The sequence below is a fragment of the Sardina pilchardus genome, chromosome 16 (assembly GCF_963854185.1).
Source record: "Sardina pilchardus chromosome 16, fSarPil1.1, whole genome shotgun sequence".
Classification (NCBI taxonomy): Eukaryota; Metazoa; Chordata; class Actinopteri; order Clupeiformes; family Clupeidae; genus Sardina; species Sardina pilchardus.
Window position 1 is genome coordinate 3,655,171 of NC_085009.1, and position 72,089 is coordinate 3,727,259.

The 72,089-nt window shown below is 42.4% G+C and overlaps 1 protein-coding gene and 1 pseudogene across 1 annotated transcript; both read left to right on the forward strand.

Annotated features, from left to right (window-relative positions):
* The first annotated feature begins 7,377 nt into the window (after positions 1-7,377).
* faah2b (fatty acid amide hydrolase 2b) lies at positions 7,378-21,032 on the forward strand. The gene is made up of 11 exons (XM_062517011.1): positions 7,378-7,632; positions 12,065-12,147; positions 13,237-13,376; positions 14,867-15,076; positions 16,019-16,138; positions 17,007-17,142; positions 17,780-17,897; positions 18,683-18,802; positions 19,005-19,116; positions 19,832-20,020; positions 20,144-21,032. The coding sequence occupies exons 1-11, from the start codon at positions 7,444-7,446 to the stop codon at positions 20,359-20,361; spliced, it is 1,635 nt and encodes a 544-aa protein (XP_062372995.1). The 5' UTR covers positions 7,378-7,443; the 3' UTR covers positions 20,362-21,032.
* Positions 21,033-29,363: 8,331 nt separating this feature from the next.
* On the forward strand, positions 29,364-42,129 carry LOC134060481 (HMG domain-containing protein 3-like; annotated as a pseudogene).
* Positions 42,130-72,089: the final 29,960 nt, after the last annotated feature.

Consider the following 72,089-nt stretch of genomic DNA (forward strand, 5'->3'; position numbering starts at 1 on the left):
ACAGCTCAATCGGAATAAAAATAGTCATATAAACACTTCAATCGGAATGAAAATCCTGATCCGTTCAGAATTGTGATCGGAATAGAAGAGGTGGTGTAGTCCATTCCTATTCCGAATGAACGCTCATGTATACGGTCATTCGGATTGACCGTAATATCTTCCCAATGAAAAGTAGCAAACAACGGCTATTCCGATCAAAGATTCTAAAGCGCTTACAGACGTCTGATCGGAATAGAATGTAGCCCATGTAAACAGACGGCGCAAAAATGTTCAATCGGAATGACAAAAAACTGTCCATGTAAACGTGGCTACTGTAGTCAAAGGAAGTAGCCTAGCTACACCAGACGCAACAGTGGCGCGTACACTCGAAAAAAATAGACCCATCTTCTAAAATGGATTTTACGCGTCGCGAACGGAATGCTTCTGTTACGCGTCTGGTGTAGCTCCCCTGTAAGCTTATATGGAAAGCCAAAGCTGCCAGAAAACGGGGATATTTCCCCACGTTAGCTCAAGTATATCCGTGAAATACGCCCGAATTCTCAGTCTTTACGCCGCTTTTATCGCCGCTCTAAGAGGCACCGACGTTAAAAGCGCCGTAATGCGCCGAAAATGCGCCGTTTTTAACGCCGTAGTGATGTTCTAAAGACCCGCGCGTATTTTACGCGCGTCGTGCGCATCATAAACACCGCGCGTAAAATACGGGCGATTTTAATTATGATAATGATATCCATCCTTCTTTTCTGGCAGCCAATGATTTTGAAGTGTTTGCGCCCAATGGCTGATCAAGACAGGTAGACCAAAACATTTCAGTACAGATCACCAATGTGGCAAAGATGGCTCTAACTTAACTGCATTTGGCTGATATTTTAGGGGGAGAGAGGACAAGCACCCATAAATGAACCTCATTGTTATTTTGAATCCCTATTTCATGCTTCGTTCATCTAAATACTTGGATTTTTATTATTTTTTTTAACGTTTTTAATTTCCCTTACGGTCTTATAACAGTTGGTCTACTTTGCACCTGTGGATCAGATAGCATAGTGGTTAGAGATCACGCCTAATATACAGTGTTGTCTTTTGTGAAATGCAGGTTCGAATCCAGCGAAAGTTAACGACTTTTCTTCTCTTTCCCACATCCACCACGTTGCTACGTTGGTGTGCATTTGTTTGGATAGAAAGCAACTGACTTTGTCTTAACAAACAGAAGTTCGGTTTTGCTGTTGCTGTCATCGTTTTGATGTAATTAATAAATCTTACACTGGCTATCAATGTATGTGTGTACTGGTTGTGTTGTGTGGCACTGGCGCTCTCTACAGCCCGGTAATTTCAAAGCGTAATTGCAGATGGGTGAAGAAACAATTTGCGCTAGCTAACTGCATTGCAGCTTCACATTGGCTGATATTTTAGGGGGAGAGAGGACAAGCACCCATAAATGAACCTCATTGTTATTTTGAATCCCTATTTCATGCTTCGTCCATCTAAATACCTGGATTTTTATTTATTTATTTATTTTACGTAACGTAATTTTCCTTATGTTTTTAAAACAATTAGTCTCAATTTTTTCTAGGACCAGATAGTGTAGTGTTTAAGGCTCTTGCCTAGTGTCCCATTTTGCCTTTTGTGAAATGCAGGTTCGAATCCCGCGAATCTCAACAACTTTTCTTCTCTCTTTCTCCCATTCACTACGTTGCTACTCTGTTTTTGTTTATCTGTTTAAATAGTTTGTGTAGAGCTACTGGTCCTCCTCCTCCTCCTCCTCCTCCTCCTCCTCTAGTCAGAGCTACTGAGAAAGAAACAAATTGCGCTAGCTAACTGCATTGTAGCTTCACATTTGCTATGCTTTGTTCATCTAAATACTTGAATTGACCTCTTTTTTCACGTAATTTTCCTTATTTTCTTATAACAGTTATTCCTCATAGTGTTTGTGTGTCTGATATGATGGTTAGGGCTCCCAGATAAGACTCTATTTTATCTTTTGTGAAATACAGTTCGAATCCCACGAAATGCAATACATGTCCTTCTCTCTTTCTCCCATTCACTACTTTGCTACTTTGTTTTTGTGTATCTGATTGTTTATCTGTTTAAATAGTAATCCACTGACATTGTGCTTTTGCTCTTTCCCTTCATGGCTAAAGAATATGTAGGGCTGTGAAAATGGTATTTATATGCACTGAATGTCAGACTGTGCCTTACCTTTTTTTAAAATCAAGATTCAAAACAATGGCAACAGACAATTTCTCAATGTTTCTCAAAGGTAATATACCACAATATACAGGTTATAAATATTCAGGACAAAGCTTAGGCCTACAGTTGGGTGTGTGAGGTACAGTGCAAAGTTATCCTACAGCTGAGTGCGCCTGGACTGTGCAAGACTGGGTAGAGTTCTCCGATTGTATGTGGTCTCTAAACATCTTGCATTGAGGAGGCTTCCTGTTGCCACACGCCCACTTGCTTCAGAACCGGCCAGCGGGGGGTCCGTGTTGGGATGGGACATAATCTGTTGGATTCGTCAAGACAGGGTGTGTCAATGGGGGGTCCGTGGGGGAGTGCGAAAGCCATAGTGGGGTCTGTCAGGTGTGCGGCAGGTGGAGTATAGTGTGTTGGGTGTTCTTTGGAAGAGTAGCAGATGTATTTTACACATTGTTTTTGTCCTATGGCAAGGAGTCCAGAAAGGGTCACGGATGACTCGTATTCCATGTTCTCCCCTGGGGCCACTGAGAGGATGAAACTGTGCCCGAATGTGCTCCAACACAGCCCCTTCCAAAGGAAAGTCTACCGGAGGCACAGTTACCCTCTCTGGCCAGTCTACTAGCAATGCAGCCTCTGCCTGGGCTGTAGGGCCAGAAGGAGCACCAGGATCTAGAGCAGCAGCAGCAGTAGTTTGAGGGGTGGAGGGCCAGCAGCAGCAGCAGCAGTTTGAGGGGGTGGAGGGTGTGGTGTTTTTTCCTTGTCTATTGTTTGAATAATACATAGTGGTAAGATACATTAATAACCTTTAATGCCATATACTCATGAGAAAAGGATCAACATGAAACATCATGAAACAACATGTACAGACATGTCCAGACAAGCAGGAGCGAGGGCAATGTGCCAGCTGGTTGAAAGCGCAAAACAGATGCAAACTGGAAAACTGGAAAGAACCAGAAAACCCAAACTATAGCAAAAGAGCACAGACCACTATGATTCAACATAGTGACCTAATGAGGGGTGTGCTCATATTCTTTAAATGGAGGAGGGTGAAACTTTCCACCATTATGATTGGATCCTTTGGCTTCTCTGCCCTTTCTGATTGGCTAAACGAGATCTGGTGACGTTCTCAGAAGGAGGCGCTTCTGAACAGAATATAAGGGAGAGCAGAGCAGCCAGAGCTTCAGATCGATCTCGTCGAGGTACCAGCTGGTAGCGCCGCCTTCACTCTATTGCTTGGTAGTGCAGTTCAGACATTGTTTGGATTGTAATATCATTGTGATACAGTGAATAAAGATCATCAGTGTTGGGAAGTCTCTGTCTACGTGGTCTCCTTCGGATGCTTGGTCCAGAGTGATAATTGGGTTCTTTACAAGAGTTAATTGGTTCCAGAGTGCTAATAATCAAGAAGTCCAGGAGCGTGGAATTTTCCACCACAAGGGCCAGCAGTAGCAGCAGCAGTTTGAGGGGGTGGAGGGCCAGCAGCAGCAGCAGTAGTTTGAGGGGTGGAGGGCCAGCAGCAGCAGCAGCAGCAGTTTGAGGGGGTGGAGGGCCAGCAGCAGCAGCAGCAGCAGTTCGAGGGGGTGGAGGGCCAGCAGTAGCAGCAGCAGCTCGGAAAATGTCCTGCATGGCAGATGAATTTCTTCCCTGTTGCTGGAGACACCCCTGAACAAAAATCTGCAATGGGCTCCTGTGACCTTCCGTCATTAGCCCATTTATTCACAAAGTCTAACTCTGTTTAGCCTCGGAATGGAGAGCCCAGAGGGGCACGTCGCTATCAGGATTGATTATGCCCTCATGAATCATGAAAGAGGGATTCAAAATGATAATTAAGTTAATTTAGGCAAGTAGGCCTACTCTCAACTATGCCAGCTGATCTGTGAATAATGAAGACTAACCGTTAGAACACCTGAAGAGGTGGCTAACCAGAATCCCTTCTAAACTCCGGATCCATGATTTGACTTGTGACATTGGATGATTTCTGACTCGTGACATGGAATGATTTATTCTTTTGTATGACTTAATTTAACATGTCTGAAACATTTGTATTTTGGAAATAAAGCTGCTTATCAGTCTTTGCACATATATATATGTATATTAAAAAATAGTATTTAGATTACACGAAGCATGAAATAGGGATTCATATAACAGTGAGGTGCATGGGTGTTTGTCCTCTCTCCCTCAAAACGATGACAGCAACAGCAAAACCGAACTTCTGTTTGTTAAGACAAAGTCAGTTGCTTTCTATCCAAACAAATGCACACCAACGTAGCAACGTGGTGGATGTGGGAAAGAGAAGAAAAGTCGTTAACTTTCGCTGGATTCGAACCTGCATTTCACAAAAGGCAACACTGCATCCTAGGCATAATCTCTAACCACTACACTATCTGATCCACAGGTACACAATAGACCAACTGTTATAAGACCGTAAGGGAAATTAAAAACGTTAAAAAAAAATAATAAAAATTCAAGTATTTAGATGAACGAAGCATGAAATAGGGATTCAAAATAACAATGAGGTTCATTTCTGGGTGCTTGTCCTCTCTCCCCCTAAAATATCAGCCAAATGCAGTTAAGTTAGAGCCATCTTTGCCACATTGGTGATCTGTACTGAACTGTTTTGGTCTACCTGTCTTGATCAGCCATTGGGCGCAAACACTTCAAAATCATTGGCTGCCAGAAAAGAAGGATGGATATCATTATCATAATTAAAATCGCCCGTATTTTACACGCAGTGTTTATGATGCGCACGACGCGCGTAAAATACGTGCGGGTCTTTAGAACATCACTACGGCGTTAAAAACGGCGCATTTTCGGCGCATTACGGCGCTTTTAACGGCGGTGCCTCTTAGAGCGGCGATAAAAGCGGCGTAAAGACTGAGAATTCGGGCGTATTTCACGGATATACTTGAGCTAACGTGGGGAAATATCCCCGTTTTCTGGCAGCTTTGGCTTTCCATAGTAGTTGAGTTTTCCAACGAGTAGAGGCTGAACAGTCTTTGACGCGTGTAGCCTACTGGGGTTCCGAGTAAATGGTAATACTCGGGTGCATATCTCCGTGAATCTTTATGAGAACAGACGTCATAAAGGCTACCGAATTATGACGTGGAACTCAAACCTGTACGCGAGAAGCATGTCCAATCTGCACCAGTAGTAGCCTACTTCTCAGATTGTCTTGAATGTCTGTCTCCTGTCATCAATAACTATTTCATGTGCATGCACGTTCACTGCTGCATATTGATAATCAACTTGTACTAGAACGAATGACTTGATAAAAACGGCCGTCAAATCTATCTCTCACACAAGGCTAGCACTTCGGAAGCGCGGCGCAATTGCGCCAAACGTTTTAATGACCTCATTTCGCGTGTCATTTTTTACATGTGGGTATTATTTTTGTATTATTATCATTATTAATTCATTTGATGATTCATTTATCTAATGAGGATATTATCATAATCATTGACTTCATTCAGCATCAACTCAATATAGGCTGCTGGAAACCCACAGTCTCTCCTAAGGAACCACTTCCCATCTCCCATCACTAGCCTATTTAACACCGCTTTATGAGCAAAGATGGTAGCTTTCTTTGTAGGTGAACTTCAGAGGTCTCTATCAAGCATGAGCTACAATTTCCCCTTTGGGCATCAATAAAGTATCTATCTATTTATCTATCTATAATGAAGCATGCCAGTAATTCCACCTCCAGCATCCAGATGGAGATGTTGCCTCTTTAATGCCAGGGATGGCTGTAGTACTCATTTCTGTGTTATAGGTGGAGATGTGTCTCCTGGGTTACACACTGCACCACACCATTAAGGTGTACCGCCTCTACATGGCCAACATGAAGGACTTCATTGTCACTCATTACCCGGATAATCACATTCAGGACTGGCCCTCTGTCTGCCTGGTAACTGAGTATGGCTGCCATTATGACGTGGCAGTTGGCGACCCCGCCTGTCTTCAGGAGGACTTTTCTGGTGGACCTCACTGATTGGCCAACCAGCAATTTTGTTGCAGTTTGATTGTTGACCCAAGTGACCAAGGTCCGATCATGGCCAATTCAGGATTCACTATTTTACACCATCCATGTTAATTCAATACATTATTAAAATACATTTTCTCAGCATCATATTAACGGCTGTATTGTGGTTTCTCGGTCTGGAAGATTTCCTTTGGAAGGTTTAGACATCTTATCTTTTAAGAGATAAGGCAGTAAGATGAAGCAATCAGACTACTTTGGATTTGAATCCGTACAAATTACACTGACTTTCCTAACATTGACAGCTTTGTCACAGTGATGGTTATGGTTATTTAGTGACGTCAAAGTAACATGTTCAGTCACTATGAAGCCCACCGTTACTAATGTGCTTTGCATTCATCATGCAGAATCACAGCAGTGTGAAACTGGCTGTAATAATGTCTGATCAGTGTGTATATTTTGACTGAAGTGTGTCATTTTGCAAACAATCTAGGAATTATGCAAATTGGACCCAAATTGAGTGAGGTGTTTGGATAATTGTGTTTGGGTTATATTTTGAAAAAAAGAACCCGGTTTTCGAAATTGCGTGTAATTTGTTTTTTTTATTAAAAAAAACCTGTATTCCCCTCACGTAGGCTATGGACCAACCCTTCTAGTTCAAGGACTCTCAGACGTGTCAAACACTGCATCTAGCCTGCATGCTACTCAACGCCTCTGCTCTACGCAGATATTTTACGCCATCTAGTGGAAAACAGCCAGTATAGGTCTAGTCAACATTCACTTGAAAGTCGATACGGAGCGCGTTTCTCACAGAACAGTATGTCGCAAGCTTCCCACGAGGAGAGTTTTGTTTAGCCAGTTGCATTGATTAGCCTACAGGCTTATCATTATGAAGTTGAAGGAGTATGAAAAGGCAATCACGACAAGAATATGCTGGATAAGCTGAAAAACACTACAAACACAAACACGTTTAGCCTACACCGATCAGGCTCTATTATTCGAAAACAGCCTAAGAATGAACGACCTTTTTGGTTAAACACAACGGTTGAGTGCACAAGTGTTAATCAAGTGTTTGCTTCTTTTTGTAGGGACTGAACGCGGTCCTGATAGGAGCGCCACAGAAGTACACTGCGGTCATCTGTCATGTTGGCCATACGTCACGGCGTATGACGGGAGTTTATAAGCGTTATCGAGACTGAACAGTTTGAGAAGGAGAAGGTCCGGGCGCAGGTGTGGGACTTTTGCTGACTTAAGAGCGACGTTTTCAAATCGCAACCATGACCCTCTCTCTCCTCGAACGATTGCAAGTATGGTTTATGAGCGCGGTTATGGCAGTGCTGTATGGTTTATTTTGGTTGCTGAGTCCAAGACCGACCGCTGGTGCACCTACCAAAGTTCCTCCAGTCACCAACCCGCTGCTGAAGTTGTCTGCGACGCAAATTGCAAAGAAAATTCGCCAGAGAGAGGTTTGCATCTTAGATGGGTTTTTTAAAACAAAATTCTCAACGAATTGAAATAGTAGAAACTTTAAAAGCAGTGACTGACTCTAGACTATTGACCAAGGTTTGGGATTTGTAGTCTTTGTAGTCTACTGTATATGACTGTCTGCGACCTTCCTTTGAGTCGTGTGTGGTCTATTGTGAAGTAACCTAGTCGTTACGTATTAGGCTACTACGGAGTATTAGGGGCACGTTAAGAAAAAATAAATGTTTTGCCATGAGGAGATTAAACTAGACATGTCGACTTTAACGCAACATAGGCTAGGGCAGGGCTATTCAATTAGTTTGTAATAGGGGCCAGTTCATGAAAAGTATCACAACTGAGGGGCCGGAGAAATACCGCTTGAAATATGAGTAATTACGTACAAATGTAGATACAATAAACTAGAAACAGCACCAATATGGGTGTTCAAATGTTGCATTTTGTAAATGCTTAATATCAGAGCCCGTCCCTTACTAGACATTCTCTGATAATATAATTTTTTGGTGGTTATTTGTGTTTTGGGAATATTTCTGCCACAGGCCCAGACTACCACAATGGTAGGCCAACATTGGGAAGGTGACACTGAATCTATATTGCTAATATGTTGCATTTTGTAAAAGCATAATTATTTTGTGGTTATTTTGTTGTATTTGTGTTTTGGGAATATTTCTGCCACAGGCCCAGACTACCACAGTGGTAGGCATTGGGAAGGTGACACTGGATCTGCATTGCTATGGCTAATATGAAATCTGTGATAACATTAACAGCAATGGAATCTGAGCTTTGCGCAGTAACTGCTAGGTCCATACAATTTCCAATGGGCACAAACAGGTTTCAAACAGTATTTAAATGTATTAAATGTGCGTAATCGGTCGCATATGTAACTCTTCTCAACATACATTTAACGTTCCCACCATTTAAATTGGATGAACGTGTTCACAAATCAATTACTTACAGTGGACTTGACATCAAGGCGATGGATGTGTATTAGTTTCACGCTGAAACTATTTGCGTGGTGCAACCCGTTAAAATGTTAGTAGCTTATAATACTCCAACGTAGTGGCAATTTACGTTGAAACTAAGCTAAGATTGAACTTATATTATGTTCAACTCGGTCAAAACGTTACGTACAATTGGCTGAGGTGCAGTGGCTGCAGGACTTCAGAGCGAGTGAGAGCATGCAACAGAACTGATGCCACCAAAGTTAAACTTTTAAACCGACTCCTATTTGCTCCAATAGCTACATTACGAGTGACGAATGTTTTCGCGAGGATCTGCTTGGACTGGAGAGGCACATTACCGGTGAGATTTCATGCACCAAAAAATGCTTCATGCTTTGAGGAAAACAGCTTGGATTTGGCGCACGTCAACATGTTGGTGACGCTGCGTAAAAACGAAGCAAGGCACCTCTTTGTATAATATCCAGTAACAAAGTAGCCTACAACGGCAACGCACCTCACAGAACATTATTTATAGGCGCTACTCGCAGTGTAGCCTATCACTGCACCTCCATTATCGTGTTTTCCACCAGCTATTTACGTCTCTACCGATCATAAGGATTTGCTCATAATAACATCAGCTAACACTTCAAGGGCCACTACAAAGTATCTCGGGGGCCGGATCCGGCCCGCGGGCCGCTAATTGAAGAGCCCTGGGCTAGGGCGTAAAGCACCTTTCCTCTGTTGCACGCACGCCATTTGTTTATCCACCAAAATAATGATGTCCACAGACAAGATATCATGTTGCGTGGTTTTATAAAAGTATGATGTATTGCGACATCGAAGCAAGTCAAATCTGTGGTTTCTTAGGTCTCATTTCCTCGAACCACAGGTACGCTCAGTCATCAGTGTTAATTCTGTTAGATTTATCTGCAGCCTTTGATACGGTTAACCATGACATTCTCCTTTCTACACTATATGAACTGGGAATTTCTGGGAAAGCTCTTGACTGGTTCAAGTCTTACCTTAAAGGGCGTTCTTTTAGCGTGTCTTGGCAGGGACAGATATCAAAGTCTCATGACCTCACTACAGGAGTCCCCCAAGGATCAGTATTAGGGCCCCTCCTTTTCTCTATTTACACCACTTCTTTAGGTGGGATTATTCGCTCTCATGGATTTGAATATCATTGCTATGCGGACGACACTCAACTTTTCCTATCCTTCCCACCTGAGGACTCTAGTGTTTCCCATCGGATCTCTGCATGCCTGAAGGACATTTCAATCTGGATGAAGGATCAGCACCTTCAGCTTAATCTTTCCAAAACTGAGCTCTTGGTGTTTCCAGCAAAAACAGCTATTCCCCAACAGATCAATATCCAGCTTGATTCATCCTCACTGACTCCAACCAGATCGGCACGTAACTTGGGTGTCATAATTGATGACCAACTTACTTTCTCTGAGCATGTTGCCTCAATTGCAAAGTCATGTCGGTATACCCTGTACAACATTAGGAAGATCAGACCTTATCTGACACAAGATTCCACTCAGCTTCTTGTACAGGCAATGGTTATCTCCAAGCTGGACTACTGTAATTCTCTGTTAGCTGGCCTACCTGCTTGTGTTTTAAGACCACTACAGATGATTCAGAATGCTGCAGCACGACTGGTCTTCAATCAGCCAAAAAGGACACATGTAACCCCTCTCCTAGTTACTCTCCACTGGCTCCCTATAGTAGCCAGAATTAAATTTAAATCTCTCACTCTGGCCTATAGGACACTGACTGGATCTGCTCCCAGCTACTTCAGTTCTTTAATCACGATGTACATTCCCAACCGCCCATTGCGATCTTCTGAGGAGCGTCTGTTATGTCGACCAACCATACATGCTAGGTCAAATTGTAGATCCTATTCTTCAGTGGTTCCGTGTTGGTGGAATGAGTTGCCCAGTGCCCTCCGTTCCAGCAACAGCTTTGGATCTTTTAAGAGGGGTCTTAAGGCATATTTATTTAATATGCACTTAGTCCTTTGAGTTTGTGATGTGTTATGGTTTGTATAATAGTATTGTTTTGTTATAATTTGTCTATTGATAGAATTTGAAATTTATTTTGCTATTGTCCTTAAATTTAGCCATACCATGCTTTAGTTATTATTATTATTATATATAATTAACTGAGTGTCTTATTTGATTGCTATTCTCATTTCACTGTTTTATTTCTCATTAGGTTAGTGCTTAAAATTATTGTTTTACTGATAATATTACTATTCTCCCTAGTTTGTAATTGTTCACTGTTAATTTAATTTGTATTGTTATTTATTTGTATGTCGCTTTGGACAAAGGCGTCTGCTAAATAACCATAGCCATAGCCATAGCCATAGCCATAGCCATAGCCATAGCCATAGCCATACGCTACCTATCTGGGAAAGTTACATAGTGCGGTTATAGCCGGTAGAGGGCCGCGAAGAGAATGCAGAACATAAGTGCCGTTCACTCTGTTACGAGTTGATGAACAGGCGAAATGATTTTGGAAACATTATGTTAAGTTACGAAAAAGTCTTTAGTGTTGCTTTAAAGTCGAAATTTCGAGAATAAACTCTAATTCACTACTAAAACTAGAAACATGGTTATATTGCATGCTTCATGGCACCCCTAATTGGTTCCTTTAAACCATGTTGAAAGAATCATCAAAAGAACCCCTTAGATTGCATGGTTCATGGTTCTATACAGTGCCCAAAGACCCCTTTTTACCATGCACTATGCATTTACTGTATAATAATCTCGAACCCCCAAATACAGTATTGAAATCTTTCTAAACTTCTATTCCATGTCTCACCAAAATATAGCGTAAACACAGATAAGTGTGCATGTATAGAATACATGGGGTTCATTGCCTGATCGGTTTCATTCCTCTTTCCATGGACATTCTGCCTACATAGCATAGCCACATAAGGCTGTTTTGCATCCATACAAACACGCAATGTGAAAGTCTGGAATTGGGGAGAGCACTTAATCGTCTACTGAATAACCATGAAGTTGAACCTTCAGATGAAAAACACTCATAATAACAAAATAATAATAATACAATAAATAAATTGCAAATTAAGTTTCCTTTTGACCATCACATTTATTACCTGTAACTCCGTGATAAAAGGGTGTAGCAAGAAAGTAGTTGGCTGAGCAACGGAGGTTAATATATGTTTTGTTGAAATGGTGTTTGCCGTCGTTGCACTCAGAGAAAACTGGAATGTTCCCTTCATCCCGGTTGTAGGCCCACTATACACATGTGAGGCCCTGATATTTCGTTGTCATTGTTTTAGTGTCTTAATCAGTCACCTATTTTCACTTTGAACTCTAGTGATTGCGCGTAGGAGGGTGCTATGTGTTTGGTAGCAGTTGAGCCGTAATTGTGTGTGGTATGTGTATGTCAGATAATGGTATCTTATTGCACAAAAGACAGATTGTGTTATTTATATTGTGTGCAGGTGTCAAGTGTTGATGTGGTCCAGGCTTACATAGACCGAATCCAGGAGGTTAACCCTCTACTCAATGCCATGGTCAAGGACAGGTCAGGCCCACTCTTGTGTGTGTGTGTGTGTGTGTGTGTGTGTGTGTGTGTGTGTCTGTGTGTGTGTGTGTGTGTGTGTGTGTGTGGTGCAGCATGTATGGCAGTGGCACAAGTTTATGACAACATCATAACTTAACATCCACATGGGCAGCCAACTCTATCAGCTGTTACCCATACGAACTGTCATTAAAGCATACAGTATATATCTCTCTCTCTCTCTCTCTCTCTCTCTTTCAATTCAAACAAATGAGTCTTTTGTTAGAGTGTTAGAGTATAATTTGACAGAGAGATAACAGAAGCAGGTCATGTTGACCAATGCAATCCAGAATAGGCTGATTTAACCAGTAGCTTGAATTAGAGGATATTCATTATCTTAACGTTATTAACACACTTGTTTGGCTGTAGCCAGATTACAAATGTCTGTATCATGTTTTGTTATAAGCCTAATGCTAATAGTTTTTGTAATAAACAACATGCCTTCTCATTGAGTAATAGCAAGTCAATAAGGATAAAATAGGCTACAATATTACAAAAGTGAACCCGGGATGCTTTGTGTTCACTATTTACAATGCTCCCAAGGTTGTCTCAACATGATTTGCTTTAGAGGGGTCTGAGTTCGTTTAGGGTGTTCACATATGCACAAAAAATATATCTGAGTTTGTTCTGGATGCTGAAAGGGATCAAGGGTGATTCCCTTATTGTCATGATTCTCTTTGCATTGAGTTCCCATTTTTCTTAAATAAAGATTATCCAACGGACTGTAGCTTTATTTGTCTACAAAAGCATGTCAAAACAAATGTGGTGAGTCCTCCACTAGCCCCTTTCAACCCCTCTCCTTATAGATATTAAATTGACTAAATATGTTTATAAAATAATAAAATATGGGCACACCTGAAGCACACCAACATATAATATGAGTCATCAGCTGCACTGTACCACTGACCCTGTTGCAAATATGAATGGACTATCAATGGGCACCATACAGTTTTATGTGTGATTGGATTTGTGCCACCACTTTATATCTAGTTGTCACATGTTTATGGATATTTTTAAGCAGAGACACAGATACAGAATGTCTCTCTCTCTCAGGTTCTCTGCTGCTCTACAGGAGGCTGCTCAGGTAGACAGACTGATAGAGGAAGAGACTGAAGGAGGAGAGGAGGCTCTGGCTGAACGACTCCCATTACTTGGGGTCCCATTTTCCATGAAGGAGTCTTTCGCCGTGCAGGGTACACGCACACATTCACTTAAATGTTTTACTCTCTCTCACTCACTCACTCACTCACTCACTCACTCACTCACTCACTCACTCAGTCACTCACACACACACACACACACACACACACACACACACACACACACACCTTTTACAACAGAGATAGATATGCAGACAGCTGTACCTAGCCGCCACCAACAGTTGCCGTACAGACTCCCATGCTGAAGTGACTAAAAAGAGGAATAAAAAAATCTTTTGGAAATTGATCTTAAAGTGTAACTCTGGCGAATATTGACCCAATGCTCTTTTTCTGATATTTCTCATTGATCAAGCACTCCAGTACATGCACCGGTGTACATGAGCCCACACACATTCACACACACACACCTTCCTGCACCCTTCTCTCAGCAGTGTCCACATTAGCAGTTTTAATGTTAGCTGAGTTGTTTCTTTTGGTCAACCTGGTGTTCAGCTAGCCTGGAGACTAGACTCTCTCACGGAGAGTCTGGCCTAGATCCATTGGCAAACGTTTATTTCCTGGTTTGTGGACGCTTGTCTGTTCGATTTACAATCGTCATACAGGATTTTCATCGGAAGTCATCAAATTGAACACCAAGAGAAAAAAATAGATAGTTGCCAACATATCAGGAGAATAGTGGTGAATCACGTTGGTGAATATTTTTTTTGCTTTCCCTCGCAATAGTTTTGCGTTCCCACCAGTACTTTTTGCGTTCCCTCGCAATAACTTTTTTTTTTTTTTTTTATATTTTATTGGGCTTTTATGCCTTTAATCAGACAGGACAGTGTAGGGTGACAGGAAACGAGTGGGAGAGAGAGTAGGATGGGATCCGGAAAGGACCACGGGGCGGGAATTGAACCTGGGTCGCCGGCGTGCAGTGCAGGTGCCCCAGCCAGTCGCGCCACGACTGGGGCCTCTCGCAATATCTTTTGCGTTCCCTCGAAATAACTTGTGTTATAGTAGTAATAATTTCTTATTATTAATTTGCTTAATGCAGGCTTAACAACTTTTAAAAAGCTGTTTACTGTTCATTTTAATTATTTTAATGTTCATATTCTGTAAGTTGCTAAGACAAACAAGTCTGGTAAATTCCAAGACCATAATCCTTGAATTATTGATTGAACATCTGAGATTCTACTCTATCATCTGAGATTCTCAATGTACTTACAATGTAAGTAGCCTATTTATAAATGTCAAAATAACACAATGTTTGTATATAAGTTTCCATGCCCAGTGCATTATCAATGTGCTTATTACTGTGTCTAATAAACGGCATACTGTAAACCTCAAGATATACAAGTTGTGTGCTGTGGTCTTAATAAAACAGCTGATCAATGAGTCTATTCAAACTATAGCCACAAATCAATTAAGGAGAGAGTTTGAACTCCCTCTTAGAGTCTAGAAAAATAAATTTGCTGGCCAAGAACAGGACTAATTGCAGGCATGCTTAAATACATCCTCCACTGTACCCCCCCCTCTCTTAGGAATGCCACACACCGCTGGCCTGCCATCCATGGGAAGAGTGGTGGCCAGTGCGGATGCGCCAGTTGTGACAAACCTGAAGCGGGCAGGGGCCATTCCCCTGGGGGTCACCAACATCCCGGAGCTCTGCATGTGGAGCGAGAGCCACAATCGCCTTTACGGACTCACCAGAAACCCCTACAGCCTGGACCGCACAGCTGGAGGGAGCTCAGGTGAGCATGTGCACGCGCACGCACGCACACACACACACACAAACAATACGTATGCCCCTAGTCTGCCATACACATCTCCAGTGTGAATAACCATGTAATGCCGCATTGGTCATTGCATCAAGTCAAGTCAAGTCAAGTCAATTTAGTTTTATAGCATATTAAAAACAACAGCATTGCACCAAAGTGCTTTACATAGAAAAAAAAACAAATAAATAGGCTAAATAAAGAAAATAACAAATGTAAAAACAGATCAGTGCTTGTCCATTCAAGACCAATACCTTAGAGCAGGAATACAGATCTCTGTCTTTCATTTGCAATTACACGGTAAAAACACACTTAACTCCAGCTGTGTTATAGCCATGTAATAACTAGTGGTGTGTGGTATTAACAAACAAATAATATTTCAATATTTCCTACATTGATAATTTGACAGTGTTTTGCATCTTTCAAAAATGTGGTTGTAAAAGTCATATTTTTCCACTAACAGAACATAACATTAAGACCTTGACCCATTGACATGAGTCCCTTGCCATGCATATCTGCACAGAGATTTTGAACTGACAAGCATTTAATTTTATTGCGGCACTGACAAAAATATAACCGAACCATAGCCAACATGGTGGCGGTGGCAGTTTCGATGCTGTCGTGCAAGGTTGTATCGAAAACAATGCACCACACTCATGTTGGCGCCTACGCGTGGATGCCTTCACTTGTGGGGTGTAGACCACCTGTAAGCCCCCTTTCTCTGTCTCTCTCCATTGAGTTAAAAGTATTAATACTAGGCACCCTCAATTACCCTAGCAACGACCTAGCAAACTATTTGCATGTACAGTGTCTTCAGGAAACAGCCAACATCTACAGACAATATAGCCTACAGTGTATAGCACACTCTTATTAACATGACACTTTTTCTTTCTCTCACTCTCTCTCTCTTTCTCTCAGGAGGGGAGGGTAGTCTGGTGGGCGGAGGGGCCTCTGTGTTTGGAGTGGGCTCAGACATCGGCGGCAGCATCCGTATGCCCTGCTACTTCAATGGCATCTTTGGCCACAAGGGCAACCCATGTGCGTATTTATATGTTCTTAGTCATTCTATAACATGTATTTATGCTATGTACAAATAGTCATGTATTACAGACTATAATGTATACTGTTTGAATGTAATCCTTACAGGCAGGCTAGACCAGGCACATGAAATGAAATTAAGCTTTCTGTTATGATACCGATAGAAAGATAAATAGATAGATAGATAGATACTTTATTGATCTTTATTGATCTTGCTTATAATCAATGGAACTGGCTAGCAGTGTGTACATTTGACCCCAACTAAGTCAGCACATAACTTAGTCATTGTAATTGAAGACCGACTAAGTTTTTCTGAGCATGTAGCCTCAATCACAAGACCATGTTGGTTTATCAGTTACAATATAAGGATCAGACCTCATCTGGCACAAGATGCCACATACAGTAACTGCTTGTGCAGGCCATGGTTCTTTCCATTCTGGACTATTGTAATTCATTGTTAGCTGGCCTGTCTGCTTGTGTAGTAAGACCAAACAGTTGATTCAAAATGCTTTTCAGTCAAAGAGGACACATGTAACTCCTCTCTTAGTTATTCTCCATTGACTTCCAGCAGCCAGAATTAAATTCAGATCCCTCACTCTGGCCTAACGCTAAGAGGTCCCAGGTTTAAGAGAGGTTTATGTAGGGTCATGTAGTAAATGTTTTATATGCTCTTCAAAGCAGCCAGCTTTTGCTATGATGACAGCATTCACACTCTTGACTTTCTATCTCTCTCTCTCCCGCTCTTACTGTATATATTCTCATTATTTTGGAGTGTGTACATGTGTATGTGTGTCCTTTAGCATGTGTCACTGTAACTCCAGGCAGTCAGACTGTGTGTGTGTGTGTGTGTGTGTGTTTCCCCACACAGACATTGTGAGTAATGATGGTCAACTACCCCCTTGCTCTGGTCAGCAGGAGGACTTCCTGAGCACCGGACCCATGTGCCGCTACGCTGAAGACCTGCTGCCCTTGCTTAAGATCATGGCAGGACCCAATGCTCACAAGTACACACACACACACACACACAAACACAACAGAACTTCATTACTCACCCTCTTACCTCCCATTCTCCACAGATGCTCTGTGTGTGTGTGTGTGTGTGTGTGTGTTTGTTTTCAGCATCAACACATTGCATTTATATAGCGCTTTTCTAGGCACCCAAAGTGCTTCACAGTCACTAACCACCACCAATATGCACAGGCACGGCAGCCATTATGCACCAGAACACTCACCACACACCAGCTTGAGGTGGAGAGGGATTTGATTTATTTCAACTCGAAAAATTATTTACAATGATGTCGAATAAGCACACATATAACACATATACAATGTAAGGACAAACTGTTAGAAAATGTTCAAATGAAACAAGTGAATCAAGTTCAAGACTGAGTTGCAGGTGAGGGAGTGAATGATCCAATTACACTTGGGGATATTTAGGGGGCCAGATTGAATGTGCCAGTATGGGAATTTAGTAGCCAGGCCACCCCCTACGATAAGTGCCACGGGATCTTTAATGACCACGGTGAGTCAGGACCTCATTTTAACATCTCATTTGAAGGTATGAAGTACAGGAAGTACAGTGTCCCCATCACCCCACTGGGGCATTGTGATTGATTTCCATGTATGTTCCTGTGTTCTCAGGCTTTCCTTATCTGAACCTGTGGACTTGAAGAAGCTGCGTTTCTACTCTGTTCCTCACGATGGAGGATCGCCGTACACGTCTCCTGTGGACAAACAGCTCATACAGGCTCAGAGACAGGTCAAAGACATACACACACATGCACAGTAACACAACCAATTTCACACAATCACGAACACACACACACACACACAACCATGCACACATACACATGCACACAACTACATTTACAACCCTTGTGTATCCTTGCCTCAGAGTGGCAAAGTGGCTGAACATGAATCATACAATTCAGTTCTGTACTGTAATGACAAGGGAGGGAAGTCATTTTAGTTTATTTTCTGCTACATTCTGTTATTCTGAGTGATGGAGGATATTTCCTGTCAGACAAGAAAAGTTATGGAACAGTCGCCTATTCTGTGGCAAAAGGATGGCAGAAATGTAGATGGACAGACTGCAGCAAAAATTTTAGGAAAACACAGGAGAAGTAGCCTGATTCTTTAAATAAGCCTAATAAGTACTGCCGGCAGTGGGCCACTTGCCACCTTTAAAAATGGCAACCAACATAATCACTTCTAGTCATATTTACAAACAAGCCAATTAGGTACCACATTATAGATGGCCACAAATGATGTCATCCATGTGGATTGTCTGCTCCTCCTAGCAGGGAAGTAAAGCGCCAGTTCATCCACCAGTCTACTAACATACTTTTGTGCCCAGTCTACCACTAATGTGTTATGTGCCACCTAATTGGCTTGCTTGTGAAAATGTGATCAGAAGTCAGCACGCCAGATGTGGCCATTTATAACGATGGTGGTAGCCAACTGGGAGGTCAACTGGCTGAAATCCTGCCAACCATTGTGTGTGTGTGTGTGTGTGTGTGTGTGTGTGTGTGTATGTTATTATAGGTTGTGGAGCGCCTGGAAGCAGACCTTGGGGTCAAAGTTCAGGAGTTGCGTCTGCCAGAGCTGAAGTATGGCTTCCCAATCTGGGACACCTTCATGGGCCTACCTGACAAAGATGGAAAGGTAGGTGAGAGTGTCATAAGGTCATAGTCAGTAGTCGGTGTAGTGATGCTGCGATCACATAGTCCAGGCTACTGGAAGGCACTGCAAAGAACTTATACAAACAGCATATATGCTTTTTAAGTCCACAGTAATCAGCCCAGCTTCAACAGCTAGAGCCCAAAGTGAGTGTGTTTTTGGCGATGGCTGAGTGTGTTTTCTTCAGCCCCCACAGGCCTTTGCAGAGCTGATGGGGGAGGGGGGGTCGGCTGTTTGGCCTCCATGGGAGCTGGCCAAGTGGATGCTGGGAAGATCCTCTCACACTATGGCAGCATTAGGTAAAGACACACAGTCACGCACACACACATGAACAGACGCACACACACACATGCAGGCACACTCACATACTGTATGTGCAAGCAACAAACATAAAGACACACGCATGCACACACACAAAAATACTCATACACACACATATGTAAAGATACACACACACAAACGTATGCACGCACATGGACACACATAGACACGCACACACTCACATGCACACACACGCACAAATTGACAAGCAGAGAGAATGTGCATGTCCATGTGGCACATCAAGTTTAATATAATCATTATTACCTACTATTTTTAAACTTGTATCTGTTTTTATTTGTTTTCCTTTCCATTTTATATAGTCATGGAGTTAACCAGGTTTACATTTAACTACTAGTTATACACTGATATAACTGTGTATAATTTTACATAATTGTATGTGCAGTCACCTCCTGACTGTTCAATTTGTTGCTTTACACCACATCGTCCACATCACAACGATGATGTAATCAGTGGACCATCATACATTTTACTTACCACACATACACTTCACCTGTCTAGTGTTCTCATTGTCATCTTTTTGAAGCTGATGTCATGAAAGCACCTTTTTGTGTTTAAATTATGCCATATGTATAATGTTAGACAGGACCAGCATACACACATTCTAAAGCAGAGACAGGATTGACTGTGTAATAATTGTGCATGCGTGTACGTACGTGTGTGTCTTTGTCCAAGGCATGGCTTTCTCAGAGATGGCTCACTTTGGTAAGCCGTCACAGTTCCTTTTGCAACAGAAGGAGGCGCTAGAGAGGCGTTTGGAGGAGCTGCTGGGCTCTGATGGGGTGCTACTGTACCCCCCTTATCCCCGCCTGGCCCCTAAGCACCACCACCAACTCTTCAGACCCTTCAACTTTGCCTACACTGGTAACTTACACTTTGTCCCATACTTTTATTGTATGTTGTCTGATATCTGATATACTTTGAACCTTTTGTATTATGTAAATACTGACTTTAAATGTCTCCTTTCCCACCACCTCTCTGCTGCAGCCATTTTCAATGTCCTGGGTTTGCCGATTACTCAGTGTCCTCTTGGGCTGAGCCAAGAGGGGCTGCCGCTGGGCGTGCAGGTGATTTCCTGGAAACTGCAGGACCGTCTGACATTGGCCACCGCCTTGTACCTGGAGAAGGCGTTTGGGGGGTGGAGGAACCCAGGGGAATCCTGTCCTGTTGGGCCACCCCAGCTGGACAACCACAGTGACCTTTGATCGAGCGTGCTGATTCACTGCAAAAACTGCTAATAAAATTTAACCAAGTGTCAATAATCTTATATCAAGATATAATAATCTAGTTGGTATTGTTTTTCTGTATAAACTGACTTGGTTAGAGCTAAAATCTAAAACAGTTGACTTATGTTAAGATGCCTCATCATGGAAACAAGCAAATCTGTCGGTGTGTTAAGCAAATTTGTTGGTTAGACACTTGGTTAGATTTATTTATTTATTTATTTCATAAGTTCCTCTATAATGTATGATACGTTACAGAGCCTGGACAATAGAAACCTACATTCATCCTGAACTGGCCCTCTTGTTGTCTTTGCTGTTTCCACGTTGAGTTAAATAAGCTGTTGTGGTACAAATTGATACTACGTTTCAAATAATCGAGAGAGTAACTGAAAAGTTCAACCAGTAGTATATGATTTTTTAACCTCTTGTAATATCACTGAAATACAAGTTTATATTATGTATTCAAGTAAAACTTTGAAGTTAAGAGAGCATCATTAAGTTTTCATGCAATGTTGTGTATATGCTGAAAAGAGACCATTAATGCTCATCTATGCACAGGAAAGCACTGGAGTGCATAAAGCCTGTGTGTGGTAGGCATTAAGAACCATTTTGAGACCTGTGATGGCAAATAAATATGTATCCATTGACTTCACACATTTTTTTGGCATGTGGCAGTGTCGTTTTCAGTCAGAAACAAACAGATTGACAAAGACCACAAAAAAGGAAAACGGATCGTCGAAAAGTCGAACGGATAACTTTTATTAGCTTAACCTTCTTTTCATACATTTTAACCTAAACTATTCAGAGCGCCACCATGTGGCCATACCATGTCATTACACCGCCAAGCGAAAAACATAAACGCCTCCTGTATCCAGACGGATCAACGGATAACTCCCATTTCAGACCTTCCCTGAAAATTTAATCGAAATCCATCCATTACTTTTTTAGTTATCTTGCAGACAGACAAGACAGACAGTGAGACAACGATGAAAACATAACCTCCTTGGCGGAGGTAAATATAAAACAAAGTAACTATGAACAAAAAGACAGGCATGTGTGTAATTTGCGGGGGGGTTAAGAAGGTCATGACCCCCCCAAAAAAAAATCAGATCCAGCTAATATAACCCCCCAATATCATCAAATCAAAAAAATAAAAAATATCCTCAAATATTCTGAATGAATAACTTTTGTTACCTCTGCCAACAGTTTTATCGGGGTTTGTCTGTTTGTTTGTTAGCAAGATAACTTAAAAAGTAATGCATGGATTTTGATAACATTTTCAGGGAAGGTCAGAAATGACCCAAGGAAGAAATTATTACATTTTGGGATTGATCTGTATCGTCGGGATCCGGAGCCGTTTATGTGTTTTGCTTAGTGGTGTAATGGCATGGTATGGCCACATGGTGGCGATCTGAATAGTTTAGGCTCAAATGTAGGACAACCTGGGAAGAACAATACAGGCGGAGGTCTGCGCTCTCTGAGTGCTCTTCTAGTTATTATTTTATAACAATCTTAATGTGCTAGTAAGTGGGCAAAAGGTGTTTAAAATGCTTTCCAACTTTTTGGTGAGGGAACACACATTCTCCAAAACTGATTAGAATATACCACCTCTCAAAGAGACAGGTGACCAGAGAGAGAGAAGGAGGCGACAGAGGAGGTACAGAAAGTACAGCAGGAGAGAGGGAAGGTGATGACAGGTACAACAATTGAAGAAGGAGATGAAGGAGGCGACAGAGGTATAGCAATTGTTGAAGGAGAGAGAGGAGGAGGCAACAGAGGGTCAGGTGACCAAAGTGAGGGAGAGAGAGCACAGAGACAGGCAGCGCAGGAGGCACAGCTGACCAGGTAGGAGACCTTAAAGGAATTTTGGATATAGGACATAATTTCCAACTTAGTCGGGGTGATATAGGTCGGTGAGGACCATTTTCAGTGAATTTCTGCCCTTCCTTGAGTTGCAGCGTTCATCTCGTGCTAACCTGGTGCCGAGATAACGCAAGTCAAGGGTAACATCCAGCCTGCCACTGAAAACACTCCACAGAACACCCGAAACAAATAAATTATAACGTCAGACTATCGATGCACATGCCTGTGTTGATAAAGCAATGTTAGAAATAAAACTAACCTTGCATTGCATTGCAATAGCCTACTTTGTTCCCTGTATGGCAGTGGCGTACTACAAATATAGTGTGTGATTTACTATAGTAATGATTTACTATAGTAATTTTCCAGACAGACATTGTAGTGTACTGTAGTACATACTATAGTAAGTCACTACACAGTGTAGTATACTATACATTACACTGTGTAGTGACTTACTATAGTATTTACTACAAATATAGTGTGTGATTTACTTTAGTATTTTTCCAGACATTATAGTGTACTGTAGATTTACTATAGTAATTTTCCAGACGTTGTAGTGTACTGTAGTAAATACTATAGTAAGTCACTACACAGTGTAGTATGTGTAGTATGGGTGCGTTTCTGTGTGCGCGTGTGTGTGTTTGCATGTGTGTATATGCAGTGTTGGGCAAGTTACTGAAAATTAGTATTCAGTTACAGTTACTAGTTACTTGTTTTGAAAGTAATTGAATTACTTGCCCAGTTACTGTATATCAAAAGTAATTAGTTACTAAGAAAAGTAACTTTTAAGTTACTTTTATGTCTGCGCTTTAGATGTAAATACGAACAGTACTGAACAGTCAAACACAATAAACATATTTGTTTAGACCTAGTGGGTCGTCAAACACAATAAACATATTTTTTTAGACCTAGTGGGTCACTGACTCAACAGTTGACAGAGGATGCATGTCATCGATAACATACCTAACGGTATGGACACGGTTATAGTGACCTATCATTCACAGCAGTGGCAATCCTAGTCTGCTCAACCCACAGAAAATGGCTCATCTTGTTTCTATTTCATATTTAGAATTCATAATCATAAACTATATATATTTTGTTAACAGTTAATAGTGCTTTAGCATCTGCATAATTACTTATAGCTAAAAATAATCAGTAATTTGAATAGGCCACTTCATGTTGATTACACTTGTCTTTAATGACATTAGCCTACAGGAGTGGTGTGTAGGTCTCATTGAGTGACTGTCACTTTAAGAGGTACGTGAATGTAATTAGTTTTCATTCGGTTTTAACGGGGAAAGTCACGCATAGTTCACTGACATGTTTTCATTAAATAAAATTAATGTTAAAAAAACGAACAAGGTAAAGAGGATATTTCTGGCGTCATAGAAAAGATAAGTGTCTTGCTTCTATGATTTAGGTAGGTTGAACTCTTAGATGTGGGGTCTTTGCACCTGCACATAGGCTATTTTACAACTCACCACTACGTTTCTGCCTTTGATTTCGACGAGCGAAAATTAATGTCCATACTTCCAGGAGAGAAAGCTCATCTTATCCGCACTGTCGGCCATGATGTGGTTTAATGCTCATTGATTGATTCGATTGGTGTGTGTGCCACCCTGCGACGTCAGGTCAGAAGTGAGCCTCTTGTCTTCTTGTCTGCAAGTGTTCGATTTTCACAAAAGAGAGTAACGCGAGTAACAAACTCATTTAAATTTCAGTAATTGTAATTGCGTTACCTGATTTTAAAAAATACTTAGTTACTTGCTCGTTACCGCTAAAAGTAGTGGAATTACAGTAATGCGTTACTTTGTAACGCGTTACTCCCAACACTGTGTATATGTGTATGTGCATGTTCTGTGTGTATTCTGTATGTGTTCTCTTTCTTTCTCTCTCTCTCTCTGTGTCTGAGTGTTCTGTGTTATCTGTGTGTATTCTGTGTGTGTTCTCTCTTTCTCTCTGTGTGTGTGTGTGTGTGTGTGTGTATGTGTATGTGTATGTGAGTGTGTGCCTGCGTATGTGTGTGTGTGTTCACTCGCGCGCATGTGTGTGAGTGTGTGATCTGATATTGGAGTGACAGTGACGGCAGAGAACACAGTGAACATGTACACATAGAGACACATTCAACACACACACAAGCAGACACACACACACACACTCATAGACAGAGAAGCACTCATACACAAAAGCAAGAACACATGCACACACTCATTTACATACATAAAAGTTGCAATAGGGGATGGAGTAGGCGATGGAAACAAAAGCGTGATTGATATTTGCGGAGAGAATGTGCAGGACTGAGCGGCGGTCATATTGTGTATCGCTTTGCGGTACATCTAGTTACTATAGTATTTACTACAAATATAGTGTGTGATTTACTATAGTAATGATTTACTATAGTAATTTTCCAGACAGACATTGTAGTGTACTGTAGTAAATACTATAGTAGGTCAATACACAGTGTAGTATACTATACATTACAATGTGTAGTGACTTACTATAGTATTTACTACAAATATAGTGTAGTGATTTACTATAGTAATTTTCCAGACATTGTAGTGTACTGTAGTAAATACTATAGTAAGTCACTACACAGTGTAGTATACTACATTACTATAATATAGGCCTACTACATGTGCTATATAAATAAACTTGACTTGACTTGACTTGACGAGACTTACTATAGTATTTACTACAAATATAGTGTGTGATTTACTATAGTAATTTTCCAGACATTGTAGTGTATTGTAGATTTACTATAGTAATTTTCCAGACATTGTAGTATACTATAGTAAGTCACTACACAGTGTAGTATACTACATTACTATAATATAGGCCTACTACATGTGCTATATAAATAAACTTGACTTGACTTGACTTGACGAGACTTACTATAGTATTTACTACAAATATAGTGTGTGATTTACTATAGTAATTTTCCAGACATTGTAGTGTATTGTAGATTTACTATAGTAATTTTCCAGACATTGTAGTGTACTGTAGGCCTAGTAAATACTATAGTAAGTCACTACACAGTGTAGTATACTATACATTACTATAATATAGGCCTACTACAATAGTGACTTATTATAGTATTTACTACAGTACACTACAATGTCTGGAAAATTACTATAGTAAATCACACACTATATTTGTAGTAAATACTATAGTAAGTCACTACACTGTTGTAATTACTATAGTATTTACTACAAATATAGTGTGTGATTTACTATAGTAATGATTTACTATAGTAATTTTCCAGACAGACATTGTAGTGTACTGTAGTAAATACTATAGTAAGTCACTACACGGTGTAGTATACTATACATTACACTGTGTAGTGACTTACTATAGTATTTACTACAAATATAGTGTGTCATTTACATGAGTATTTTCCAGAAATTGTAGTGTACTGTAGATTTACTATAGTCATTTTCCAGACATTGTAGTGTACTGTAGTAAATACTATAGTAAGTCACTACACAGTGTAGTATACTATACATTACTATAATATAGGCCTACTACAGTAGTGACTTACTATAGTATTTACTACAGTACACTACAATGTCTGGAAAATTACTATAGTAAATCACACACTATATTTGTAGTAAATACTATAGTAAGTCACTACACTGTAGTAATTACTATAGTATTTACTACAAATATAGTGTGTGATTGACTATAGTAATGATTTACTATAGTAATTTTCCAGATAGACATTGTAGTGTACTGTAGTAAATACTTTAGTAAGTCACTACACAGTGTAGTATACTATACATTACACTGTGTAGTGACTTACTTTAGTATTTACTGCAAATGTAGTGTGTGATTTACTATAGTATTTTTCCAGATAGACATTGTAGTGTACTGTAGATTCGTGACTTACTATAGTATTTACTACAGTACACTACGATGTCTGGAAAATTACTATAGTAAGTCACACACTATATTTGTAGTAAATACTATAGTAAGTCACTACATTGTAGTAATTACTATAGTATTTACTACAAATATAGTATGTGATTTACTATAGTAATGATTTACTATAGTAATTTTCCAGAGAGACATTGTAGTGTACTGTAGTAAATACTATAGTAAGTCACTACACAGTGTAGTATACTGTACATTACACTGTGTAGTGACTTACTATAATATTTACTACAAATATAGTGTGTGATTTACTTTAGTATTTTTCCAGACATTGTATAGTACTGTAGTAAATACTATAGTAAGTCACTACACAGTGTAGTATACTATACATTACTATAATATAGGCCTACTACAGTAGTGACTTACTATAGTATTTACTACAGTACACTACAATGACTGGAAAATTACTATAGTAAATCACACACTATATTTGTAGTACATAATATAGTAAGTCACTACACTGTAGTAATTACTATATTATACAACAGTTAAGTCCGGTCGAACGATTTAGCAATATCTGATTGGACGAGACGCGTTCTATCAGTGGTGATATGAACCGATATCACCACTGGTGACTCTTCACAGCTAATAATCACTCCGCGACGTTGATTCTTCGCTTTGATTTAACCAGAGACGGCATTCCATGTTCTTTGACTTAGCAGTTGCATAGCAACCACAAGCGTTCTGAGCTAGGCCTACTTCGCATAGCGGAGGAACTGGGCTAAATAAAACGATGGCAAATAATAATTATCCTTCCTAAAAATGCACTCGGGTATCTTTTTTTGTTGGCAATGGAACTGTTGTATAAAAGCATTATCGCACTCCGCCTTCGGCTTCGTGCCTGCGGCGAACCACAGCCGTGGCGATATTGGCCAACAACACCACTCCCACTCGTGCGATAATGCTTAAGTATTTACTACAAATATAGTGTGTGATTGACTATAGTAATGATTTACTATAGTAATTTTCCAGATAGACATTGTAGTGTACTGTAGTGAATACTATAGTAAGTCACTACACAGTGTAGTATTCTATACATTACACTATACTTACTATAGTATTTACTACAAATGTAGTGTGTGATTTACTATAGGAATTTTCCAGACATTGTAGTGTACTGTAGATTTGTGACTTACTATAGTATTTAGTACAGTACAGTACAATGTCTGGAAAATTACTATAGTAAATCACACGCTATATTTGTATACACTGTAGTTATTATGACCGCCGCTAGCGTAGCTAGCAAAGCGGTCATATAGTTGTTGTCAAAGTTTTTTTTTTTATTATTCTTTTTTCCCCGTCATTTTTCGTCAACGATTCCCGGGACACTGTAACACCGGAGCGCATGAAACTTGGTGCGCATGTAGCCCCAGTAGACTTCTGTGGAAAATTTTCGTTTCGTCCCCGGGGGTCACTCCACCCCCGCGCTGCCCCCGCCCGAAGCCCAAAAATGACAGTTTTTCCTACATAACTACCTGAACCGTGGCGCCGAGGAAGACAAAATGTTTATGGTATGTTGGTCTCAAGAGCTTGCATCAACTTAGCTAATAACCAGTCATTTGTGATTTGCACCCCCCTGGTAAAAATCGAAAATGCAATGTGATATTGCTTTAATTGCCCCTATCTTCAGATGAGATGTTATAAACTGCACCAAATTTCATGTGTATGATGAACCTGACACCCCCTTGGAATATGCCAAGTTTTGTGGAATTTCATCCATGGGGGGCTATAAAATAAATGGATTTATGTGTACATTCAGGACTGTACACCCATCGGCCTGTAGATGGTGCTTAACCCTCTAGAGTCTAAATCCCCCGCTGGGGATTTGAAAAACTGTTCCAAACACACATCTCAATCTCTGCTAGTTTTTGTCCTAGAAACATATAAGTGACACCATTAGAAACCTTTAATGAACTAGTTTCCAAATACATATGTTTTAAAAGAGAATGGTTGATCTGGGTGCTGGATGCTACAGTCATACACACACACACACACACACACACAAACATGCAGGAACACACACACACACACACACACACACACACACAAGCACATACACACACACACACACACGCACCAGCACACACACACACACACACATGCACAAAAACGCCCACACGCATGCACACACACACCCTCACACACAGATGCACAGTACACACACACACACCTACACACACCTTACACACACACACACACACACACAGATGCACAGTGCACACACACGTGTGATGTACTATAGCCTGTGTGTGTGTGTATGGGTGCGTTTCTGTGTGCGTGTGTGTGTGTTTGCATGTGTGTATATGTGTGTATGTGCATGTTCTGTGTGTATTCTGTATGTGTTCTCTTTCTTTCTCTCTCTCTGTCTGTGTCTGTGAGTGTTCTGTGTTATCTGTGTGTATTCTGTGTGTGTTCTCTCTTTCTCTCTCTCTCTCTGTGTGTGTGTATGTGTATGTGAGTGTGTGCCTGCGTATGTGTGTGTGTGTTCACTCGCGCGCATGTGTGTGTGTGTGAGTGTGTGATCTGATATTGGAGTGACAGTGACGGCAGATAACACAGTGAACATGTACACATAGAGACACATTCAACACACACACACACACACACACACACACACACACACTCATAGACAGAGAAGCACTCATACACAAAAGCAAGCACACATGCACACACTCATTTACATACATAAAAGTTGCATTAGGGGATGGAGTAGGCGATGGAAACAAAAGCGTGATTGATATTTGCGGAGAGAATGTGCAGGACTGAGCGGCGGTCATATTGTGTATCGCTTTGCGGTACATCTAGTTTTCCCTTGTTGGACTAGCTACATAACGTTAACGTTAGCTAAGTAGTAGTTTTATCATTTCACTTTGATGCAATTATGATAATTCTCTGTTTTAGTCATTGCAAGACATACTGCTAATGTTCATAGTAATACTTTTATTGCACCAGCAGCACAGACATTTGTATGTCTTGTATTCTTAAAGGTGAGGTCCAAATACATGCATAAGCCCCTTTACTGTCATGTTAAATAACATGTATAATGTTTCAATGTTTTCAGCACCCAACACACTTCAAAGGTTGTCCTGCTGAAGGCAAATACCTAGAAAAGGGGATCTACAGATGCCCATGCTGCACGTTTTCATCAGACCATAGGTACAAATTCAAGGGCCACATAAACAACCACATCAAACATGCGGTACATCATGGAGGTAGGATTTTAACCCTTAGATGCATAGGCTACCAATACCTACACTCTTCCATGAGTGGGGTCAAAAATGACCCCAATTAGAATGCATGCGTTTTTTGCTTTAAACTCAAATAATGTCTTTCATTTTGGTTAAAGATGATGATTTTTATTAATTATTTGTCAAAGAAATTATTATTTCATGTTGGACATATGATGTATCACTTTTTATTAACATTTTATTACAAAACAGCTTTTAGAAAGGCAAAAAAGGTAAACATCCTAAAATGATCTCAACATAGGTGAATAGGGTAAAATTTTTAACTTAGAGATATCTTCATGAAACTTTACCAGTTGAATACTCACATAAATAGGAGAAAAAAACGTATTGCAAGTTTTCTGTATTTATGTTTAAATATGCTAATTAGGCCATGTCTAATTAAATATGCGCTAATTTGCATATATGTTTTGATGCGAAGAATCTGACCATTGGAAAAAGCCAGGTTGAAAATTGTTTTTTTGTAGTGTTAATATATCAAATAAAAAGACATTTACAGAGGTGATTATGAATATCTTATTTTGTTATCCAGTAAATCAGAAAATACTGCCAATTGGCTTAAAAAATGAATTTTCGCCCTATTTTTAGGCATAAAAAGTCATACAGATCAGGCCAAGAACGCTATATCAACAAATCCCTCTGTAAATATCGCTTGGTGAATTCTGCATCACAATGATAGGAAAAGTGGACATCGAAGGATCAAAAAGCGACGTCGCTATGAACGCTTGGCCGCCACATTATATGATGATACTTAGATTTATGTTGTTGTGTAAAAATAGCCTTGAGGATGGTGAGACTGCTGACATGAGATGTGATAATCAACAGTAAATGTATACCTTACTGCCACACTTGATAAAAATCAAAAGATCCTAGGGTTAACTTTTGAAATTCCAAAGAAAATGCTTGGGGTCATTTTTGACCCCACGTATGCGGATCGGTGGTATTGATACAAAACATGAAATTACTTTAAAAATATAATAATTAGACACAAATCCAAATGGCCTCATGTCAAAGACAACCTATTTGAGGAATACATGGAAGGTTAAATGAAAAAAAAATAAAATTAAGAAGATACTGCAAGAAAACAACCTCTGGGGTCATTTTTGACCCCACTTATGCATCTAAGGGTTAAACATTGTTTTACACCAGTATATTCTATAGAGTAGAGTTGTTGACGTGTGGTTTTGTTTCTGTTTTACAGAATACTACATCTGCAAGTGCAATCAACCATGTAGGTCAACGGCACACTTCCACTGTTTGCACTGCCCCCGGACAATCATCTGAAAAGACCAGGTTGTATTACATGTAAACCACTGTTCATCTGCCTCCTCCCTCCATCACCTGGCCTCTGCCGCTGGAGCCACCACCAGCACTCCAACACCGTCTCCTGCCTTCTCCTCCTCCTCCTCCCTCCATCAACTGGCCACCAGCACTCCAACACCGTCTCCTGCCTTCTCCATCTCCTCCCTCCATCAACTGGCATCTAAAACACCACCAGCACGAAAGAAAAGTCAAACTGTCATGTGTCCACATTGTGGCATCATAATAAACAGGAGAAATGTAAATGTTCATATTCACAGGAAGCACACACCTACGACCGTTGACATCACAGCCAAATACCACTTGAAATCGCAGTCAGTGGATAGCAACAAAGGTATTTTTGCAGTAGTCAAATCCTTTTCTGGCCATTCCACACCAATGCATGTGATAAAAAGGACCAGGGGGAAGGATCAAATGAGCAAATGTGAGCTGGATATTTGCAAAACAAATGCTGAGTTTGCAGAGCGTTCCAATTGTCGGCATTTTGAATGTCACCATATCCAGTCCCTTGCTTATTGCCCACCAGCTGGAAATGCACCCCCCCCCCCCCCCTCACAGAGGATGTGCTGCAGGAGATGGTTATTCATAAATGGTTTGGAGAGGACAAGAAGGCCAGATGCTTATTATTGTATTATTGATTCTTTATTGAACAATATCATGTGTTCAAAAGGATATAAAAAACACAATAAAGCCCAAAGGCTTGTTTCCATTGTGGTCCTTAGGATGGAAGGGGACTAACAGCACATAGAATAAAACATTAAAGGAAAAGGGGTCAAACAAGATACAAAAACAAAGACAGACAATAAGGACTTCCAAAAGCAGACATATAGACATGCGCTACAAAACACAACAAGGCCAGATGCTTGAAGCGGCAGAGGGAGGCCGCAGATGCAGGAACACCCTTGTCCTGCAAACTTAATATCTGTGGTCCATCTTCCAAAAGATACCTTTCTGTTTTGAGCCTACTGTATCCTATTACAGTAGGCTTGGTAGAGTCATTGTTACATATGACTGCAATCAAATATCATGGCACTGTCCATGTGCAAAGCCAAGGCAGTCATGCCTGCACAAATACATTGCAAAATGGCACTTGTACCAGTCTGAGCCAGAGCTCTTTAGAAGGACAAGGATTGTGGACCAAGAGGAAGCTTCAAACTCCTTCCCTCCAGAGGTTAAAGGTTCTGAGGAAGAAGGCCATTATCCACCAGAGGGAAAAACTATGGAGCGAATGGTTCGGTGCATTTACACCAATAAGAAAATGCCATCGGTCCTGAACAGAGATGTGATCACTGAGCATTTTCCCAGAAACTTCATCCCGGCTGAAACATTCTGTACTGAATGTTCGGATTCAACTGCTCTTGGAGAACCAGAGCTCATTACAGCCAAGGCCAAAATAATTTCGGTGACGGATGTTATTGAAGGTTTGTAAAATGTACATGTAAGCCTGCCATTTCATACCGCTTTCTGCAGTGCTTGTTTTCAGACAGACCATTTCTATTGTCCTTAATTTGCCTTCAATCAGGAATTTCACTCTACAGAAAAGAATGCTACTCCTGTGGCATGGTATACCGTTATCAGGTGTTCAGATGGAGTATACAACTTTGATGACCACACCCTACTGTAATGGCACCTCTGTCTGTTTCTGCGCAATAGTCTGCAGGTAAGATATATCATTTCTTCTATCATCTAATCAACTTGAGATTATAGGATGAACATATTTTCTATATGTGTATCATAAACAAAATCACTTGTAGCAACTGTTCTTTTATGAAGTTAATGGTTTAAGGTGCTGTGTCCACCAAACGCGTTTTTTGCGCCGACGGCGACAATTTTCAATGTAAAGTCTATGTAGCTCAGCGCTCACAGCGCTGAGCGCCCTCGGCGGAGAAAAGCTGTCGGCGCTGACCGTTTCTTGTCGCAGCGCACAGAGCGCTCAAAGTTGAAATCTGTTCAACTTTTAGAACAGCGCCAGGCTCGTCAATGGCACTTCTCGTTATAAACCGTCTCTGGTTTTGGTAACTTAGCAACAATAAACACTTATCGAAGCGCCGAGAGGAGGAGGTTGAGGGCGTTCTGGCTGTTAAAAACGCGTTTGGTGGACACAGCACCTAATTGAGTCTATGCTGATTGTACAGACCCACTATTAGTAGAGCCATTGAGGTTCTAGAGAGAACGTCTGGCAAGACCTATCCTTTCAAAAATAAGATTCTGCAAGCCCACCTGGCATTCGAAGCGCTCTCTGACCACGAATACACATATGTCTGTGTGTCATGTGGCCATAACCCTGTAACGGTTGTGATGGACCTTCACAAGAAGGGCGTCTTCAGTATGCCTGGTAAGCCCATGTCTGACTTCTCTTTCTATCTGTCTGTCCATCATTCCCTTGTGTGTGTAATTTGCTGCCCTTGTTTGAAGCATCACCTTTTTTCCTCCAAGTGAGCAACATTGAGGAGCCACCAGAGGACTTTGATGGCAATATAAATATTGAGCAGTTTTGGGAAAGGGTGTGCATGGAAATTATTTCCCGTGGGTTAGTGTCTAGTGAGTATGCAGGCAATTCATTCTATTCTTATTCAGTAGAAAAGTTGCTCTTTTGGGTTTTAGTTATGGAGTCATGCACAGTATATCAGTATTAATAGTACCAGTATATAATTGTATTTCTTCTTATTTATAGGCAACAAGGCAAATCCATTCATCGTTAGGCCAAGTTATCATTTCTGGGCTCCTTGGATAGGGCCTTACACAAGGAGGGGTAGTGTGGTCCTCAACACAGAGATTCAGAAGGTCCATTCTCCGTGCACTCCACAGGAGGAGGTGGAGTTGACCGTGACGGAGGACCGTCTCACAGATGAGCTTGTGAAGCTCAAGGTATTGATATAAAATTCTTATGTGTGCCCCAATATCAGTTAGGATTAAAGAAATGTATTGAATGTAGCAAATAATTCAGAGATAACAATGTAATTTGTGGGGGAAAACGTTTTACTTGGAAGTGCCAGTATTGTCAGAAAAAGCTTATTCTTTAATTTTGTCCTGGTTCAATACTTGTCACCCAGAACTGTGCAGGGCACATGCTTTATATACTATTATAGTATATTACTGTATGGCTGGTGGGAATAACACTTTCCTTCCTAGTACATACTGCTATGCAAATTCATATGAAGATGATACCAGGCTCTGATAACAAGGATACCACTTAGTGCAACAAAGTGAAATAGTGCCATGCTACTATATAAAACAAATCACCACTGTTCATTGTAGATGGAGGATGTGCGTGCCTTGTGTAGGCAGTGTGGGGTTGACCCCAAAGGCTCACGCATGGACCTCATCATGAGACTGCAAACAGAAATGAAAAACAGAGCATCACCTGACATATGAATCTGGGGTGCTTCTGGTAAGGTCACTCATACGAAACAATTTGATTTTTCTTTCTTTTGGTGATGACAATTGCTTGTAGGACTTTAATTATTGCATGTTCTGTTTTCTCTGTCAGGTGGCTGGGCAGTAGTCACATGCCCATGTGCTGTGGTATATGCGGTGAAATGTAACTTAAGAGCAGAGAGCCCAAGGGACTACACAGACCTGCTATTGTCAATGAAGCATTTTCCCAATATCACGTTGTATGACTTTGCACGAGGGCTGGCAACCCATGCGAACAACAGAGAGCAAGGAACTTTCAGCCCAAATGATGCTGGAGCCCACCCCAACCAACATATCGCTTGCCAGTTCAGGGCAAGTGAAGGTTGAATTGCCATGGCAAGCGGTAAAGAAAGATTTTCCAGATAGCAATGGGCACCCTATTACCGGTCATTTGAGCATTATGCTCTGTATGACAGATTCCACGAAGACAACACAAAGGATCCCAGAGATGTGTTTAGGAGGATAGAACTTGTCCCAGAGATATGTGGCTGGCTTAACAGTCAGACTGCTGAACAACTATTCTCTGGGATTAGAAAAAAAAAATATTTCCTCAACATGATGACCCCTTAGTCACATGTTTCTTTGATGAGGAATATCTTGCACCATTACAACAACATAAAGAATTTGGCGACCCTTGAAACAATGAGAAAGACGCTGGGTGGAGTACAAATTCAGTTAAATTATGTTGGACAGACAGTGCTTGGTATGTATTACAGTGACATAACATTTTCATGCTACTGGACACTGATAGTTGTCACATGCACCTTAATTTACATTTTTGTTGATGTTGGATTACAATTCTGTAGATTTCTGCCAGAGACACCACCACTGCAGATGAGGGCCAAGATCAGGCTCCAAACACTGCTTCGGCAGACACACCAGACCTTATTACAACAATAAGTTGGCTTGCGCTGGGCTGCACATACTTACAGATGGTACGGGTTGAGAATGCTCCTTTCTTTCCCGCACATCGGGACTCCCGAAGCATCGGGAAAACTGCAACCGCAAGGGGGCAACATAGACCGCCCTAATAATATGAAGGTTCGGCTCATGGAAAAACCAGAGGACACCGCGCTGGTGACAAGCGGAGAAAAGAGACATGACGCTCGGCATGTTAGATTGCAGTTGCAGAGTTTTCGAATGTTTACAGCCTACCTCACAGCTCTCTCACTCGACGTAGCCTATAACTCAGTCAGTCCAGCAGAGATGCCAGAGCAACGTTTTGGCCAATGGAGGGGGAGAGAAATGCTCCGCATATCCGTCTCATTTAATCATTAAAATGAAAGTGATGACTGGCGAAATTAATCAAACGACGTTTCAATAAACCATTGTTGAAATGAATGAAAATGGTTTTAGAAAATCGCCTATAGGCCTATCAGAAGGAAATAGCCTTCAATTCAACCTGAAATACTCGAAAGGCAACCTTAGATTAATTCATGAATTCATTACGGTTAGCCCATTTCCGTGTATAGGCAATTTTAAAACGGAGGCATGTTCATTTTAACCGGCGACGCTGGGTAGCCTACATGTACCCAGCACTTGTTATCACAGATTTTGTCCCCACCACTTTTGACGACTGAAAATAAAATGTATTTAACAGAAATCTCTTTAATACATGCCTATGCTTGTCACTTTACTTATAACCGTAGGCTACATGCATGGAGAAGATCGCGCATTTTGTAACATTGTAACAATGGATGGTCAGATATGCGATAGGGCAGTGAGGGTGATTCATTGTAACCATCGACTAGGAGGCCTAGCTCCGCAATATAAGTTTCTAGGAACGTATGAATCGTATGCATGTTCATGTTGATTCAGAGATAGGCATAGACTACCATAGGCTGCTGGGCGTCAAGCTATATGACAGCATTTTATCATGTGGTGAATTAATAACTAACGTCAGTTTAACATGTCAGAACTTTTGATCGGCGTTTCAAGTCCATGGCGCGAATAAAGCATCATAATGGCACAATTGAGCTGTGGCGCAACTGGTTGGAGCATGTCCAAGGTACGTCAGCGACCGGGGTTCGAAACCCACCCGAGGAACCTCTCCGGAACTCATCAAGAGAAAAGTTGTCGTTTTATTAAAAAATGAAAGATTTTCTGTTTTGCGATTTTTTTTATGTTTGCGATGTCTGCTGAAAAGAAAAGTTAATAGCCTATGTGAATTCGTGGTTCAGCGCACACTCACGCACATTTTTACATTGACGAGTCGGGCTCAGGTGTCTGTCGAGAGAGAGAAGAGGGAGAGGCAGTCGTCCTCAGTGCCACATATAGGTAGGCTATAATGTAGTGAACTGGTTAGACGAGTGTGGGGGAGGAGGCATGATCGCACAAGACAATTGCTCTTCATGAAATGGATCTCACATACGGCTGTCGATTTTTAAATGTAGCCTAGGCCTACTACACCACTTGCGAAATCGGACGTGGCACATAGCCTAATTATTAGGCTACTGGATTTAATATAGCAAATCCATGGACTTTGTTCATCCTATATATACAATAAGTATAATATCCGACAATCCAAAACGATAACGAGATCTCCCAGAAACGAAAAACAAGTTTGTTGAGTAGCCTAGTCCTTCCAACAATCTCAGCTTTTGCGTTTGATAGATAAAAGGCATCCTGTCCTGCTGTATTCCAATGAGAAAAAAAAAACATCCAAGGTATAGGGTCACGGTAATGCAGAATGCATGAATCTCTCTCTCTCTCTTTCTCTCTCTCTCTCTCTCTCTCTATGTATAGACCTGGCTTTTTACCAAATGGCGAACCTCGAAAATTATTTAGGATATAGAGCCGTGTCCATTACGCACTACAGTTATTTTTTAGGCTATTGTTTTATTTGAGTGTTTTTGTCTACCATGGCAAACATAGTTGAAACGTTCGCTTTAAACTTATGTATTGTTTTAAGAGAATATGCCAATGATAATGGCACTTTATAAAAACAACAAATTCTTAGGATTTGTCCTCTCACCTGCAGCAGGCCCATTCAAAAGCCCATCCACCTAATTTGCATTTGAAAGAGCCAATCACTAAAGTGACACATTTAGTCTGGAAAAAGTAGCAGGCTAGCCTACTTTATGAGTTTTTTTGACCCCTCTAATAAATTGCCTATAGGCCTACTACGATATGGAGGAAGGGCTGCCTAACTGTTCCCCCTAAGAGTTTTTTCATAAGATAAAATGTTTACGCTATTTAAGTTTAGGATTTGGTAGACAAGACAACCTCGGAAAAGTTCTTCAGATAAACATTTTTTTATTGAATTAAAGGAAAGAAAATGTATCACCGGGGTTTCGGGGCTTGCGAAGGCATTCGTTGATCTTATCGATGCAGTCCTTGCGGCCTCTCCCCATCGTAGGAAACTTTCTGTTTAGTTTTGACAACACAAAGGCCTTCACGTTGTGTGGCAGTGCTTGCTTGCCCTTCGATCCATCCCAGTTGGTGGTTTTGCACCTGTCCCTGAGTTATAGTCTATATCATGGGTCTTCAACCGGGGGTCAAGGCGTTCTGCGTGAATTCATTAATCCAACGTTCTCCGCGATGTCATAGCCTACTGTGATATCCTAGTATTAGAAACTGTGTTTAGAATGATTTAAGAGTCGGCCAGTAGAGGGCGCTCCAACGTTAGATATGGTGCTCGGTTACTGTTAAGCTAGGGTAGAAGAAGTATGCTTCAGCTAGAGTTCGGAAGCAGGGTTTAACTTGACGTGTTTGTGTTAGTACCAAGACTGCTAATAAACTATCAAAGAGATTATATGGTGGACAACCTGTTTACTAAGATACTACATCTTTCTGGCGACGAGGATTTTAATCGCTGAGGTGGTTGCTGGAAGATTGAATTGCAACTCGGATCTGAGAGCTGTGTGGGATTGCTAGCACCTAGCAAAGTGAGGAAGAAACAACGTCTTGAACTGGTAAGAAGGAGGGAGAAATAACGGAGAAAGGATGACTACTATTGGCACACTAGCGGCGTTTGATGTAAAAAATCAGACGTGGGAGGAATACTGTGAAATAATGGATCAGTTTTTTGAGGCAAATCAGATTGACAACGGAGATAGGCAAAGAGCCGTACTCATAAGTGTCGTTGGGCCCGTCACATACAGTTTGATGAGGAGCCTTGTAAGCCCAGATAAGCCAAAGGACAAAACTTACCATCAACTAGTGACAATGTAAAAAAATCACTTTCATCCGAAGCCTAGTGAAATTGTGCAACGATACAAATTTGATTCGCGCACTCGGAAATCAGAAGAATCTGTATTGGAATATGTAGCAGAGCTGCGCAGACTGGCGCAGGATTGCAACTACGGGGACAAGCTAGGGCAAATGTTGAGGGACAGGCTCGTGTGCGGGATCAATGATGAGCGTATTCAGAGACGTCTCCTGTCAGAAACAGAGTTAACGTTTGACAAAGCGCTGTCCATTGCTGTAGCAGTAGAGACAGCAAATAAAAATGCCCAGGATCTGCAAAATTCGAGTGCGTCGGTGAAGTTCATTAAAACAAAGAAAGGCACACCGGATTCCAGTGTTTTCAAAGAAACAGGGAATGAATGTTATAGATGCAAGGGAACCAGACATAATGCAGCAGACTGTAAATTCAAACAAGAGAAATGTCATGCTTGCGGTAAAGTAGGACATATTGCAAGAGCATGCCGTGGAAAAAAAACATGGAATCAGGGAAGCAAAGAACATGGGGATGTAAAGAGAGAAAAGAAGCGGGATTCATACCACCGTTCGCACAATGTGCATGAAAGGCAGGACACAAGTGAAAGTGATAGCTCAGACGATGCAACACTCACACTGCATTGCATGAAGTTTCGATTAGGACAAATGAGCGAGGGGCGTCTCAGAAGAGTAGACCCCTACATGGTGGAGATGAAAATTAATGGGAAAGGTGTGCGTTTCGAAATAGACACCGGCTGTAGTCTTACAGTTATGAATGAGCAGACATTACAAAAGCTTTGGAAAGATACCAAATGTCCAACAGTGAAGCCAGTGAAAATCCATTTGGAGACTTATACAGGCGATCCTGTTAAAGTGATAGGAGTGGCATCAGTCAGAGTTAAATACAAGAAGCAAAGCTGCACACTACCCCTGGTGGTGGTGGAAGGGAAAGGCCCCAGCTTACTAGGGCGTAGCTGGTTGGAGAAAATTAAAATCAATTGGAAAAAAATCAAAGACAGTCGCAAAGCCTGTGAATTGCAGCATATGAGAACAGAGACAAAAACACTACAACAAGTGTTAAGCCAACACGAGAACGTGTTTAAAGAGGAATTGGGCACGCTGAGAGGCACCAAGGCCACGATTCACGTTAAGGCGAACGCAGTTCCTCGTTTCTTCCGCCCCCGGTCAGTCCCATATGCCATGCGGGCCAAGGTTGATGAAGAAATAGACAGGCTGTTGAAAGACGAAATAATCACGCCAGTGAAATGGGCAGAATGGGCTGCACCTGTTGTCCCCATTGTCAAACCGGACGGACATGTAAGACTGTGTGGAGACTACAAGCTGACCGTAAATACGGTTTCATCACTAGAACAATATCCAATACCACGGGTGGAAGACCTATTCGCAGCGCTGTCAGGTGGAAAACAATTCTCTAAATTAGATATGAGTCATGCGTACCAACAAATACTCATGGATGAAGAGTCCAAGAAATACTTGGCGGTTAATACACACAGAGGGCTTTTTACATACAATAGACTCCCATTTGGGGTTGCGTCCGCCCCCGCCATTTTTCAAAGAACCATAGAAGGTCTCTTAAGAGGGATTCCACGAGTGGCGGTATACCTTGATGATATACTTCTAAGTGGAATGAACGAGGCAGACCACCTGAGAAATCTTGAGGAGGTTTTAACTAAACTGGAAGAGGCAGGGTTGCGTTTGAAAAGAAGTAAATGCATGTTCCTGCAAGAGGAAGTAGAGTATCTGGGACATAGGGTGGATGCTCAGGGGCTTCATCCGGTGAAGAAAAAGGTGAAAGCCATCATGGAGGCGCCCCCTCCCACAAATGTCACTGAACTTAAGTCATATTTAGGTTTATTAAATTACTACAACAAATTCCTCCCCAATCTGGCAACCCTCTTGGCCCCATTACATGAACTCTTACGGCACAATGTGCACTGGAAATGGCTCAAAGAACAGGAAGAGGCCTTCCAAAAGTCTAAAGCCTTACTGAACTCAGCAGAGGTATTAGTCCATTACTCTGCAGACCGAGATTTGATAATGTCATGTGATGCGTCACCTTACGGCGTTGGTGCGGTTTTATCGCACCTGATGGAAGATGGCAGTGAGCGTCCTTTGGGGTTCATGTCACGAACACTGTCGCCTGCTGAAAAAAGGTACTCACAACTAGATAAAGAGGGATTGGCGGTTATATTTGGTATTCAGAAATTTCACAAATACCTTTATGGACGAGCGTTCACCATCCACACAGACCATAAGCCGTTGATCTCTCTCTTCAATGAGAAAAAACCCATACCACAAATGGGGTCCCCGAGAGTTCAAAGATGGGCTGTACATTTGAGTGCCTACGAATACAACATAGTATACAAACCAGGAAAACAGAATTCAAATGCTGATGCATTGAGTAGGCTGCCAGTGTCTGAAATAGTGTGTGAGGAAGCGAAAGAGCAAGTCTTGATGATGGACCTTCTGGATGACACACTGTTAGACACGACTAAGATTAAGCGCTGGACAGCTAAAGATGTGATATTGTCCCAAGTTCATGCTCACGTGCTAAAAGGGTGGCCAACAGTGGTAGATTCCAGTGTAAAGCCATTTCATCAGCGAAGAATGGAACTAAGTGTACGGGATGGATGTGTGCTTTGGGGTGCTAGAGTAATTATACCCACCAAAGGTAGAGAGAAAATTCTGAAGCTGCTGCACCAAACCCTCTCTGGCATGTCAAGGATGAAAGGACTAGCTCGATCGTATGTATGGTGGCCGGGAATGGATCAGGATGTGGAGAGGGAAGTGCTGTCATGTGAGGAGTGTCAAAAACACCACAAGTCACCACCGGCCGCACCGTTACATCCATGGGAGTGGCCAGAGTCACCGTGGTCAAGGATTCACGTGGACTATGCAGGGCCCTTCCAAGGTGAGATGTTTCTGTTGATTGTGGATGCTTACTCCAAATGGCTAGACATCTACCCGGTGAAGACGGCCACTTCCCAGGTTACAATAGAAAAGCTAAGGCAGAGTTTCAGTGTTTTTGGATTACCGAAAATGTTGGTGTCTGACAATGGAACATGTTTCACAAGTGCTGAATTTGAGTCCTTCATGAAACAAAATGGCATCAAGCATGTGAGATCAGCACCGTTCCACCCTTCTTCTAATGGGCTGGCAGAGAGGGCGGTCCAAACGTTCAAAGGAGGGATGAAAAAGATGAAAGGTGATTCGGTACAAACCAGGTTGTCAAGATTCCTGTTCAGTTACCGTATCACGCCTCATGCGACAACAGGCCTGTCGCCGGCAGAGTTGATGATGTCACGCAGACTCCGATCTGTTTTTGACCTGCTACTACCAGACGTGAAATCAAAAGTGCAGGAAAAGCAACTGAAACAAAAACAGGCCCATGACACAAGCAAAAGACTGAGAAGTTTCTCCACAGGGGATAAAGTGTTTATTAGAAACTACGCTTATGGTCCTAAATGGGTCCCTGCTGTCATTCAGGATGCCTCCGGTCCAGTGTCATATACTGTCATCATTGGAAGTGGCCAAATAATGAAGAGACACGTGGATCAAGTGAGGGCCAGATTGTCTGACACCGTGCCAAACCAAGAGCCCGAGAGTGAATTGGGACCATCATTAGATTTTGATGGTGCTGTGGGCTCTGGGCTTACAGGACTGGCAGAGACAGAAGACCGTCCTGCGAGTGAGCCGGATCAGCAGTCTACTTCAGTGGTCCAAGTTCCACCAGGTTCACCGGTGGTCACAGAAGTGCGACACTCAGAGCGGGGGAGACGGTCACCTCTGCATCTAAAGGACTTTGTTAGATAGAGTGAGATCTTTTCCCAGGAATAGAGCAACAATGCGCTCTGATCTCACTGGAAGGACGTACCTTCCTAGTTAAAAAAAAAAAAAAAAAGAAAGAAAGAAAAGAAAGAAAAAAGAGAAATGTTGAATTACAATGATGTTCATGATTTATGTATTTTTGGGATACCTGTTTAGGAGAGAGAAATGTTGAATTACAATGATGTTCATGATTTATGTATTTTTAGGATACCTGTTTAGGAGAGCATGTAATACAGGCCTTAAACACATAATGAGCCGTTCGCTTAAAGGTGGGGAGATGTGATATCCTAGTATTAGAAACTGTGTTTAGAATGATTTAAGAGTCGGCCAGTAGAGGGCGCTCCAACGTTAGATATGGTGCTCGGTTACTGTTAAGCTAGGGTAAAAGAAGTATGCTTCAGCTAGAGTTCGGAAGCAGGGTTTAACTTGACGTGTTTGTGTTAGTACCAAGACTGCTAATAAACTATCAAAGAGATTATATGGTGGACAACCTGTTTACTAAGATACTACACCTACCATCAAAATGAAACGATAACGATAATCTTGTGTGTTTGTGTTTCCTTGTGTAAGACAAGTTATATTTACACAAGATGCAGAGGCTCTCTGTCTGTATCAGGTTGAGCAAATGAAGCTTTGCCTGAATTTAGCTGAATTTATACCACCAGAGAGGGTTAAAGCGGAACTTCTCACACTTGAATATTAATTCGCCAATGTGAATGTAACGGTAAACACAGCAACGTTGTATCTAAGACAGCGGCAATATAAACGAAAATGACAGTAGCAGTGGTATAAACGGGATAATCAACTCCGCGCCGTGCGTTTATAGGAAAATAATGCACTGCAATAATGCCTGCGGCGTCGGGACCTTATTAACACTTAAAACGTGCATTATTTTCCTAGAAACGCACGGTGCGTCGTTGATTATCCCTTACATATCCACCTTAGTTGACCCTTGTGACATTCATTCTATTATTGGGCGAGTTTATGCAACATTATGTAAAGAATTATCAGAAACGAGTTGTATAAAGCAGTTACCCCCCTGTTAAAAATAACTTATGTTTAGAATGTGTGCGTACGTGTGTGTGCGTGCGCGTACGTGCATGCATGTAGGCACTAATGACTGACGGTTCAAATGATAGGCATGATTTGAGGTGTGCCAGGTGTGGGGGTCGCTCTCACAGCCAAGGGGTCCTTGGGCTGAAAAAGGTTGAAGACCCCTGGTCTATATGAGTAAGCGCTTATGCTCTAACCGCATAATAAAAGAAGCACCTGCATTCCACAGCAGTGCTTATGGCAAGGCTATTAACACCTGTCACTGAGCTATGGACAAGCAGTTATGCTCGAAAATTATCATAATAACAGACACACCTAATTGTATGGCTCTATGTTTAAACACATAAAATTAGCAAGCATTTCCTCCCGATAGCAGCAACGTTTGCTTTCTTTTTCTGTCGGTCCGCGGTTGCTTGGTCAATTGCGCAGCAAATTATCAGATCACCGGACCTAATTTCACTCCATGTCTCGCGGACCAGCAGCAGTCTCCACGTTTCGCGGCCCATAGTTTGAGAAACGCTGCATTAAAGTGTCATTTGGTTGTAGGCTATATGTTTAGCGATTTATTTGTGTGTTTTTCATTGTAGTGTGTGTGCATTGCGTAGTTCCTTAAAATACGGAACAAATCTGTTCAATACGGAAGAAGAACTAACTATTACCTATATATTTCTTATAACGAAACGCAAAGAAAAAATACGAGGACTGACCGTCTCGTTTCTCCGCGTTTCCCCCAATACCATGGCGACAAAGAGAAATAAATATGATTTGACATTTAAGCTGATTGCTGACAAATTTGCCACACAATTCGGGAGAAGCAGCGGACAGGAGCGCCACCACAAGCAGGCACTTCTAGCCCAAATTAACATGGCAACGTTGCCTATGACTAAAGTGTCTAAGTAGGCTAGTCCTACTAATATTACATTTGATTGGTAACATGTTTGTAGCGCGCCAGTTTACCCATCCCCTACATCAGGGGTCTCAAACTCAAATGAGCTGGGGGCCACTGTAACCAACATCAACTGGTTGGGGGGCCGCATAGGTTGCCACTCCCCCCCCCCCCCCCCCAAGTCTGTGGTTTACGAAGGTGTAAATACTGTATAGCCTGTCATGATATGTATAATTACTACATGCTTATATACATGTAATGTGGAAGCCACAAGGCGGCGCTGGTCAGTTGATTAAAGTGATAGCTAAAACCTACAACAGGTCTGTCGTGTCTGCTCCATTAAATAATATCTAAACATGGTGGTGTCAGAAGTAAAAAATTAAGACTATAAACGCTTTTTCGACCATGGAAGGACTTAAGCCACCTGCTGGACTTGATCTACTGCACGGGAACCTGTCAGAAAACTGGAGGAGATTTCGACAAAGGTTTGAACTGTATTTAGCCGCGGCCGGAGGTGCTAGCAAGTCAACTAAGGTACAGTCGTCACTATTCCTTCATGTTGCCGGAGAAGAGGCAGTGGAAGTGTATAATACCTTCACGTATGAAGCAGAAGACGATAAACATAAATTACCGATAATACTGGATAAATTCGAAGAATACTGTAACCCAAAAAAGAACACTACGTATGAACGTTACAAGTTTTTCACGTGTGTGCAAGGGGACATGTCTATTAGCCAGTATATTACAGAGTAGGGATGCAACGGTTTTCAATAATTTATTGAACCGTTCGGTTTGGCCTGTTCGGTTCAATAGACTCACCTAAACCGCAATATTTCGGTATACGCGACATTAAACTTTTTATTTAATACAAGGTTATTGCACGCGCGTAGCCTGGGAGCGATAGCAAGGAGTGCTTAGGACCCGGGGGATGAGTTTTCTCTGACTGTTCAGCTTGCCTCTCGTCAACCTTGCAACAACCAATCAGAATTTTACTGAATTTCCCAAGACCCAATAAGCACGTTGAAATGCAAATGAAGGAGTCATGTGAGAAGAAACAAACTTTACCGGCGGCTGCACGATCATGGCGACATTCGAAGTAGCCTACGAACAAGTCAAAAAGACCGTCAGTAAACAAAGCACAGTGTGCAAGCACTGCTTCACAACGATCACCTAATAAAGGTAACACATCCAACATGTCGGCCCACTTGCGCCATCATCACCCGGCTGTAACCTTAAGTGGAGCAGCACGGAGAGCTAGTTAGCCACCGAAAACCCAACCATCCATTGCTGCAGCCTTTCGGCAACAATATTCCTATAATTCCCAAAAACACAAAGACATAACGAATGCGATTGGCGTGTTCATAGGAAAAGACATGATGCCCTGCCTATACGGTGGTTTTGGGTATGGGATTTCGCTACATGATAAATGTTCTCGATCATCGCTTCAATATCCCCTCCGGCACGCATTTCAGCAGTAAGATTCCTGAACTGTACGAAGTGTGTAAGAGAGAAGTTGAAAGTGACTTTTAAAGTTTACATTTTATGCAACCTACTTAATATTACAAAAGGGCTGTATGTTCTGTAAGACAACAGGTAAGGGATAATCAACGACGTGCCGTGCGTTTATAGGAAAATAATGCACGTTCGAAGTGGTAATAAGGACCCGACGCCGCAGGCGGACACTTCGATAAGTGCATTATTTTCCTAGAAACGCACAGGGCGCGGAGTTGATTATCCCGCTTATACCACTGCTACTATCATTTTCATTTATATTGCCGCTGTCTTAGATGCAACATTGCTGTTTTTACCGTTACATTCACATTGGCGAATTAATATTCAAGTGTAATAAGCCCAAAAGAAGGGAACTACATCATAGCCGTGTGGTATATAGAAAAATAATGCACGTTTCAAATAGCGCACCACAATAGGAAATTTGACCAAGCAGTGGTATAATAAATAAATAATTACACATTACTTTATGCTGAACTTCACTATGGATAATATTGCCTGTTTATGACAGAAGGCAATGATGGTGTTCTTTTCTTATAATACATTTTTGTGATTCTGCTTCATCTGTGTCTGGCTATGCATTTAATATTTTCTCTGCAAGTGTAAGTAGAAGCACATTGTTGATTTGAAATAGAAAAGGCAAATATAACCTCCTGTATGCTAGAGCCAAGATAATATTGATATATTGAAACCGAACCGTTACCGTGGCCCAAAAACCGTGATACAAACCGAACCGTGGCAAAACTGTACCGTTGCATCCCTATTACAGAGCTAAAGCTAAAGGCAAAATCATGTGAATTCGGACAGTTGCAAGATTCCCTTATCAGAGATAGGGTTGTCTGTGGAATAACGTCGGATTCAATGAGAGAGAGGCTGCTTAGGGAAGTGGACATTTCTCTCGAAAAGGCTATACAGTTGTGCCTAGCGTCGGAAACGTCTAAAGCACAAATTAAACAAATGCATGACGAGGATAGTGCACAAGCTTCCACACGAGAAAACAAGCCTGTGGATGCAGTAAAACATAAACAGACACGCAAAAAGGATCAACACAATAAAACGAAAGTGAGTGAGAAAGAGAAAGTAAGCACGTTTGATTGTAAACGATGTGGAATAGAGCATGCAGCACGTAAATGTCCTGCTTATGGCAAACAGTGCAAGAACTGCGAGAGAATGAATCACTTTGCCAAGATGTGTAGATCGAGGAAAGTTCACGCAGTTGACGACGGTGACGTCACGGATCAGGAAGAAAGTCTGTTCGTGGGTGAAGTTAATGCAAAGACACAGACACAGACTGATGAATGGACTGTTGAATTAAAGTTGGAGCACAAACATGTAAAATTCAAACTTGATACAGGTGCTCAAGCTAATGTCATTCCTTACAGTTTACTGCAACGAATAGGAAAAAAGAACATACTCAGACCCACAAATGTGAAACTTTCAACATACACTGGAGATAAAATACATGTGAAAGGAAAGTGCAACTGGACAGTGAAATACAAAAAGAAAGCATTCGTTTTAGAATTCATTGTTGTGCAAAAAGATTCCAAACCCATACTTGGAATTCAGGCATGTGAACAAATGGGGCTCATCAAGAGAGTGATGGCGCTGAATAAAGGTGACACAATGGACATCTTTAAGGAATATGCTGATGTGTTTGAGGGCATAGGTTGCCTAGAAGGAGAACACACCATTCAAATTGATGCAAGTGTGACACCAAGGAAACCTAGGAAAATTCCTGTCACTTTGAGAGAAAAACTTAGAACAGAGTTGAACAGAATGGAAAAAATGAAAGTAATTACAAAGATAGAAGAACCCACACAGTGGGTTATAGATTCCTTAGACTCGCATTTGGAATTAATTCCGCACCAGAAGTGTTCCACAGGACAGTGAGACAGCTGTTTGAAGGGATTGAAGGTGTTGAGACATATATTGATGACATTATGATTTGGGGCGAGACAAGAGACATGCATGATAGCAGATTGAAACAAGTGCTGGAGAGAGCAAGAGCCAAGAACTTCAAGTTGAACAAAGAAAAATGCAAAGTAGTGATGAGACGCACGGCCTGAGCCCTTCCTAATGATTAGGGCGGTCACAGCCAATGGTGTGCGTTGCCGTTCTATTTAGTCTGGAGTAGCCTTATGTTGGCAGACGCCGTGATTGGTCTCCATGTGACTTCCTGTTTTGCCCCTCCAGTCGACTTTCTACCGCGCTTTCATCTGTTGCTTGGCGGTGTTCGGTCTGGGTTAGTGGTTTTGGTGCTGGTTGTCAATGTCCGTGAATTGTAGAGGCAAACATTCAGCGGAGCTTCGTGAGCTCGCCGCTGACTAAGTGGGAAGCTGTCAACTTCCTGGTACTTCGGGTCGTATCTGTGTCTCCTGCTGTTTTTGCCATATTCGTTGCTTACACCGAGGCGATATCTGCCCTGACCGGGCCACTACTCTGAAGATAACGGCGAAGACGTCGGCAACCACAGTTCGATACAAATGTTGTCTTGTCCGTGTGTGTTGTAACTTGTCGGTGTCATTACGAACGCATGTCTGTGAGTGGATTTATGTGTACGTGTGTGTGCGCGAGTGTATTTGTGCCCTGGGGAAAACGTGGGTAGCTTCAGGAATCTGGCTTAATGTTTTGCCTTGTATTACCTACATGTTAAACCCCTGGCAGGAGGCCCGTCATAGCTGTGGATAGCCAGTAGGCCATCACGTATGTAACCATTGAAGCCTGATTTATGTCTGTCTGTTGGTTTTCTTTGTTCTTTATTTTCTCTACTTGTATGTTGGTCATTGTCTTGTTCTCTTTTGATTTATGTTTTTGACACTGGTGGGAGGCCTTCTGTAACTGCTGTAGATCGCTAGTGATCCCATTGCAGGCCACCCTTTGTCCTTATATTTTGGTTTTCTTTCTTTTTGTTTCTTTTGATTTGCTGCATGCTGTGCGTTGGATACTAGCACTGGTGGGAGGCCATCTTGAATTTGCTGCGGATCATCAGTGGTCCGCTTAGCCGCCCAATACATCTATCCTTCTGGCATTGTGTCTGCGTGTGGGTCGTGCATGTGTTTGTTGTGCATGTGTTTGTTGTGCATGTGTTTGTGGTACATGTGTTTGTTGTGCATGTGTTTGTTGTGCATGAGTTCGTGGTGCGTGTGGTTGTGCATGTGTTGGTTGTGCATGTGTTGGCTGTGCGTGTATGGTTGTCTGGTTTTCACCTCTTGTTGTTCTTAGGTGCTGAGGGCTCTAGGCAGGGAGGCAGTTACATCCTCTAGGGGGAGGTGTCCCCTTTTCCTTTGTGCGTGTGGTTCACGTGTGCCCCTTGAATGGGATTTCTACTTATTTTTGCTATTGTGCTATATCTTGTTTTTTGAGGTGTGTATGTGCAAGCACGAGTGCCTGGCTGGTGTTTTTGGGATCCATCTCCTGGCAATTCGCCCCCTGCTGGTAAGCCTCAGCCCTGATAAACTTGTCTACGCTCCTCTCCCATGGTATGATTGAAACTTGTCTTGTTTGTTGTCTTGTATGTTTGACATTTTTATCCTTGTAATAAAGACAACCTATTATTGGAACTCTGCCTCTGGTGTCTTAGTCAACGAACTTGTGTGCTAAATTCTAATTGTGTATTTATTGGTTGATATCTCCCTGGGTGCAATTCCCAGGGTGGCGTAGTCTGCTACCCCCTACTGGTAATGCCACATTTGGCGTAGTCAGGGCAGGATCGACTTCCAAACACCAGGGGCGCATGTTCTGATAATTGTTGTCTTTACTGTGGTTGTTGCCGTAAAAGCTTATTTTTCACTTCAGGCATTTTGATTAACCTGTTCTTTCTATATGTGGGTAGGTGTGTGTTGGCAAAAACAGCAGGAGGCTTAGTTTGACCCTTGCAGCGCTTGCATCTCCTTGACAGTGGACATATTGGTAAGTCATTCTTTTTGTTGTAAATATGGAAGCCGAGTTACAGGAGCTTAGGGAGATGGTGGCTCAGCTTAAAGCTGACAATGAGAAGTTGAAGCAGAGGCCAATTCCAGGATCCCTGGGTGATGCAGGCTCATCCTCTCCCTCAAATGTACCTTTGCCTGGTGAGCCTGGGCCCCCGGTAGCACAGAGATTAGTGTTTGTTCCCCGTGATAGAAAGTGTCCCATGTTTAATGGCAAGTCAGGGATGAAGGTTACTGAATGGTTTGAAGAGGTGGAAGCTTGCATGCGGGCTCGGCACCTTTCCGTAAATGATCAGGCTTTCTTTCTGTACGACCATTTAGAAGGGGAGGCCAGACAGGAGATAAAGTATCGGCCGAGTACTGACCGAAATGATCCTAAAAAGATCAAAAATATTCTCCAGGAACTGTATGGGTGCTCCCAGTCCTATGTAGCCTTGCAAGAGGCCTTCTTTTCTAGAAAGCAGCAAGATGGCGAAACATTATTGGAATTCTCTTTGGCTTTAATGAATCTTATGGACAAAGTTAAGAATCGTGCACCCTCTGGTTTGGTGAATGCGGAGGTTTTGTTGCGAGATCAGTTCTCAGAGCATGTTATTGATGGTACCTTACGGAGGGAACTTAAGCAGCTTATAAGACGCCAGCCAACCATGACCATGTTAGAGCTCAGAGCAGAGGCTATCAGGTGGGAGCGTGAAGGCATGCCAGGTGGCACGAGGGGTCGCAGTCAGTCGGTTCCATCTATACACGGTGTCCAGTATGCAGTACAGGGAGGCCCTATGCCCGTTCCTAGCAGCTCCACTCAGGGATCTGAGTTATCAGAGCTGAAGGACATGTTGAGACGTCAACAAGAGCAGCTCAATCAGCTGTCCCAGAGTGTGGCTATGTTACAGCGTCCTCAGCACAGGCCTCGGGGTAACCCCGTCATATGCAGGCGGTGTCAGCAGCCTGGCCATTTTGCCCAAGATTGTGATGGGCCTCGGGTCCCCCCTCGCGCCCAGGGCCCCATGGCTGGTCACTCTAGAGGCGATGGACAGTCTTCTCGTCAGTTGGCGGGAAACTGGCACCCACCGAACTGCTGAGCCAAAGTTCAGGTGGGGGGTTGCCTGGCTCGAGTAATTTGTCCGTCAGATCTAGCTTAATGTCATCATGTCCCCATTTAAATGTACTTATGGGTGGAGTCTCTGTACAATGTTTAATAGATACTGGGTCTATGGTGTCCACCATCACAGAGACATTCTTTGTAAATCACTTTGAGCCCTGGGGCTCTGACCGTTTACGTTCCTGTCAATGGCTACAACTCCGGGCCGCCAATGGGCTGGCTATACCCTATGTAGGCTACTTAGAACTGGACGTTGAACTTTGTGGAAAGTCTGTACCACGCTGTGGTGTTCTAGTTGTTAAAGACCTGCCTGGGGGGGTTGGCCTCCAGGCACCTGGTGTGGTTGGAATGAACATCCTGAACAAATGCTACTATGAGCTCTTTGGGCAATATGGTCCTGCCCTTTTCAGTCTGCCCTCTGTCTCTCAGGCCCACAGTGCCGTTGTTGAGGCCTTACAGCAGTGTCATTACGCAGAGACTCACCCCATTAGGCCAGGGAAAGTGAGGGCTCGTGGAGGTCGAGCCCATCGCATCCCAGGTGGCACTATGGTGATGGTAGCAGCTACATGTTCAGCACAGTTTTCCAACACACCTGTTTTGTTTGAACCCACTGACAGAGGGCTCCCTGCTGGCTTGTTGGCTTCGCCATCTATGATTAGAGTGACCCATGGTACTAGCTACATACCGGTAGTGAATGTAAGCACGACAGATGTATTGCTATATCCCCGCACGGAGTTGGGTAGCTTGTGTGGTGCGCAAGTAGTGAGTTTGTCAGAGAATATCACTGAGGTCAACACTATGACTGCCACCGTTTCCTCCCAGATGGCAGCACCTTCAGTACAGGCGCAGCTTGAGGAGGTTGACCTCTCTGTCTTGCCAGTTGCAGATCAGGAACAAGTCCGTGCTTTGTTACAGCGGTTTAGTGGAGTCTTTGCCAGCCATGATGGTGACCTGGGTTGTACAAACCTCATCTCTCATCAGATCCCACTAACTGACGATGTGCCAGTTCGACAACGACACCGGCGCATCCCACCATCAGAATATGAAATGGCTAAAGCTCATATCAATGGGTTGCTGGAGGCACAAGTTATTACTGATAGTTGTAGTCCGTATGCATCCCCAATAGTGTTAGTCCGAAAGAAGGATGGTAGTCTCCGCATGTGCGTTGACTACCGTCAACTCAATGCTAAAACTCGGAAAGATGCTTTCCCTCTTCCCCGTATTGAAGAATCCCTCGATGCCCTGGCAGGAGCCCGCTGGTTTTCTACCATGGACTTAGCCAGTGGGTATAACCAGGTCCCGGTAGTGGTAGGTGATCGTGCCAAGACTGCCTTCTGCACACCGTTTGGCCTTTTTGAATGGCAGAGAATGCCATTTGGTCTCTGTAACGCGCCAGCAACCTTTCAAAGGTTGATGGAAAGGATTTTTGGAGACCAGCAATGTCAAACCTTGTTACTATATCTGGATGACATTGTGGTCTTTTCTTCATCTGTTTCCCAACACCTGGAAAGATTAGAACTTGTTCTGGAGCGTCTACAACATGAGGGCCTTAAGGCTAAGTTGAGCAAGTGTGCATTTTTCAAACGGGAGGTTGGCTACCTAGGTCATGTAATTTCCAGTCAGGGTGTGGCGACGGACCCTCAAAAGATTGAGGCAGTGGCTAGCTGGCGTTGCCCCAGCACAGTCTCAGAGGTATGGTCTTTCCTGGGGTTCGCTAGTTATTACCGCCGCTTTGTGGAGGGGTTTGCCAAGTTGGCGGCTCCCCTCCATAAGCTGGTGGCAGTGCTGGGTGGCAACAAATCAAAGCGGAGCCCAAGCCAGAGTATAATGTCCCTGTGGTCTGAAGATTGCCAGCAAAGCTTCAATGCACTAAAACAAAAACTGATTACTGCTCCCGTCCTGGCATATGCTGATTTCAGTTTGCCCTTCATCTTAGAAGTGGATGCGAGCTACAGCGGGTTAGGAGCTGTCCTCTCTCAGGAACAAGGAGGGAAGGTGCGTCCCATAGCTTATGCCAGTCGTGGTCTTCGGCCCACTGAGCGCAACATGTCCAACTACAGTTCTATGAAGTTGGAATTTCTTGCGCTCAAGTGGGCCATGACCGAAAAGTTTAGGGAGTACTTGTTAGGGCAGCACTGTGTAGTTTATACGGACAATAATCCCCTAAGCCACTTGTCCTCTGCAAAATTGGGCGCGGTAGAGCAGCGCTGGGTCGCTCAAATGGCTCCTTTCCACTATGAGGTCAAATACCGCTCTGGCAGACAAAACCGCAATGCGGATGCTCTGTCGAGGCAGAATCCCCCGGACCCCCCTGATTTGGCTAACATGGCTCTGGGTATGACCCTTCCAGCCTCCTTACAGCAGGCTGTGCAAGCACAGCCAGTAACTCTGGTGACCCAAGCGGTAGTTACAGCTTTGCCTGAAAATAATCTTCATACCTTGCGCTCCAGCCAGGACCAAGATTCCATTCTCCAGGAGGTTTTGCCACACTGGAGGCGAGGGGTTAAACCTGGGCCCTTTGAGCGACAGGGTATGTCTAAGTCGGGATTAGCCCTGTTGCGTCAGTGGGATCGGCTAGTGGAAAGGGAAGAGGTTATGTACCGTAGGGTGTTTCGTCCAGACGGAGCAGAGGAATATTTCCAACTATTACTCCCGGCTAGTATGAAGTCTGATGTTTTGACTCAGCTCCATCAGGAGCATGGCCACCAGGGGACTGAGCGTACCCTGGAGTTGGCGCGTAGACGGTGCTACTGGCCTAGCATGTCATCGGATGTGGCTCGTTGGTGCCTTGAATGCGAGCGATGCCAAATAGCCAAAGACACTAGACCCCCAGCACGTAGCTTCATGGGGCATCTGTTGGCCTCACGGCCTAATGAAGTGCTGGCCATAGATTTTACGTCACTAGAACCTTCTCGGTTGGGAGTGGAAAACGTTTTAGTTTTAACGGATGTGTTTAGCAAATATTCTCTGGCCATCCCCACCCAGGACCAGCGTGCCCCTACTGTGGCCAAGGTACTGGTCAACGAGTGGTTTTATAAGTTTGGTGTCCCCGCTCGCATTCATTCCGACCAAGGTCGTTGTTTTGAGGCAACGCTCATCCAACAACTTTGCCAGCTTTATGGGGTTGAGAAATCACGCACCACGCCCTACCACCCGGCTGGCAATGGCCAGTGCGAACGCTTTAATCGCACCCTACATAATCTCCTTCGTACCTTGCCCGCGTCTCGAAAAAGAGATTGGGTTGCTTGCCTCCCACAACTACTGTTTTGTTATAACACTACTCCGCATGCAGTAACTGGTGAATCCCCTTACTTTCTGTTGTTTGGCCAAGAACCCCGCCTGCCGCTTGACTTCTTGCTAGGAACAGTACCAGACCCGGTGGCAGGGACAGTGCATGATTGGATTGAGGAACACCAAGCCAGGTTGCAAGTTGCCTTTCAGGGAGCTGAAGGCCGGCTTCAGGCCGCAGCTGGTAAACGTAAAGAAGCCCATGATCGCCAGGTTAAAGACCTAGCGCTGGTAATAGGTCAGTTGGTTTACCTCCGTAACCACAGCATGAGAAGCTGCCATAAGATTCAGGACCTTTGGAGCCCGGTGGTGTATGAGGTTATCAGAGCCCCCCCAGCCAACGGGGCTGTATACACCATTGCCCCTGTGACTGATCGGAGCAAAGTGCGACAGGTACATCGAGGTCTCCTTAAAGCCCGTGTGGGAAGCAATGCACCAGTTGGTCCTCCTCACATTAGTCCACCGGTTGAGGAGACTGTTGTGGCGAGGGAGGAAGACTTTGATAGCGACTTGGCATTATTGCCCCCGGCACTGATGCTGCATCCAGTGGAGACACCCGTTACCTCCGCCAGCCTACCCCCCCAGGCTGAGCATACTGATCCCCCAGCAGGGGAACCACTAACATCACCTGCTGGACAGAGCCCCACTACGTTAGACACCTGTATCCCAGTAGGTCCCTCCCCTACTCTAGATGGTCAGCCTAGTACTAGCAGGGATGCCCATACTGGGGGTACACCAATTGTCCTGGCAGTGGATAATTTAGATCAAGCAGAGACCAGTGTGTCAGTGCCATCCCCAGTGGTCCCAGCCACTTCCTGTCCACGCCGGACAGAGAGAGCCAAAGCAGGCCAGCATTCAAACCTCCACCATTTACCCCAGGCAGCAAGCCTGCAGCGGATATGTCCTAGCGGCCCGGATTCAAGTTTAGTCAGTGCTGCTCTTCGGCCTGAGGGTTCGGATGTAGCTGCTAGCCTGCCTATCGTCGGGACGCCGACTGAAAAGGTGGGGGTAGATTGTGATGAGACGCACGGCCTGAGCCCTTCCTAATGATTAGGGCGGTCACAGCCAATGGTGTGCGTTGCCGTTCTATTTAGTCTGGAGTAGCCTTATGTTGGCAGACGCCGTGATTGGTCTCCATGTGACTTCCTGTTTTGCCCCTCCAGTCGACTTTCTACCGCGCTTTCATCTGTTGCTTGGCGGTGTTCGGTCTGGGTTAGTGGTTTTGGTGCTGGTTGTCAATGTCCGTGAATTGTAGAGGCAAACATTCAGCGGAGCTTCGTGAGCTCGCCGCTGACTAAGTGGGAAGCTGTCAACTTCCTGGTACTTCGGGTCGTATCTGTGTCTCCTGCTGTTTTTGCCATATTCGTTGCTTACACTGAGGCGATATCTGCCCTGACCGGGCCACTACTCTGAAGATAACGGCGAAGACGTCGGCAACCACAGTTCGATACAAATGTTGTCTTGTCCGTGTGTGTTGTAACTTGTCGGTGTCATTACGAACGCATGTCTGTGAGTGGATTTATGTGTACGTGTGTGTGCGCGAGTGTATTTGTGCCCTGGGGAAAACGTGGGTAGCTTCAGGAATCTGGCTTAATGTTTTGCCTTAGCCTTGTATTACCTACATGTTAAACCCCTGGCAGGAGGCCCGTCATAGCTGTGGATAGCCAGTAGGCCATCACGTATGTAACCATTGAAGCCTGATTTATGTCTGTCTGTTGGTTTTCTTTGTTCTTTATTTTCTCTACTTGTATGTTGGTCATTGTCTTGTTCTCTTTTGATTTATGTTTTTGACACTGGTGGGAGGCCTTCTGTAACTGCTGTAGATCGCTAGTGATCCCATTGCAGGCCACCCTTTGTCCTTATATTTTGGTTTTCTTTCTTTTTGTTTCTTTTGATTTGCTGCATGCTGTGCGTTGGATACTAGCACTGGTGGGAGGCCATCTTGAATTTGCTGCGGATCATCAGTGGTCCGCTTAGCCGCCCAATACATCTATCCTTCTGGCATTGTGTCTGCGTGTGGGTCGTGCATGTGTTTGTTGTGCATGTGTTTGTTGTGCATGTGTTTGTGGTACATGTGTTTGTTGTGCATGTGTTTGTTGTGCATGAGTTCGTGGTGCGTGTGGTTGTGCATGTGTTGGTTGTGCATGTGTTGGCTGTGCGTGTATGGTTGTCTGGTTTTCACCTCTTCTCTGTTCTTAGGTGCTGAGTGCTCCAGGCAGGGAGGCAGTTACATCCTCTAGGGGGAGGTGTCCCCTTTTCCTTTGTGCGTGTGGTTCACGTGTGCCCCTTGAATGGGATTTCTACTTATTTTTGCTATTGTGCTATATCTTGTTTTTTGAGGTGTGTATGTGCAAGCACGAGTGCCTGGCTGGTGTTTTTGGGATCCATCTCCTGGCAATTCGCCCCCTGCTGGTAAGCCTCAGCCCTGATAAACTTGTCTACGCTCCTCTCCCATGGTATGATTGAAACTTGTCTTGTTTGTTGTCTTGTATGTTTGACATTTTTATCCTTGTAATAAAGACAACCTATTATTGGAACTCTGCCTCTGGTGTCTTAGTCAACGAACTTGTGTGCTAAATTCTAATTGTGTATTTATTGGTTGATATCTCCCTGGGTGCAATTCCCAGGGTGGCGTAGTCTGCTACCCCCTACTGGTAATGCCACATAGGCCTAGAAGAAATCAAATACCTGGGTCACATCTTCTCAAAAGACGGTTTGAAACCAGATCAAAGCAAGATTGAGGCTATTAGGAAAATGCCAACACCAGAATGCAAGAAAGATGTGGAACGATTTCTAGGTATGGTCACATACCTTGCAAAATTCATTCCAAACATGTCACAACATACTGAGCCATTGCGAGGACTGACTAGAGATGATGTTGAATGGCAATGGAAAAGTGAACATCAACATGCATTCAACCAGTTGAAATCAATGCTCACTGAAGCTCCTTTGCTCAGATACTATGACGTAAAGCTCCCAGTAACGCTGTCAGTGGATGCGTCCAAAAGTGGACTCGGTGCTGTCTTACTGCAAGAGGACAAGCCAGTAGCGTACGCATCACGCGCATTGACTGATACTGAACAACGTTACGCACAGATAGAAAAGGAGATGTTGGCAATTGTTTTTGGCGCAGAACGTTTTCACCAGTATGTGTACGGGAGAGAAGTGGATGTGCAGTCGGATCACAAACCACTGGAAGCGATAATGAAAAAGCCGTTGAGCAGCGCTCCTGCTAGAATACAAAGACTTTTAATGAGACTGCAAAAATATCATGTGAATGTACACTATAAGCCAGGAAAAGAGATGTATATTGCAGATGCATTATCCAGAGCTTACTTACCAGAGACTGGTGCAACAGATAAAGAACTAGAAGCTCAGGTGCACATGGTGATCTCAAACTTACCTGTGTCGATTGAGAAATTAGAGGAATTCAGAAAAGAAACAAAAAATGACTTCACATTGACTAAACTCACAGAAACAGTTCTGAATGGATGGCCAGAAACAAAAAGCCAAGCTGCAAAAGAAATACAAGCCTATTGGAACTTCAGAGAAGAAATTTCAGTTGTGGATGGAATATTGTTCAAAGGAGAACGGCTCATAGTGTAGTAGAAATATTTTATCATTTACTTTAAACATGAACATCAGCTTCTGTTCACGCCAAAACTTGTCAACCAACTAACCATGTGACCTTTTGAACATATGTTGATGATGCAACCTTGTGACCGTGTGACTGATCATTGTTGATGAGGCCTTTCTTCTTGATTCAATCAAGAGGAGGCAAGGCCTTTAAATGCAGAGAGAACACACTTATCGGGAGACCTAGTAGGCCACCGCCCTAAGTGGTGTGCTGCGCTAGGTCTCCGGCCGTAGTCTTGAACTGTTTTTTAGCTAATAAATGCCTTACCATGCTTTATAATCTCTGAAACTGACTTTGTCTGCTTGATACTTCATTTTCTTACTTCATTTGGCGCTGCGAGCAGGGTCCTCAATCTCTGAGCGGATGGAAACCAAACGTCGCCATGGAGGCCACAAGAGTCAGATTTTTTTTGAGAGAGAGAACTTGGTCTGCTGGTGGCGTTTGGGGCCCATCGTCAGGAAGCAGGACATACGAACCATGAGCAGATAAATGGCAGTCAAGGGACCTAAAGTGTGGTAAGATACTGAATTTACACATTTAAAGTCGTGTTTATAATTCAGAGAAGGCCTTAAGCCCTATCCTTAGACGGATAGGCCTAAATTTAAATTGTATAGCGTGGACTGGATTTAGCATCGTCCAAAGTGTAATTCTTATTTCGTGGAAATTCCTGCAGAAGACAATTCCCGTGAGAGTGGAGAATTGTAGTGCGTTCCTAGGCCTTCCCTAGAAGACAATTCCCGTGAGAGTGGAGAATTGTAGTGCGTTCCTAGGCCTTCCCTAGAAGACAATTCCCTTGAGTGAGAAAGGTGAATTGTAGCGAGTGCCTGCATATGGAGTAGAGAAAACGTGCAGAAGACAATTCCCTTGAGTGAGAAAGGTGAATTGTAGCGAGTGCCTGCATATGGAGTAGAGAAAACGTGCAGAAGACAATTCTCGTGAGTAAGAGAGAGAGAATTGTAGTGATTTAGCGCGCATGTTTTGTTTTGGCTATGGTTATGTGTAAGCTTTGTGTTGTGTGTATTAACTCTAAGTAGGTTGTTTATGCTTCTAAGCATCTAGGCTGTGCAGATGTTGATGGTGTTTGTGTAGGCCTAACTGATCTGTTGTAGCACTTTTCCGACGTCGCGCTCTTGCGAGCGAAATAGATTTCTTAATATTATTATAAACTATTATTATGTATTGTGGCTTTCATTGATGACTGCCAATAGTGTAATGCCGACGGGCATTTGTGTCATTAAGACACAGAGAGAGTGTGCCGGTGTATGTTTGTCTGTGAGTGTGTGTAATACGCTTAGTGTCTGTAAAATTGTGCCTATGCATTTCTGGAAAATGCTGACGAGAGTTTGATTCAGATATGAGTTTTTTGAATGTTGACATTTTGCGATGGTAACCTATATATTTTATTTCACCCTTTTTAACACATTTCAAACCGGTTGCAAGCATAAACAAACTATGCAGCAACAGTAGGCTATAGCCCAAACCATGTCTGATTAATTTGTTGTGGACCACACATAGATAATGATAGAGTGGCATTGTTTTTGTTTGGGTCTTCTAGCCCTGATCGCGTCCAAGTTAGTGCTAATCTTTTCTTTTTCCCTTCAAAAGCTTTTTGAGAATTGTAACTACACGACATCTTTGAGTGGATGAAACTTGTCACCCTATGTCAATAGAAACACAATTGCATCATCGTACCACTACTGATAGCCCATTAGCCTACTTCAAATCATCTTATGCCAGTGATTTTTGTAACACCTTTGAATGCTACGCGTCAGCAATCAGACTGTTGTGTTTCACCTTTTGTTTTATAGTTTAGAGTTTAAATACCCATACTCAGAGCCATTTAATGTCAATTGCTTTATGACTGCCATGTTTACCCTAAATTAGAGAATGATAACAATAGTTTTAACATGGAGCATATTTTTTTTTTTAGAGAGAGAGAGAACATAGGTGAATAGCACCGGAGCAATGCACAACACATTCATTTTATTCAACAAACACATAACACATTGACTAAAGATTTCTATTTCCCATAGACATCTATTCCATCTTTTATATTTTATTGCCTGACGTTTTCTATGTTCAGTGTTATGTGTTGCAACTAACATGATAAGTGTGTCTTGTCTTGTTGTCTTGTCATTTTTCTTGTCAATATGGGCCCAGGGTGTGTGAATGTGTGAGTGTTTGTGCAGAACATGTGTATGTGGAAACTTGGTTTAAAATAGTAATACACAGTTTTGTACTAAAGAAAATTTTTCAATTAGGCTACTGCAATGGTTACCATAACCGTGTGTACAGTTCGATATGGGTAACACGGATTTAATTTCTTTAGTGATCTACAATCACGTTTTTTTTTTTTTTTTTTTTTTTGGTTTGGTTTGTTTTTCTATAATGGGTTCGAATACTGTTTTTTTTTTATAAATCTCTGCCATGTCAAAGCAGGTTTTGTTGTTGATTTGTATCTTTATTGTTGAACTAATGCTTAATGCAATCAGGACTGACAATTATTATTATTTTTTTATTTTTTTTTACACTTGTCCCATTTGCCTTTCCTTTCATGTGTCCTTGTCATCCTGACCAGGGCAAGCCCCTTTTAACTGCTGATTTATTTTACTTTCATTGGAAAACAATTGAACAGTTCAGTGTTATGTCGTTTCTTTGATTGTTATTTTGTGATTATTTTATTTCATTTACAAGCTGATGGTATTTAATGTCTACAACCAGAACCTCCCAATGTTAGGCCTATTTTCTTTCACACAACGAAATTGTCATATACTTACTTCTTTTGTTATCAATTCAGAGGCGGATCTGGCGGACAAGAGTGTGCCGCAGATCCGAAGGGGGATGGTTGATAATTGATAACAATGACGTGTTTAGATTGCCTGTTGAATTAGTTTTGAGGACTTGGGCTGCTCAAGGAGTGTTGCTTCACAAGATAATATGGATGAGATGTTTTAACTTAATGAGATGCTTACACTATTACTGCCATCACTAGAAATGTTACCACTATCACAGGGAGTGTTTACATTATTACCATTTAATTTAAATGAACTAAATAATACTATTATATCCTGAGGCAGGACAAGCCTCAAAGTTCATGTAGTGTATTGTTTGAGTGTTTTAGAATTTTAGATAACTGAGAAGAAGGGCCTAACTGCAGCTGAGGTCGGCTTTGAAAAAGTGTTACAGCTAAAACCTTTTGCTCCAGAATATTTTTCAAGATCTGTTCCAGACATTCAGCAAAGCCAGAGACCCGGGGACGTCCTGGACGCACATCCCACCTCCTCCGCTGGCCCCTCATGGTTGGAAGAGAAGTATGATGGTGAAAGACACAGCTTATCAAAAGGGGGACAGGACGAAACCCTTGATCCCAAACAACACCCTGAAGACCCCATCCTTGGGAGAGCTGCAACACATTTGGAAGTTCTGTTTACCTCTCCACAAAGGATCTTGGACACAACATCACAAGAAAGATTGGATTACTTTACAGTAGTGGACTTGCTGTGGGCAGAATAACCCCAAACAGCAAGGATCCGGATAGCCAGGTGGTCTACCCTGGTTTTCAGACAAATACACTGATTTGACACATACACATTCCACATGTATGCACCACACGAAGAGGAGGAGACAAACAAGATGTTCCCACACCTATACACGTTCTCCACATTTACAGTATGCACCACACGAAGAGGAGACAACTTGCTACGGTTGGCGTTGCCCAACAACACACCCAAAGACAACACACCCAGTTGACCCAAGTGCCTGAGTGCTCGTGAAAGACTTTGAAAACTGGAATCAAGGAAGATGACGCGGGCCATGAAACCATCAACCACCAACGACCGTGAGGATCACAGAAAGAGACTTTTGAATTAACTGTCACGCTGCAGATTCATCAAGGATCGCAACATTACATGAACATTTCAACATCAAGGCTACACGTTCACATTATGCACTCATAAGGCTCAAGTTTGGAACAACGCTACGTTTGTTTATTTTCTGTTTTTTGTTTATTTTAGCCGTGGCCTGGGACAAATTCTTAACAGAAGAACTGCCGAAGAAGTTAGGGTTTTGATTTTTGATTTTCTATAACTGGGCAACAATTCTGACAATTGCCAGTGATTTTGTACTGTACAAATGCATCATCTGTCCTAGTCTATATCTGTGGAACAAACAGCAAGGATCCAAACATTTTGACATAAATCGTACTTTAATAGTGGACACAGACGTGCTTCCCCGATTTTTTGACAAAACATTGAGTGAGGAGAATTGCTTTTGTGTCCTGGAAATAGCTCTATGTGTTATTACACAACTCCTCTGTGAGGGGTCGGTCGCCTCTATCGATAAGCCACATTAGCTTTTATTTTAACCAGTTTTATTTTCCACATGTAAGCTATCCTGTGTTTCATGTTTGAATTGCTTTAAATATCACCAATGTATTGTCATTATTGTGCTTCATGCAACCTGCATTTGATTTACGTATTGTGTGAAAGTGTGAAACTTTCAAATGGGGGAAATGTAGTAGAAATATTTTATCATTTACTTTAAACATGAACATCAGCTTCTGTTCACGCCAAAACTTGTCAACCAACTAACCATGTGACCTTTTGAACATATGTTGATGATGCAACCTTGTGACCGTGTGACTGATCATTGTTGATGAGGCCTTTCTTCTTGATTCAATCAAGAGGAGGCAAGGCCTTTAAATGCAGAGAGAACACACTTATCGGGAGACCTAGTAGGCCACCGCCCTAAGTGGTGTGCTGCGCTAGGTCTCCGGCCGTAGTCTTGAACTGTTTTTTAGCTAATAAATGCCTTACCATGCTTTATAATTTCTGAAACTGACTTTGTCTGCTTGGTACTTCATTTTCTTACTTCATTAGTTCCTACAGCAATGAGAATGGAGATGTTACAGCGCATTCATGAAAGTCATTTGGGCATTGAAAACTGTAGACGCAGAGCGAGAGAGGTACTCTTTTGGCCTGGAATGTCGCAAAGTATCTCAGAGACTGTGAATAGCTGTGATGTGTGCTGTACTTACCAGAAACGACAAACCAAAGAGCCACTACATCCACACAGTGTTCCTGAAAGACCCTGGCAGAAGATAGGTGTTGACCTATTCACCTTTGATCAGCAAGAGTATCTACTCATTGTGGATTATTTTTCCAAGTTCATCGAGGTTGAGTGGTTGAAGACAGACACGAGAAGTGCAAAAGTCATCACCCATCTAAAGTCACAATTCGCCAGACATGGTATTCCTGAAACATTAATTTCAGATAATGGACCACAGTTTAGCTCACGTGAATTCCAAGCCTTTGCAAAAGAGTGGGAGTTTATACACAAAACATCAAGCCTCCATCATGCACAATCAAATGGAATGGCTGAAAGAGGAGTACAGACTGTCAAACTCATGCTAAAGAAGGCTAAAGCTGATGGAAAAGATCCTTATCTGTCTTTGCTGAATCTGAGAAGCACACCTTTGGAGGATGTCGGAGCATCACCAGCCCAGCTGTTAATGGGTCGACGTTTGAGAACAAGACTTCCGATGACATCACAGATGTTGACACCTCAAATGGTAACCAATACAGTTAAGACAATGCTAGAAACAAGACAGAATAAACAGAAGGAATACTTTGATCATGGATCCAAAGCACTTCAGAAACTTCAGATTGGCGAAAATGTCAGAATATTGCAAGATGGTGTATGGAATGCAGCCCAGGTCACTGGACTTTCTGACCAGCCAAGATCTTATGTTGTACAGACACCTGATGGACAGGTTTATAGAAGGAACAGGAAGTTTCTGATGAAATCAAAGGAACAAAGCAACAAAACAAAAGAAATGGACAACCAACATTTGACTCAACAGAATGTCCATGACAGCACACAGGACAAACAACAAATGGACACTCAAACCAAAACAACAACCAGAGATGTCAGTCCTACAGAGCTTCCAGGTCTCCCTGGTAGAACATCAAGTGGTCGAATGATCTCAAAGCCAAGACGACTTGTTGAGGAATAAGGCCATCCTTAAAAATACTTTTGTTTGCAGTAACAGCCCCCCCCCAAAAAATTTGGGTCGGTAGGTAGGCAAATATTTTTTTTTTCAAGATTCAAGGTAAAAAAAAAAGTACATTTTTGGTCACGGCGATTTTGTTGGTATGAATTTAAAATCATTTGCATGTTATATATATATATATATATATATATGTACATACACACACACACACACGACACACACTATATTGCCAAAAGTATTGGGTCACCGGCCTTGACCCCCATATGAACTTCAGTCACATCCTATTCTTAATCCATAGGGTTTAATATGACGTTGGTCCAGTCTTTGCAGCTATAACAGCTTCCACAAGGTATATGCATGACTGTGTACCTGTGCACCAAGCAAGGTCCATACAGACATGGATGACAGAGTTTGGTGTGGAAGAACTTGACTGGCCTGCACCTGACCTCAACCCAATAGAACACCGTTGGGATGAATTAAAGGGGACTGAGAGCCAGTCTCCTCGTCCAACATTTCACAAATGCGTTTCTGAAAGAATGGTCAAAAATGCCCATAAACACTCCTAAACCTTGGAAAGCCTTCCCAGAAGAGTCGAAGCTCTTATAGCTGCAAAAGGTGGACCAATGTCATATTAAGCCCTATGGATTAAGAATAGGATGTGACTGAAGTTCATATGGGGGTCAAGGCAGGTGACCCAATACTTTTGGCAATATGGTAATATTTCTGAACGTGACTTAACAAAAATCAGCATACTTTATAGAGGGTGCATTAACCGTATGTTATCTGCACACCTATGACTAGATCCAATTTGTTGTAACAACACAAACACTCTTGCTTAAATTCCTGCTTTATAATGATCTTTACCTTTTGAATTATTCTTTGACTATATTGGCCTTCTCTGCTTTTATTTGTTACTTGCTTTGTGTCTAAAGCACATTGAATTACCTGTGTATAAAATGTGCTATTCAAATAAACTTGACTTGACTAAAATGTAGGCTATAGCTTTAAATATGCTGTAGCCTACTGTCAGAGAAGTAAACAAAAAATATATCATATGAAAATCTATTATGACAAAAATAAGATGTTCATTTCAATGATTTTACTGGTAGCCTAACTAGATTATACGGTCTAGGCTACTTGCATCCACCGCTACGACGTGTCAATGCAACCTACAAATCAGAGACATTACGTTGCTTTCTTTTCTCCACCAGTAGCTAGTTCTTAACCACTTGAAGAATAGCTGTCCTTGCTAGCCTGTAGTAGAACGATTCCTTAACGGGTCACTTAAATGTTTCAATCCAAAAGAAACCACTTAATACTGGCACGTCCTCAATTTTTTGAGTTTCTTCCACCAAAACCTTAGGTCTCATTTAAGTCTGTTGACACGGTCACCGTTACACGAATGGGGAGAAGGGATGTGTCCGGGAAAATATCTGGACATAACTCCGTGCCAAGTCATCTAAATGTTCAAGTGTTTAATGCGTTTTCAGGTGGATAATAGTGCCCGAACTAGTATAAGTTTTGACGTTGGCCGCGAACATTTTCTTGGCTACAGCCAAGCGCGAACCACTGGCAGTGAATGAGACTGGAAGCATAGCCTGTAGCGCAGGGGTATTCAATTAAAATTCAAAGAGGTCCAGTTACTAAAATGTCCTCCCGGCAAAGGTCCGAATCTTAAATTGTCACTGAAAATAGTGTAGGCTACCCTGAAGTTAATAAAATCAATAACGCATGTACATTTCTAGGCCTATTTAATTTATTGTTACATTTCAAGTGTTTTCAAAGTAATATGCTTGTAACATACCAAAAAGTCTTAACTTGAATGGTACTTGAATGCAAAACAATACTGTAGTTGTCTTTACTAGGCCTACATTTCAAGAAAGACAGACAACAGACACTGAATTTATTCTGAATAGAATAAATCTAAAGTGCAAAATAACTTTGAGCAGCCTGAACTTAGGGCCCATTTCAAGCAGCCTAGGCCTAATGTAAAACATTCCGAATCTTTTGAATAAAATAAAAGTGGATCTTTAAGAAAAGAAAAAAAGACCTTTGCATACTGCGTTCTAGTATCCTCTGCTAATAGTTCAGATGTTCTTGAATCTTGTTGTTGAAGCTGACAATGGGATCTGTAAAGTTTCTGCAGCCGCATTAAGCACTCATTCACAGCTGCTGTCCCATCGCTAAATGCTCTCTTGTGTTGCATCAAAATCCACGCAATCTTTAACGAACACTAATTTGCCTGTACATGCATGCGTGATCACACGAGTAGACCTGTCATAGTGTGCTTTCAATTTGATAATTATTATCCTACCTCCGCCGAGGAAAGTAATGTTTTCATCGGGGTTTGCGTTTGTTTGTCTGTTTGTTAGCTCTCGGAGTGCTTTTCAAGTTGTACTTGCCCTCACTGCGGACTTCTGCGTACCTTTCCTCTAACGACCCGTGTTTGATCTCAGTGACGCACGCTAACGTCGCCACAGTTTCACAGCGCATATTCACAGCAGCACGAACGTATTGGTCCGTCCGTCCATTCATCTTTAAAAGTTCGGTTTTCACCATCATTTTTGAGCAAGCCATTTTCTCTCAACTCCTCTCTCTCCCGCTAGGCCTATTCTCTGTTGCTGAAAGGTAAACAATCGAGTTGATTGGCTTGGCTACGGACGATGCTCTTTGATAATATTAGGCCGACAATTTCAACGGGTCCGGACAGCACCGTCACTGGGTCCGGACCCGGACCGCGGTCCGCCATTTGGTGATGCCTGCTGTAGCGCATGACAAACAAACATATGACGCCACAGGTTTTTATTTGGAAGAAAGAACGCAGCCTACGTTTGTACTATGTAGGCAATTTGTATTCACAATACTTAAGAAAATATAATACTATTGTATTGCATGTGTATTGGGTGTTTGAAGAATAATAGGCCTAATTAAAAAAAATCGGTCGGTCTTAACGCAATTTGCAACCGGCAAGTCGGTCGGACTAGAGGGGGGAAAAAATAAATGTTTGGGTCGGCCCTATATTGACAGGGTCGGTCGGGTTACGGCAAACAAGAATATTTTTAAGGATGGCCTAATAGATATATGAACTGTTTTTTTCAAGTTTGAACGTTTTTTCATATTTCATAGTTGGAAAATTGAGTAACAATACAGAAAAAAAAAGAAAAAGAGGAAAAGAAATGCTGAAATAAATGTGAAATGAGTTAGGTAGCATTAATGTGTTTTGAAGCCTGAGAAATGTTATAGCATGGCAAACAGTGTTTTTTTCTTTTCTTTCCTCCTACTGAACTTTACAGTTGATGGATTTTTGATGTTGAAAAAAAAAAAAAAAAAAAGGGGAGATGTCATGATATGTATAATTACTACATGCTTATATACATGTAATGTGGAAGCCACAAGGCGGCGCTGGTCAGTTGATTAAAGTGATAGCTAAAACCTACAACAGGTCTGTCGTGTCTGCTCCATTAAATAATATCTAAACATAGCCTACCTATCTAATCAGCATATGATGTCTGGATGACAACTACCTCGAATTATGTACCTCTCAGTAAATACTGAATGTTGAACATATTTGAGCAGTTTTACTTCACTTTTTTTTGTCATTTCCCCTACATAAGAAATCAACAGCAAAACAGTCAAATGCAAACCAACAACAGTAAACTATGGCTGCGCCTACTAGGCTACTAACACAAAGCTTTTGTATACAATGAAGTAGCCTGGTCAAATCAGTGCCTGTCAAGTGACTTTGTAGTTTTTCAGCTGTATGTACGGGGTCCAGGACACTATCATCTCAATTACCACTGGCACCTCCATTTATGTTGGGCAGAGGGTCGAAGCATGGTAGCCGGTTAGAAAACACTGTCGTTCACTCAAAAGACGCACCTTCACAGACGCACCCAGATCACTGCAATAGGGCTCGGGAACAAGCCTTGCATTCTAGGAATAGCCGCCATATTGGTAGCGCACCGAGCGTAATATTCATTCATTCAGATGCAGAAGACAAGAAGCAGAAATGTAGTATTAGCGATTCTTTTCCTCTTGCGATCATGGGTGGTGCTGTTACACCCCACTACACAGCAACACACGACCAAGAAGGCAAAAACTAAGTAACAGGAACACACTAATATAGGCGGGAGTAAATCCATAATAATCCATAGTAAACTTAGGAGTGAAGCTGCCAATATGGCTGCGCCCACAAAGTTTTTTACGTCATGATCCCGAGCCCTATTACGATCGATCATAAACTCCAAAAGGCAGACATACTTCAGAATCAGATATGTGAATAACAGACCCAAGACCTCATCAAACGTGATTTTTTGTTTCAACATTTGATGTATTTCTGCTTCAGTTTGTGCAAAACTATGGCCTGCATGCATCGCTTCCGCGTCATTACAAACCGCACGTCTCCTGCGTGTAGTTTGTAATGAGGGGGCTAGTTCGTGAAAACGTTGCTTGAATCGAAACACTTGATGTCTAGCAGGTGGAGTCTAGGCTACAAATGAGATTTGTCACCGTACCTCCCGTCTGTTTTAACCCGCGTCGTTTATCGCATAAAAAATACCCTCAAGGGGCGACTTAGGCTACATTATTATTTTGACAAGAAGTTGCGGGCTGGAACATGTTGCAAGTAAACAATTGCTAATTTGTGATGCTGTCACGAACCTGAGCTATGGTAGCGCAGCCATAGAGCCCAGCCCACGATTGTTACAAAATATAAAATGCCCAGATGCATCTACGCGGGCCGCACTAACATTAAGCTTCGACTTCAGCCCGGGGGCCGCAAAATATCGTCTCGCGGGCCGCCAGTTTCAGACCCCTGCCCTACATCAAAACAGCTTAATCAATCAAAGAATCAGCTGTGTCGGCGTTACACCGTGTCCTAAATGCAAGCGACGCGACCGAATGCGTGCGACAAAATCAGTTCCATCCCTGTATTTTCAATTGGAATGTCCTGACTGAATGCGATGCGACCGAACGCGACAAGTTGCTTTGCTACGCGACTTCTTCAACCCTGTTTTGTCGCGCTGTCCGTTTCTATTTTACACCGTGTCCTAACCGAACGCGATGCGAGCGAACACCGGCGTAACGCCGGTGATCCACTAGCACGCGATGCGAACTCCGCATCGCACTACTCATTCGCTACGCTACCCTCCCCGTGGACGCTTTGGTAGGCTTTGGTAGGCGTTCCCTTTTTAATGGGTGAAACAGGACAGGTACGGCGAACCAACCAAAAGCTAAATTATTGGCCAACTGTGGTAGCAGTGCAAGCCAATTTCCCACTGACAACCAAATTACTAGCAGTCTAATCTGAACACATGAACAAGTAGTTTCGTCAAGTAGCCTACTTTCGTCAACTTCAAAACACTCACCCTCATTATCAACAATCTCCGCTATCTTCCTCCGTGCTTCATTGTACATTATGCTGTCCATTTATGAGTTCAATCATACACACAGGGAAAAGTTCACGTTCCAATATTCAGTTTTTCGTTTGATATTATGGCAAATGATTTACTGGCGGTAAAGCCAAGACTACCGGAAAATGCAATGTTGTTGAACGTCAGGAGCGACCTGCTCTACTATTGGATACTTGCCTCGCGATGTGCTCGCGATGGACTGATTAATTTGCATAAAGTTGGGGATTGCTGAACTTCTCCGACGCACCGCAACCACAGCTCTCGACGCAACGCGTACCCAGAATGCTATGCGGGATGCGAATTCGCTTCTCATTGAAATGAATGGGGATAGTGCGATGCGGAGTTCGCATCGCGTGCTAGTGGATCACCGGCGTAACGCCGGTGATCCACTAGCACGCGATGCGAACTCCGCATCGCACTACTCATTCGCTACGCTACCCTCCCCGTGGACGCTTGGTAGGCTTTGGTAGGCGTTCCCTTTTTAATGGGTGAAACCAGAGCCTACCGCTCTGGGTGAAACAGGACAGGTAGCCTACGGCGAACCAACCAAAAGCTAAATTATTGGCCAACTGTGATAGCAGTGCAAGCCAATTTCCCACTGACAACCAAATTACTAGCAGTCTAATCTGAACACATGAACATAGTTTCGTCAAGTACTTTCGTCAACTTCAAAACACTCACCCTCATCATCAACAATCTCCGCTATCTTCCTCCGTGCTTCATTGCACATTATGCTGTCCCTTTATGAGTTCAATCATACACACAGGGAAAAGTTCACGTTCCAATATTCAGTTTTTCGTTTGATATTATGGCAAATGATTTACTGGCGGTAAAGCCAAGACTACCGGAAAATGCAATGTTGTTGAACGTCAGGAGCGACCTGCTCTACTATTGGATACTTGCCTCGCGATGTGCTCGCGATGGACTGATTAATTTGCATAAAGTTGGGGATTGCTGAACTTTTCCAACGCAACGCAACCACAGCTCTCGACGCAACGCGTACCCAGAATGCTATGCGGGATGCGAATTCGCTTCTCATTGAAATGAATGGGGATAGTGCGATGCGGAGTTCGCATCGCGTGCTAGTGGAACTCGCATCGCACTATCCGCATCGCACTATCCCCATTCATTTCAATGAGAAGCAAATTCGCAGCCCGCCTAGCATTCTGGGTACGCAGAATGTTGAATCTTCTGCACGACGCATTATGTTATTAGAATTTAAAAGTTAACGAGTACATGCAGCCACATTTCAGGATATGGCTGCATGTACTCGTTAATAATTCGCGGATATTTATAAAGTTGCTTTGGCATTGAAACGCTAACGGCTAGTTTTTTTTTCTTTTAAAATTCTTCTACTGTACGTTCGTGTTTCGTGTCATCCCATCGTTTGGATATTGTTGTAGCGACATCTAATGGACGGGAGTGTATCGTTAACGATCAGAGCGCAGAGTATTAGATTATTTAAATTTTATTGCAAACGTGCGATAGTAGGCCTAAATAAAGACATGTAGTTAGACACGTGTCTACTATGTTAATTAAACATACATTTGAGTGAATCGCTGGTATATTGAAAGGTGTTGACATGGTTGTTTGTGGCCAGAATATTTCTCTCTGAAATGCTCTTTCCACTTTTACATTATGGGGGTTTCAAACCTGCCTAGAAATGCACCAGGGATCTGCAGTGTATCTTTTTTTTTTTTGGATTGTTTATTTGTTATGAATCTCAGGCATGTGATATGTGACAATCACGTTTATTCCTCTGCAGTGCAGCAAAAAATAAATGTTATAACAACAAAAATAATAATGTTAATAATAAAGCATTTGCATTTATAGTAGGCAGCATGTGTTACAGTTAAGGTGGCAAGGCATGTGGAGTTTTGCATTTTGCAGAAATGACTTCCTTTAGCAGTTTCTGTACACTTTCCTCGTGTTCCACTTTTCTACTTTAACTCATGTGTTTATGTATTAGCAAAACTCTCTATTTGTTGTTCTTACATGTTTCTATGATGCAGCTTCAAGAAAAAGAGCCGAGGACATGAAGTCAAATTCAATGAAGTCATTTCTTGGCATTGACTGGGACAATGTCCCTGTTCTTAAACAGAGGAGGAAGGTGAAAAGGGTAAGTTTTGAAGTAGTAACTTATGTCTAGGTTTTCCTTAAATTGAATAATGACAATGTCTTGTTGGAGCATTTTTTCCCAACCTTGAACTTAATTGATTTTAACAGACACATTGGAATCCTGTACCTGTGCCATCTGCTGCAACTTCTTTTAGAGGTACTCCAATTGTTTGTCAGGCATTTATGTATTAACCAGACTAAAACATTTCTACTCAAATTGGTAATGCAACAATGTGCTGTGTAAATGTCAAGTCAAGTCAAGTCAAGTCAAGTCAAGTCAGTTTATTTGTAGTGCATTTAACAAGCACAGATTGCAATCCAAAGCACTCCACACACAAGACTTTGACACATTAGCCCAGGTGTCACCAAACCTTTTTCTCTGGGGGCTACTGTTATTGTTCAACAAATAGAAATAGTTCATTTTATTACTAAATACCAATTTTAACTGAAAAATAAATCAACAAAATACCAGATGCAGACATTATTTTCCATAAAGCAAAAAAAAAAAAAGCCATGACGACTTCTGAGGATTGCCTTATAGGGCAGGTTCAATTAGTGGGGGGTAGAGGGGCCGGGGGGCCGTTCAAAGGGGGGTGGAGGGCCTGAGTCGACCCACGGGCCTTAGTTTGGTGACTCATGCATTAGGCAAAAGATGTCGGGCGGAGCAGCGTATAGTCGCCAGCGTACCCGTGACATCAAGACAAACAAACCAATTTACAAATAAGAAATGATTTACAAGACAGAAATGCCGAATGGAGCGCTGTAATCACCAGCGTACCTGTGACAAGACAACTGAGAACAGTCCCAGGGCAATGATGATGGCACACAGCTGTTTCTTTATACCTGTGTACCAAATGTGTCAGTGTGTACTTTACAGCTGATTTGCAACTGTCTATCAACACAATATACATAACTAATTTGTGAGTGTTTTTTTTTCTGCCCTGACAGATGAGCAGGTGGAGCAGGTGCAGGCAGACTTGTCTTCAGA

Excerpts from the sequence above, each read along its gene's own strand:
- faah2b (XM_062517011.1), top strand. The coding sequence starts at position 7,444 with ATGACCCTCTCTCTCCTCGAACGATTGCAAGTATGGTTTATGAGCGCG. Across the intron at positions 12,148-13,236 it reads AATGCCATGGTCAAGGACAG|GTTCTCTGCTGCTCTACAGG; the intron begins GTCAGGCCCACT and ends TCTCTCTCTCAG. Across the intron at positions 17,898-18,682 it reads TCATACAGGCTCAGAGACAG|GTTGTGGAGCGCCTGGAAGC; the intron begins GTCAAAGACATA and ends ATGTTATTATAG.